The sequence below is a fragment of the Nicotiana tabacum genome, chromosome 13 (assembly GCF_000715075.1).
Source record: "Nicotiana tabacum cultivar K326 chromosome 13, ASM71507v2, whole genome shotgun sequence".
In the NCBI taxonomy this organism is placed as follows: Eukaryota; Viridiplantae; Streptophyta; class Magnoliopsida; order Solanales; family Solanaceae; genus Nicotiana; species Nicotiana tabacum.
In genome coordinates this window covers 122,726,740-122,798,828 of record NC_134092.1, presented here as the reverse complement: position 1 = coordinate 122,798,828, position 72,089 = coordinate 122,726,740, and the positions used below count along the sequence as shown (strand labels likewise).

General features: G+C 36.7%; 6 protein-coding genes across 6 annotated transcripts; all 6 read left to right on the top strand.

Annotated features, from left to right (window-relative positions):
• Positions 1–4,021: 4,021 nt before the first annotated feature.
• LOC142167930 (5-epi-aristolochene synthase-like) lies at positions 4,022–6,634 on the top strand. Its single transcript, XM_075228451.1, has 7 exons — positions 4,022–4,198; positions 4,326–4,590; positions 4,678–5,053; positions 5,130–5,348; positions 5,480–5,618; positions 5,774–6,019; positions 6,133–6,634. Exons 1-7 carry the CDS (start codon positions 4,088–4,090, stop codon positions 6,427–6,429), a joined length of 1,653 nt encoding a protein of 550 aa, XP_075084552.1. The 5' UTR covers positions 4,022–4,087; the 3' UTR covers positions 6,430–6,634.
• A 7,816-nt stretch (positions 6,635–14,450) lies between these two features.
• Positions 14,451–17,064, top strand: LOC142167929 (5-epi-aristolochene synthase-like). Its single transcript, XM_075228450.1, has 7 exons — positions 14,451–14,628; positions 14,756–15,020; positions 15,108–15,483; positions 15,560–15,778; positions 15,910–16,048; positions 16,204–16,449; positions 16,563–17,064. Exons 1-7 carry the CDS (start codon positions 14,518–14,520, stop codon positions 16,857–16,859), a joined length of 1,653 nt encoding a protein of 550 aa, XP_075084551.1. The 5' UTR covers positions 14,451–14,517; the 3' UTR covers positions 16,860–17,064.
• A 5,204-nt stretch (positions 17,065–22,268) lies between these two features.
• LOC142167928 (5-epi-aristolochene synthase-like) lies at positions 22,269–24,882 on the top strand. The gene is made up of 7 exons (XM_075228449.1): positions 22,269–22,446; positions 22,574–22,838; positions 22,926–23,301; positions 23,378–23,596; positions 23,728–23,866; positions 24,022–24,267; positions 24,381–24,882. The coding sequence occupies exons 1-7, from the start codon at positions 22,336–22,338 to the stop codon at positions 24,675–24,677; spliced, it is 1,653 nt and encodes a 550-aa protein (XP_075084550.1). The 5' UTR covers positions 22,269–22,335; the 3' UTR covers positions 24,678–24,882.
• Positions 24,883–30,088: 5,206 nt separating this feature from the next.
• Positions 30,089–32,702, top strand: LOC142167927 (5-epi-aristolochene synthase-like). The gene is made up of 7 exons (XM_075228447.1): positions 30,089–30,266; positions 30,394–30,658; positions 30,746–31,121; positions 31,198–31,416; positions 31,548–31,686; positions 31,842–32,087; positions 32,201–32,702. Exons 1-7 carry the CDS (start codon positions 30,156–30,158, stop codon positions 32,495–32,497), a joined length of 1,653 nt encoding a protein of 550 aa, XP_075084548.1. The 5' UTR covers positions 30,089–30,155; the 3' UTR covers positions 32,498–32,702.
• A 5,194-nt stretch (positions 32,703–37,896) lies between these two features.
• LOC142167926 (5-epi-aristolochene synthase-like) lies at positions 37,897–40,510 on the top strand. The gene is made up of 7 exons (XM_075228446.1): positions 37,897–38,074; positions 38,202–38,466; positions 38,554–38,929; positions 39,006–39,224; positions 39,356–39,494; positions 39,650–39,895; positions 40,009–40,510. The coding sequence occupies exons 1-7, from the start codon at positions 37,964–37,966 to the stop codon at positions 40,303–40,305; spliced, it is 1,653 nt and encodes a 550-aa protein (XP_075084547.1). The 5' UTR covers positions 37,897–37,963; the 3' UTR covers positions 40,306–40,510.
• A 5,232-nt stretch (positions 40,511–45,742) lies between these two features.
• On the top strand, positions 45,743–48,322 carry LOC142167925 (5-epi-aristolochene synthase-like). Its single transcript, XM_075228445.1, has 7 exons — positions 45,743–45,920; positions 46,048–46,312; positions 46,400–46,775; positions 46,852–47,070; positions 47,202–47,340; positions 47,496–47,741; positions 47,855–48,322. The coding sequence occupies exons 1-7, from the start codon at positions 45,810–45,812 to the stop codon at positions 48,149–48,151; spliced, it is 1,653 nt and encodes a 550-aa protein (XP_075084546.1). The 5' UTR covers positions 45,743–45,809; the 3' UTR covers positions 48,152–48,322.
• The last annotated feature ends 23,767 nt before the right edge of the window (positions 48,323–72,089 follow it).

Below are 72,089 nucleotides of genomic sequence, written 5' to 3'. Positions count from 1 at the left end.
ATATAATTCCTCAATAAATTTTCGTTGCGGCGTGCAACCCGCTCCATCAATATAAACTTAAAATACAATCCGTTTCGGCGTGCAACCCGATCCCCCAATATATTCAGTTTTATTTCCTCAATCAATTTCCGTTGCGGTGTGCAACCCGCTCTAACAATACAAACTAAAAATATAATCCGTTGCGGCGTGCAATCCGATCCCCCAATATATTAATTTTCATTTCCGTTGCGGCGTGCAACCCGCTCCAATAATATAATTTAACAACTCTTAAATATAATAAAATACTCCAATAAATACCACATTCAGTAAGAAGTTATTAGGCAACAATGCACACAATATTTATAGATTATTTAGGGACAAGTAATGACAAGTAGCAATTAATTGTGAAAATCAAGGAGAAAATAGGCAATTTAATTTCTAATATACTACATCTAAGTAGAAATTTAATCACATAGGTCAAATAAACATGTAACGATTATAACATGGATTCAAGGCATAATATTGAGCAAGGAATATGAGAGAAATAATTAATATAATAATTAATTCATGATTTAAAACAATCTATGATTTTCAAATAATTAGGCAACCAATTAATTTGACGACGTATAAACACTCGTCACCTCGCCTATACGTCGTTCACATGAATTTCACATAACCAATAATTCAAGGGTTCTATTCCCTCAAGCGAAGGTTAATCACGACACTTACCTCGCTTTGCAAACAAATTCAAGATTGCAAAAAACCTTTGCCTCGCGAATTCGTGTCCGAAATCCTAAAATCTAGTTATAAACATTTCAATATACTCAATACAAATCGTAGGAATCAATACCGTACGAAATTAAAAAAATTTTCGGATTAAAATCCAAAATTCATCTAAAATATCAACAGTGGGACCCACGTCTCGAATCCTAGAAAAACTACAAAATCCGAACACTCGTTCCGATACGAGTTCAACCATATAAAAATTATCGAATTCCGACATCAGATTGATCTTCAAATCTTAATTTTATATTTTTGGAAGATTTTATAAAAATCTGATTTTTCTTCCATAAATTCACGGATTCATGATGTAAATGAATGGAATCATGAAATATAATTAATATAGGAAAAGGAACACTTACCCAATGAATTTTTTTGAAAAACCTACGAAACATCGTCACAAACCGAGCTCCCAAAGTCCAAATGTGAAATAATATCCAAACCCTCGGTTTTATAATACACAATGAGACCCCTCATTGTGCTGACCGCACATCCCGGGTTCTGCGGCCGCGATCAAAATTGTGCGGCCGCACTTCAATAGTGACTGCACTACCAGGCTTCATTAAAGACATAACTTTCCCTACAAATCTCCAAATGATTAACGCTATAAATTTCTGAAAACTAGATTCAAAGGGCTACAACTTTTATTTTTGAATCATCTCCAAATTCCTTATCGATTAAAATATATAAGATTCCGAAGTCAGAACATCGAGGCTGCAACACTCCCTTAGAGTGCGGCCGCGAGCAAAATTGTGCGGCCGCGGGAAGAATTGTGCGGCCGCGGGCAGAATTGTGCGGTCCGCACTTCTGCTCTGCGTTCCGCACTTTTTCCATTGCCTCATCACTCAAAAGTGTGCCCCCCGCACTTCCAAAAGTTCCAGAACAACAGTAGAGTGCCGAAATGCCCGGACTCGCTCAAAACTCACCCCGAAACTCTCTGATCCACTCGAGATCCCGTTCAACTATACCAGCAAGTCCCGTAACATAATGTGGACGTACTTGAGATTTCAAATCAAGTCAAACAATATCGAAATTATAATTCACACCTCGATTCAGACTTATGAGTTTCAAACTTTTCAATTTACAAAACTCGTGCCGAAACATATTAAATTAATCTAGAATGATTTCAAATTTGGCACACAAGTCATAAATGGCATAACTGAGCTATTCGAATTTTCAGAATCTCAATCCGAGTCCGATATCAACAAATTCAATTCCGCGGTCAAACTTTGAAAATCTTTAGCCTTGAGATTTCTAATTTTCGTCAAATGGCCATAACTTGAGCTAGCGAACTCCAAATTAAATTTCGGGCATACGCCCAAGTCCCAAATCACGATACGGACCTACCAGAACTGTCAAAACACTGATCCGGACCCGTTTGCTAAAAATATTGACAAAAGTCAACTCAGTTGAGTTTTAAAGTTCTATTTCACATTTTAATCTATTTTTCATAAATACTTTTCGGAAAATTATACGGACTGCGCACGCAAGTCGAGGAACAATGAATCTATTTGAGGTCTAAGAATACAGAAATAACTATTAAATTTAAAGATGACCTTTTGGGTCATCACAAGAAGTCTCTCCCTCGTGTAATAAAAAAAGCAATAGTTTTCATAAGACTCGTTTCTATGCCTCAAAGCCACCAAAGCATGTGGACAAGGAGGTTCATCAAGCTGGAATTGTCCACAACTACATTTCCTGTTTTGAAAACAAACAATGATGAAGAATAAAAAGATAGAATATTTATGCTTATGGTGAAGTTTCATTAAATATTTATTATCGTTAATTAGTAGCTTTATGATTCAATATTCGTTTTCATTTTTAAATGTGGCACCGCTTATGAAAAATCTTGCGTACGTCACTGCTAAAAATAGAAGCCCGCGGAAATAAGGAGTCTATTTTAAATGATTGTATAATTTTTGTAGGGAAAACATGTTTATGGCGGGTAATTTTCAAAACTGGGATAATTTAGATAAATAGGTTTCATATAGTGTATAGGAAGTAAACAAAATCCCTTTTACAAAATTGGTCAAGAATAGGTATTTCCAAATTGGTGTACCAATTAGATGTAAAAAGAAAGCTTTAAAAGACAGTAAACTACTTATATATTACCAAAGCTTTACGAATTAGATGTAAAAAGACGTAAACTACTTATATATATTACCAAAGTAACTTGAAAGTTTAAAATTTCAATTAGAACTATAGTAGGGTAAAACTGTCTATTTAAAAAGGCATGAGCGAAAGATGAGGCGTTTTATCTAACACGAAGCGAGGTGTAAGCCCCATGGGTGTTTTATTTTTATATTTTATAAATTTATAAAATTATTATATAAATCAGAAAAATACACAAAATTGTGAAAAGTTAAAGAAAATTATAGAATTAATATATATATATATATATATATATATATATATATATATATATATATATATATATATATATATAATGTGTGTGTGTGTGTGTGTGTGTGTATGCGCATGCGCGCGCGACCATGCAACTTTTTTTACTTGAAAAAATAAAAGGCGTAAAGATACATTATACCTATGTCATCAAAACAATATAAAAACTAGAGCGATACCAAAAGAAATTTTAAATTCAAAAACTAACTTGAAATTAATATATTTAAAATTTCATTTTTTTTTGTGTGGAGAAAACAAAGCATAACACTTTGCTTTGTAACACTTTGCCTAGGTGAATGTCAGGGCTTATGCTCCACGATACTTATGCCCTGCCAGTACACCTCGCGGTGGGACTCGCTCAAAAAACGTCTTTGTTGTGAGAAATTGTAATTTTGGACCTCTACAATTTCGACAAAACCTTGGTTCGTGAAAACTGTTTGATTAACTTTTAGACCATCCAGTCAATTTAACTCTAAACTGACCTAAATAAATACTACGTACACTAGTCTTTAAGTTCATCAAAGTGGACTCTGCATTAATAATTGAAATTTATGCCGCAACAATGACATTAGGTTTTATAAATAAAGTAATAGGAATTTGATAGTTCCAGGAAACAACTCTACAGTACTCCCTTATTTTGTGCCTTTTTAAATAATATTATTCAGTTGACGAAACAAATAAATAAAATATTTGGGAAACTGGATCAATAGACCCCAGACGCCAACAATGAATCAAAAGGCTGCTAGCTAGTGTAAAGTCTAGTAAGGCAACTGGGAAATTAAATGATTAGGTGCTTTTGATCAATTACATTAACTAGTCTCTCACCACTATATATACTTGTCCCTTCTCTTCCATTTAAGTAGAGTTCCTTTCTTTCTTCCTTAAAACTTAAAAGAACAAGTAAAAATACACTCATCTTTAATTAGCAATGGCCTCAGCAGCAGTTGCAAACTATGAAGAAGAGATTGTTCGCCCCGTCGCCGACTTCTCCCCTAGTCTCTGGGGTGATCAGTTCCTTTCATTCTCCATTGATAATCAGGTAATTTAACTAATACTAGTATTCTTTATTTATATTTATAGTTTGTTCTCCATTGATAATCAGGTAGTTTATTTATGTTGAACAACATTAATTTTGCTAATTTCAGTTTAATGTACATTACATATAGGTTGCGGAAAAGTATATATATGCTCAAGAGATTGAAGCATTGAAGGAACAAACGAGGAGTATGCTGTTAGCAACCGGAAGGAAATTGGCCGATACATTGAATTTGATTGACATTATTGAACGCCTTGGTATATCCTACCACTTTGAGAAAGAAATTGATGAGATTTTGGATCAGATTTACAACCAAAACTCAAACTGCAATGATTTGTGCACCTCTGCACTTCAATTTCGATTGCTCAGGCAACACGGTTTCAACATCTCTCCTGGTAAGTTCATCATGAAGTTGTTAAAATTATTATCCATTTATTGGAAGAAGGCTAATTCATCTTGAGTTTTCTTTCTTGAAATACCAGAAATTTTCAGCAAATTCCAAGATGAAAATGGCAAATTCAAGGAGTCTCTTGCTAGTGATGTCTTAGGATTATTAAACTTGTATGAAGCTTCACATGTAAGGACTCATGCTGACGATATCTTAGAAGACGCACTTGCTTTCTCCACTATCCATCTTGAATCTGCAGCTCCACATTTGAAATCTCCACTTAGGGAGCAAGTGACACATGCCCTTGAGCAATGTTTGCACAAGGGTGTTCCTAGAGTCGAGACCCGATTCTTCATCTCATCAATCTATGACAAGGAACAATCGAAGAATAATGTGTTACTTCGATTTGCCAAATTGGATTTCAACTTGCTCCAGATGTTGCACAAACAAGAACTTGCTCAAGTATCAAGGTGCGATATATAAAAACGATGAACCCTTTTTGATTCATCATATCTCAAGTACTCATGTTAATTTCTTATGCTGCAGGTGGTGGAAAGATTTGGATTTTGTAACAACACTTCCATATGCTAGAGATCGAGTAGTTGAATGCTACTTTTGGGCATTAGGAGTTTATTTTGAGCCTCAATACTCTCAAGCTCGCGTCATGCTCGTTAAGACCATATCAATGATTTCGATTGTCGATGACACCTTTGATGCTTACGGTACAGTTAAAGAACTTGAGGCATACACAGATGCCATACAAAGGTATGAACTTCATCAATTCACTTATTCCTTGATAGTGAATGTCGTCGTGAAAAGATTAAGACGAATTTCTACTCATTATAGTTGTGCTCTTTCAAAATGCATGAATTCACCTTAATTTTGTCATCCTGCAGATGGGATATCAACGAAATTGATCGGCTTCCTGATTACATGAAAATCAGTTATAAAGCTATTCTAGATCTCTACAAGGATTATGAAAAGGAATTGTCTAGTGCCGGAAGATCTCATATTGTCTGCCATGCAATAGAAAGAGTATGTTCGAGCAACTTAACTATCGAAATACATTTTTTCCTTAATCCATTTCTCACTTTGGTTTACCTTGTGTTCGTCTTTTAGTGATTAGAAACTTGATACAGTTCAATCAATATTTTCTAACACTTGAACACATATATGTTTTGTATTCACAGATGAAAGAAGTAGTAAGAAATTATAATGTCGAGTCAACATGGTTTATTGAAGGATATATGCCACCTGTTTCTGAATACCTAAGCAATGCACTAGCAACTACCACATATTACTACCTCGCGACAACATCGTATTTGGGCATGAAGTCTGCCACGGAGCAAGATTTTGAGTGGTTGTCAAAGAATCCAAAAATTCTTGAAGCTAGTGTAATTATATGTCGAGTTATCGATGACACAGCCACGTACGAGGTATGATTTGCATCTCAAGAAATTATATCATTATATGGGATTTGGACAAACAAAGTGTTGCGACGACAATTAAGGCAATATAAAAGCTAACCTTTAATTTATCTGCTTTCTAGGTTGAGAAAAGCAGGGGACAAATTGCAACTGGAATTGAGTGCTGCATGAGAGATTATGGTATATCAACAAAAGAGGCAATGGCTAAATTTCAAAATATGGCTGAGACAGCATGGAAAGATATTAATGAAGGACTTCTTAGGCCCACTCCCGTCTCTACAGAATTTTTAACTCCTATTCTCAATCTTGCTCGTATTGTTGAGGTTACATATATACACAATCTAGATGGATACACTCATCCGGAGAAAGTCTTAAAACCTCACATTATTAACCTACTTGTGGACTCCATCAAAATTTGAGCTGCCATTTGTTGCTCATCTCAAGGAAACTTCATTCTTCTTTGTTGTATAATTACGTTGTTAGGGAGCTGTTGTGCAGTGCACTTCCTAAACTAGGACCTTCTTAAGATCCTTGTAATCACAATATTTTGTTCTCGATATTCATACCTGAATATACTTGTTTAACACTTCAAATGATAGAAATTAAAGTTCATCCGATTTCACTTCTGTGCTATCAGCATATATACATTTTTTCATTCCGTCCATTTTCTCCTCTTTGTAATTTCATGTATATATCTAGGATGTAATAATAACTCTAAACAACAGTTTTATTTGGGATTTTTATCAAGCCATACACTATATGAAACCTCTTTACCCTCCCTACTCAAGTTTCAACGTAATTACACGGGGATATACAATTTACCAATTATATATATAAAACAAAGGGCAGCCCGGTGCACTAAGCTCCTGCTATGCGCGAAGTCAGATTATTTCATCAAGAGTTCTCAGTAAAAAAAATTTCTTTAAACTACATCAATTCTTATTTTCTTTTTGGACCATTCCTACGAGATCTCTTGTTATGCCCTTCTTGTCCGCAGTTGCCACATGAAACATTATACTTCTTTGCCTTTATTTCATCATATGGTTTGTATCTTTATTTTTGAGGTCTCCCTGGTTGCCTTTTTCCTGTAGGTGGCAGGACAACTTCTTCTGCTATATGTTGTGGCACATCCCATTTGCTTTGATCAGGTAGAGGGTCCACTCGTATTTCATAAGTATGCAGAAGTGTCACGACCCAAAATTCCCACCTTTGGGACCGTGATGGCGCCTAATATTTTACTTGCTAGGCAAGCCAACGTTAGAATATAATTAGCCATTTTAACACAATTTTGAATTAATTAATAACAAAGAAAAAAATGCGAAAATAAAGTCTGAAATATAGCGAATAATCCATAATAATCGCGATGTCTAAATACCATCCCAGAACTGGAGTCACAAGTGCACGGGCTTCTAGAATAATACAAACAAGGGTGTAAATAAAAATAAAGATGTATCGAAGAAAACACGCGGCCAAAATAAAGTAGAAGGGGACTTCAGAGTTGCGAACGCTGGGCAGCTATATACCTCAAGTCTCCGCTGGTAGCTGAATCCGAGCACAATCTACAGTACGTTGTTGGGACCAACTCCGGAATATGCACAAGAAGTGCGGAGTATAGTATGAGTACAACCGACCCCATGTACCCAGTAAGTGTCGAGCCTAACCTCGACGAAGTAGTGACGAGGCTAAGACATGTCACTTACATTAACCTGTACGCAATAATAATAATAACAACAATAATAGAAATAAATCAGGTAACTCATTTTAATAGTTGAATCCAACTCGGCAGTCATAACCAATTATTATTTCAATCAATTTTCGTTGCGGCGTGCAACCCGTCCCAACAATATAATTCCTCAATAAATTTTCGTTGCGGCGTGCAACCCGCTCCATCAATATAAACTTAAAATACAATCCGTTTCGGCGTGCAACCCGATCCCCCAATATATTCAGTTTTATTTCCTCAATCAATTTCCGTTGCGGTGTGCAACCCGCTCTAACAATACAAACTAAAAATATAATCCGTTGCGGCGTGCAATCCGATCCCCCAATATATTAATTTTCATTTCCGTTGCGGCGTGCAACCCGCTCCAATAATATAATTTAACAACTCTTAAATATAATAAAATACTCCAATAAATACCACATTCAGTAAGAAGTTATTAGGCAACAATGCACACAATATTTATAGATTATTTAGGGACAAGTAATGACAAGTAGCAATTAATTGTGAAAATCAAGGAGAAAATAGGCAATTTAATTTCTAATATACTACATCTAAGTAGAAATTTAATCACATAGGTCAAATAAACATGTAACGATTATAACATGGATTCAAGGCATAATATTGAGCAAGGAATATGAGAGAAATAATTAATATAATAATTAATTCATGATTTAAAACAATCTATGATTTTCAAATAATTAGGCAACCAATTAATTTGACGACGTATAGACACTCGTCACCTCGCCTATACGTCGTTCGCATGAATTTCACATAACCAATAATTCAAGGGTTCTATTCCCTCAAGCGAAGGTTAACCACGACACTTACCTCGCTTTGCAAACAAATTCAAGATTGCAAAAAACCTTTGCCTCGCGAATTCGTGTCCGAAATCCTAAAATCTAGTCATAAACATTTCAATATACTCAATACAAATCGTAGGAATCAATACCGTACGAAATTAAAAAAATTTCCGGATTAAAATCCAAAATTCATCTAAAATATCAACAGTGGGACCCACATCTCGAATCCTAGAAAAACTACGAAATCCGAACACCCGTTCCGATACGAGTTCAACCATATAAAAATTATCGAATTCCGACATCAGATTGATCTTCAAATCTTAATTTTATATTTTTGGAAGATTTTATAAAAATCTGATTTTTCTTCCATAAATTCACGGATTCATGATGTAAATGAATGGAATCATGAAATATAATTAATATAGGAAAAGGAACACTTACCCCAATGAATTTTTTGAAAAACCTACGAAACATCGTCACAAACCGAGCTCCCAAAGTCCAAATGTGAAATAATACCCAAACCCTCGGTTTTATAATACACAATGAGACCCCTCATTGTGCTGACCGCACATCCCGGGTTCTGCGGCCGCGATCAAAATTGTGCGGCCGCACTTCAATAGTGACTGCACTACCAGGCTTCATTAAAGACATAACTTTCCCTACAAATCTCCAAATGATTAACGCTATAAATTTCTGAAAACTAGATTCAAAGGGCTACAACTTTCATTTTTGAATCATCTCCAAATTCCTTATCGATTAAAATATATAAGATTCCGAAGTCAGAACATCTAGGCTGCAACACTCCCTTAGAGTGCGGCCGCGGGCAGAATTGTGCGGTCCGCACTTCTGCTCTGCGGTCCGCACTTTTTTCATTGCCTCATCACTCAAAAGTGTGCCCCCGCACTTCCAAAAGTTCCAGAACAACAGTAGAGTGCCGAAATGCCCGGACTCGCTCAATACTCACCCCGAAACTCTCTGATCCACTCGAGATCCCGTTCAACTATACCAGCAAGTCCCGTAACATAATGTGGACGTACTTGAGATTTCAAATCAAGTCAAACAACATCGAAATTATAATTCACACCTCGATTCAGACTTATGAGTTTCAAACTTTTCAATTTACAAAACTCGTGCCGAAACATATTAAATTAATCTAGAATAATTTCAAATTTGGCACACAAGTCATAAATGACATAACTGAGCTATTCGAATTTTCAGAATCTCAATCCGAGTCCGATATCAACAAATTCAATTCCGCGGTCAAACTTTGAAAATCTTTAGCCTTGAGATTTCTAATTTTCGTCAAATGGCCATAACTTGAGCTAGCGAACTCCAAATTAAATTTCGGGCATATGCCCAAGTCCCAAATCACGATACGGACCTACCAGAACTGTCAAAATACTGATCCGGACCCGTTTGCTAAAAATATTGACAAAAGTCAACTCAGTTGAGTTTTAAAGTTCGATTTCACATTTTAATCTATTTTTCATAAATACTTTTCGGAAAATTATACGGACTGCGCACGCAAGTCGAGGAACAATGAATCTATTTGAGGTCTAAGAATACAGAAATAACTATTAAATTTAAAGATGACCTTTTGGGTCATCACAAGAAGTCTCTCCCTCGTGTAATAAAAAGAGCAATAGTTTTCATAAGACTCGTTTCTATGCCTCAAAGCCACCAAAGCATGTGGACAAGGAGGTTCATCAAGCTGGAATTGTCCACAACTACATTTCCTGTTTTGAAAACAAACAATGATGAAGAATTAAAAGATAGAATATTTATGCTTATGGTGAAGTTTCATTAAATATTTATTATCGTTAATTAGTAGCTTTATGATTCAATATTCGTTTTCATTTTTAAATGTGGCACCGCTTATGAAAAATTTTGCGTACGCCACTGCTAAAAATAGAAGCCCGCGGAAATAAGAAGTCTATTTTAAATGATTGTATAATTTTTGTAGGGAAAACATGTTTATGGCGGGTAATTTTCAATACTGGGATAATTTAGATAAATAGGTTTCATATAGTGTATAGGAAGTAAACAAAATCCCTTTTACAAAATTGGTCAAGAATAGGTATTTCCAAATTGGTGTACCAATTAGATGTAAAAAGAAAGCTTTAAAAGACAGTAAACTACTTATATATTACCAAAGCTTTACGAATTAGATGTAAAAAGACGTAAACTACTTATATATATTACCAAAGTAACTTGAAAGTTTAAAATTTCAATTAGAACTATAGTAGGGTAAAACTGTCTATTTAAAAAGGCATGAGCGAAAGATGAGGCGTTTTATCTAACACGAAGCGAGGTGTAAGCCCCATGGGTGTTTTATTTTTATATTTTATAAATTTATAAAATTATTATATAAATCAGAAAAATACACTAAAATTGTGAAAAGTTAAAGAAAATTATAGAATTAATATATATATATATATATATATAAATATGTGTGTGTGTGTGTGTATGCGCATGCGCGCGCGACCATGCAACTTTTTTTACTTGAAAAAATAAAAGGCGTAAAGATACATTATACCTATGTCATCAAAACAATATAAAAACTAGAGCGATACCAAAAGAAATTTTAAATTCAAAAACTAACTTGAAATTAATATATTTAAAATTTCATTTTTTTTTGTGTGGAGAAAACAAAGCATAACACTTTGCTTTGTAACACTTTGCCTAGGTGAATGTCAGGGCTTATGCTCCACGATACTTATGCCCTGCCAGTACACCTCGCGGTGGGACTCGCTCAAAAAACGTCTTTGTTGTGAGAAATTGTAATTTTGGACCTCTATGAAATCCGAACACCCGTTCCGATACGAGTTCAACCATATAAAAATTATCGAATTCCGACATCAGATTGATCTTCAAATCTTAATTTTATATTTTTGGAAGATTTTATAAAAATCTGATTTTTCTTCCATAAATTCACGGATTCATGATGTAAATGAATGGAATCATGAAATATAATTAATATAGGAAAAGGAACACTTACCCCAATGAATTTTTTGAAAAACCTACGAAACATCGTCACAAACCGAGCTCCCAAAGTCCAAATGTGAAATAATACCCAAACCCTCGGTTTTATAATACACAATGAGACCCCTCATTGTGCTGACCGCACATCCCGGGTTCTGCGGCCGCGATCAAAATTGTGCGGCCGCACTTCAATAGTGACTGCACTACCAGGCTTCATTAAAGACATAACTTTCCCTACAAATCTCCAAATGATTAACGCTATAAATTTCTGAAAACTAGATTCAAAGGGCTACAACTTTTATTTTTGAATCATCTCCAAATTCCTTATCGATTAAAATATATAAGATTCCGAAGTCAGAACATCTAGGCTGCAACACTCCCTTAGAGTGCGGCCGCGAGCAAAATTGTGCGGCCGCGGGAAGAATTGTGCGGCCGCGGGCAGAATTGTGCGGTCCGCACTTCTGCTCTGCGGTCCGCACTTTTTCCATTGCCTCATCACTCAAAAGTGTGCCCCCGCACTTCCAAAAGTTCCAGAACAACAGTAGAGTGCCGAAATGTCCGGACTCGCTCAAAACTCACCCCGAAACTCTCTGATCCACTCGAGATCCCGTTCAACTATACCAACAAGTCCCGTAACATAATGTGGACGTACTTGAGATTTCAAATCAAGTCAAACAACATCGAAATTATAATTCACACCTCGATTCAGACTTATGAGTTTCAAACTTTTCAATTTACAAAACTCGTGCCGAAACATATTAAATTAATCTAGAATGATTTCAAATTTGGCACACAAGTCATAAATGACATAACTGAGCTATTCGAATTTTCAGAATCTCAATCCGAGTCCGATATCAACAAATTCAATTCCGCGGTCAAACTTTGAAAATCTTTAGCCTTGAGATTTCTAATTTTCGTCAAATGGCCATAACTTGAGCTAGCGAACTCCAAATTAAATTTCGGGCATACGCCCAAGTCCCAAATCATGATACGGACCTACCAGAACTGTCAAAACACTGATCCGGACCTGTTTGCTAAAAATGTTGACAAAAGTCAACTCAGTTGAGTTTTAAAGTTCTATTTCACATTTTAATCTATTTTTCATAAATACTTTTCGGAAAATTATACGGACTGCGCACGCAAGTCGAGGAACAATGAATCTATTTGAGGTCTAAGAATACAGAAATAACTATTAAATTTAAAGATGACCTTTTGGGTCATCACAAGAAGTCTCTCCCTCGTGTAATAAAAAGAGTAATAGTTTTCATAAGACTCGTTTCTATGCCTCAAAGCCACCAAAGCATGTGGACAAGGAGGTTCATCAAGCTGGAATTGTCCACAACTACATTTCCTGTTTTGAAAACAAACAATGATGAAGAATTAAAAGATAGAATATTTATGCTTATGGTGAAGTTTCATTAAATATTTATTATCGTTAATTAGTAGCTTTATGATTCAATATTCGTTTTCATTTTTAAATGTGGCATCGCTTATGAAAAATCTTGCGTACGCCACTGCTAAAAATAGAAGCCCGCGGAAATAAGGAGTCTATTTTAAATGATTGTATAATTTTTGTAGGGAAAACATGTTTATGGCGGGTAATTTTCAAAACTGGGATAATTTAGATAAATAGGTTTCATATAGTGTATAGGAAGTAAACAAAATCCCTTTTACAAAATTTGTCAAGAATAGGTATTTCCAAATTGGTGTACCAATTAGATGTAAAAAGAAAGCTTTAAAAGACAGTAAACTACTTATATATTACCAAAGCTTTACGAATTAGATGTAAAAAGACGTAAACTACTTATATATATTACCAAAGTAACTTGAAAGTTTAAAATTTCAATTAGAACTATAGTAGGGTAAAACTGTCTATTTAAAATCAGTATTTAAAAAGGCATGAGCGAAAGATGAGGCGTTTTATCTAACACGAAGCGAGGTGTAAGCCCCATGGGTGTTTTATTTTTATATTTTATAAATTTATAAAATCATTATATAAATCAGAAAAATACACTAAAATTGTGAAAAGTTAAAGAAAATTATAGAATTAATATATATATATATATATATATATATATATATATATATATATATATATATATATATATATATATATATATATGTATGTGTGTGTGTGTGTGTGTGTATGCGCATGCGCGCGCGACCATGCAACTTTTTTTACTTGAAAAAATAAAAGGCGTAAAGATACATTATACCTATGTCATCAAAACAATATAAAAACTAGAGCGATACCAAAAGAAATTTTAAATTCAAAAACTAACTTGAAATTAATATATTTAAAATTTTATTTTTTTTTGTGTGGAGAAAACAAAGCATAACACTTTGCTTTGTAACACTTTGCCTAGGTGAATGTCAGGGCTTATGCTCCACGATACTTATGCTCTGCCAGTACACCTCGCGGTGGGACTCGCTCAAAAAACGTCTTTGTTGTGAGAAATTGCAATTTTGAACCTCTACAATTTCGACAAAACCTTGGTTCGTGAAAACTGTTTGATTAACTTTTAGACCATCCAGTCAATTTAACTCTAAACTGACCTAAATAAATACTACGTACACTAGTCTTTAAGTTCATCAAAGTGGACTCTGCATTAATAATTGAAATTTATGCCGCAACAATGACATTAGGTTTTATAAATAAAGTAATAGGAATTTGATAGTTCCAGGAAACAACTCTACAGTACTCCCTTATTTTGTGCCTTTTTAAATAATATTATTCAGTTGACGAAACAAATAAATAAAATATTTGGGAAACTGGATCAATAGACCCCAGACGCCAACAATGAATCAAAAGGCTGCTAGCTAGTGTAAAGTCTAGTAAGGCAACTGGGAAATTAAATGATTAGGTGCTTTTGATCAATTACATTAACTAGTCTCTCACCACTATATATACTTGTCCCTTCTCTTCCATTTAAGTAGAGTTCCTTTCTTTCTTCCTTAAAACTTAAAAGAACAAGTAAAAATACACTCATCTTTAATTAGCAATGGCCTCAGCAGCAGTTGCAAACTATGAAGAAGAGATTGTTCGCCCCGTCGCCGACTTCTCCCCTAGTCTCTGGGGTGATCAGTTCCTTTCATTCTCCATTGATAATCAGGTAATTTAACTAATACTAGTATTCTTTATTTATATTTATAGTTTGTTCTCCATTGATAATCAGGTAGTTTATTTATGTTGAACAACATTAATTTTGCTAATTTCAGTTTAATGTACATTACATATAGGTTGCGGAAAAGTATATATATGCTCAAGAGATTGAAGCATTGAAGGAACAAACGAGGAGTATGCTGTTAGCAACCGGAAGGAAATTGGCCGATACATTGAATTTGATTGACATTATTGAACGCCTTGGTATATCCTACCACTTTGAGAAAGAAATTGATGAGATTTTGGATCAGATTTACAACCAAAACTCAAACTGCAATGATTTGTGCACCTCTGCACTTCAATTTCGATTGCTCAGGCAACACGGTTTCAACATCTCTCCTGGTAAGTTCATCATGAAGTTGTTAAAATTATTATCCATTTATTGGAAGAAGGCTAATTCATCTTGAGTTTTCTTTCTTGAAATACCAGAAATTTTCAGCAAATTCCAAGATGAAAATGGCAAATTCAAGGAGTCTCTTGCTAGTGATGTCTTAGGATTATTAAACTTGTATGAAGCTTCACATGTAAGGACTCATGCTGACGATATCTTAGAAGACGCACTTGCTTTCTCCACTATCCATCTTGAATCTGCAGCTCCACATTTGAAATCTCCACTTAGGGAGCAAGTGACACATGCCCTTGAGCAATGTTTGCACAAGGGTGTTCCTAGAGTCGAGACCCGATTCTTCATCTCATCAATCTATGACAAGGAACAATCGAAGAATAATGTGTTACTTCGATTTGCCAAATTGGATTTCAACTTGCTCCAGATGTTGCACAAACAAGAACTTGCTCAAGTATCAAGGTGCGATATATAAAAACGATGAACCCTTTTTGATTCATCATATCTCAAGTACTCATGTTAATTTCTTATGCTGCAGGTGGTGGAAAGATTTGGATTTTGTAACAACACTTCCATATGCTAGAGATCGAGTAGTTGAATGCTACTTTTGGGCATTAGGAGTTTATTTTGAGCCTCAATACTCTCAAGCTCGCGTCATGCTCGTTAAGACCATATCAATGATTTCGATTGTCGATGACACCTTTGATGCTTACGGTACAGTTAAAGAACTTGAGGCATACACAGATGCCATACAAAGGTATGAACTTCATCAATTCACTTATTCCTTGATAGTGAATGTCGTCGTGAAAAGATTAAGACGAATTTCTACTCATTATAGTTGTGCTCTTTCAAAATGCATGAATTCACCTTAATTTTGTCATCCTGCAGATGGGATATCAACGAAATTGATCGGCTTCCTGATTACATGAAAATCAGTTATAAAGCTATTCTAGATCTCTACAAGGATTATGAAAAGGAATTGTCTAGTGCCGGAAGATCTCATATTGTCTGCCATGCAATAGAAAGAGTATGTTCGAGCAACTTAACTATCGAAATACATTTTTTCCTTAATCCATTTCTCACTTTGGTTTACCTTGTGTTCGTCTTTTAGTGATTAGAAACTTGATACAGTTCAATCAATATTTTCTAACACTTGAACACATATATGTTTTGTATTCACAGATGAAAGAAGTAGTAAGAAATTATAATGTCGAGTCAACATGGTTTATTGAAGGATATATGCCACCTGTTTCTGAATACCTAAGCAATGCACTAGCAACTACCACATATTACTACCTCGCGACAACATCGTATTTGGGCATGAAGTCTGCCACGGAGCAAGATTTTGAGTGGTTGTCAAAGAATCCAAAAATTCTTGAAGCTAGTGTAATTATATGTCGAGTTATCGATGACACAGCCACGTACGAGGTATGATTTGCATCTCAAGAAATTATATCATTATATGGGATTTGGACAAACAAAGTGTTGCGACGACAATTAAGGCAATATAAAAGCTAACCTTTAATTTATCTGCTTTCTAGGTTGAGAAAAGCAGGGGACAAATTGCAACTGGAATTGAGTGCTGCATGAGAGATTATGGTATATCAACAAAAGAGGCAATGGCTAAATTTCAAAATATGGCTGAGACAGCATGGAAAGATATTAATGAAGGACTTCTTAGGCCCACTCCCGTCTCTACAGAATTTTTAACTCCTATTCTCAATCTTGCTCGTATTGTTGAGGTTACATATATACACAATCTAGATGGATACACTCATCCGGAGAAAGTCTTAAAACCTCACATTATTAACCTACTTGTGGACTCCATCAAAATTTGAGCTGCCATTTGTTGCTCATCTCAAGGAAACTTCATTCTTCTTTGTTGTATAATTACGTTGTTAGGGAGCTGTTGTGCAGTGCACTTCCTAAACTAGGACCTTCTTAAGATCCTTGTAATCACAATATTTTGTTCTCGATATTCATACCTGAATATACTTGTTTAACACTTCAAATGATAGAAATTAAAGTTCATCCGATTTCACTTCTGTGCTATCAGCATATATACATTTTTTCATTCCGTCCATTTTCTCCTCTTTGTAATTTCATGTATATATCTAGGATGTAATAATAACTCTAAACAACAGTTTTATTTGGGATTTTTATCAAGCCATACACTATATGAAACCTTTTTACCCTCCCTACTCAAGTTTCAACGTAATTACACGGGGATATACAATTTACCAATTATATATATAAAACAAAGGGCAGCCCGGTGCACTAAGCTCCTGCTATGCGCGAAGTCAGATTATTTCATCAAGAGTTCTCAGTAAAAAAAATTTCTTTAAACTACATCAATTCTTATTTTCTTTTTGGACCATTCCTACGAGATCTCTTGTTATGCCCTTCTTGTCCGCAGTTGCCACATGAAACATTATACTTCTTTGCCTTTATTTCATCATATGATTTGTATCTTTATTTTTGAGGTCTCCCTGGTTGCCTTTTTCCTGTAGGTGGCAGGACAACTTCTTCTGCTATATGTTGTGGCACATCCCATTTGCTTTGATCAGGTAGAAGGTCCACTCGTATTTCATAAGTATGCAGAAGTGTCACGACCCAAAATTCTCACCTTTGGGACCGTGATGGCGCCTAATATTTTACTTGCTAGGCAAGCCAACGTTAGAATATAATTAGCCATTTTAACACAATTTTGAATTAATTAATAACAAAGAAAAAAATGCGAAAATAAAGTCTGAAATATAGCGAATAATCCATAATAATCGCGATGTCTAAATACCATCCCAGAACTGGAGTCACAAGTGCACGGGCTTCTAGAATAATACAAACAAGGGTGTAAATAAAAATAAAGATGTATCGAAGAAAACACGCGGCCAAAATAAAGTAGAAGGGGACTTCAGAGTTGCGAACGCTGGGCAGCTATATACCTCAAGTCTCCGCTGGTAGCTAAATCCGAGCACTTACAGTACGTTGTTGGGACCAACTCCGGAATATGCACAAGAAGTGCGGAGTATAATATGAGTACAACCGACCCCATGTACCCAGTAAGTGTCGAACCTAACCTCGACGAAGTAGTGACGAGGCTAAGACATGTCACTTACATTAACCTGTACGCAATAATAATAATAACAACAATAATAGAAATAAATCAGGTAACTCATTTTAATAGTTGAATCCAACTCGGCAGTCATAACCAATTATTATTTCAATCAATTTCCGTTGCGGCGTGCAACCCGTCCCAACAATATAATTCCTCAATAAATTTTCGTTGCGGCGTGCAACCCGCTCCATCAATATAAACTTAAAATACAATCCGTTTCGGCGTGCAACCCGATCCCCCAATATATTCAGTTTTATTTTCTCAATCAATTTCCGTTGCGGTGGCAACCCGCTCCAACAATACAAACTAAAAATATAATCCGTTGCGGCGTACAACCCGATCCCCCAATATATTAATTTTTATTTCCGTTGCGGCGTGCAACCCGCTCCAATAATATAATTTAACAACTCTTAAATATAATAAAATACTCCAATAAATACCACATTCAGTAAGAAGTTATTAGGCAACAATGCACACAATATTTATAGATTATTTAGGGACAAGTAATGACAAGTAGCAATTAATTGTGAAAATCAAGGAGAAAATAGGCAATTTAATTTCTAATATACTACATCTAAGTAGAAATTTAATCACATAGGTCAAATAAACATGTAATGATTATAACATGGATTCAAGGCATAATATTGAGCAAGGAATATGAGAGAAATAATTAATATAATAATTAATTCATGATTTAAAACAATCTATGATTTTCAAATAATTAGGCAACCAATTAATTTGACGACGTATAAACACTCGTCACCTCGCCTATACGTCGTTCACATGAATTTCACATAACCAATAATTCAAGGGTTCTATTCCCTCAAGCGAAGGTTAACCACGACACTTACCTCGCTTTGCAAACAAATTCAAGATTGCAAAAAACCTTTGCCTCGCGAATTCGTGTCCGAAATCCTAAAATCTAGTCATAAATATTTCAATATACTCAATACAAATCGTAGGAATCAATACCGTACGAAATTAAAAATTTTCCGGATTAAAATCCAAAATTCATCTAAAATATCAACAGTGGGACCCACGTCTCGAATCCTAGAAAAACTACGAAATCCGAACACCCGTTCCGATACGAGTTCAACCATATAAAAATTATCGTATTCCGACATCAGATTGATCTTCAAATCTTAATTTTATATTTTTGGAAGATTTTATAAAAATCTGATTTTTCTTCCATAAATTCACGGATTCATGATGTAAATGAATGGAATCATGAAATATAATTAATATAGGAAAAGGAACACTTACCCCAATGAATTTTTTGAAAAACCTACGAAACATCGTCACAAACCGAGCTCCCAAAGTCCAAATGTGAAATAATACCCAAACCCTCGGTTTTATAATACACAATGAGACCCCTCATTGTGCTGACCGCACATCCCGGGTTCTGCGGCCGCGATCAAAATTGTGCGGCCGCACTTCAATAGTGACTGCACTACCAGGCTTCATTAAAGACATAACTTTCCCTACAAATCTCCAAATGATTAACGCTATAAATTTCTGAAAACTAGATTCAAAGGGCTACAACTTTCATTTTTGAATCATCTCCAAATTCCTTATCGATTAAAATATATAAGATTCCGAAGTCAGAACATCTAGGCTGCAACACTCCCTTAGAGTGCGGCCGCGAGCAAAATTGTGCGGCCGCGGGAAGAATTGTGCGGCCGCGGGCAGAATTGTGCGGTCCGCACTTCTGCTCTGCGGTCCGCACTTTTTCCATTGCCTCATCACTCAAAAGTGTGCCCCCGCACTTCCAAAAGTTCCAGAACAACAGTAGAGTGCCGAAATGTCCGGACTCGCTCAAAACTCACCCCGAAACTCTCTGATCCACTCGAGATCCCGTTCAACTATACCAACAAGTCCCGTAACATAATGAGGACGTACTTGAGATTTCAAATCAAGTCAAACAACATCGAAATTATAATTCACACCTCGATTCAGACTTATGAGTTTCAAACTTTTCAATTTACAAAACTCGTGCCGAAACATATTAAATTAATCTAGAATGATTTCAAATTTGGCACACAAGTCATAAATGACATAACTGAGCTATTCGAATTTTCAGAATCTCAATCCGAGTCCGATATCAACAAATTTAATTCCGCGGTCAAACTTTGAAAATCTTTAGCCTTGAGATTTCTAATTTTCGTCAAATGGCCATAACTTGAGCTAGCGAACTCCAAATTAAATTTCGGGCATACGCCCAAGTCCCAAATCATGATACGGACCTACCAGAACTGTCAAAATACTGATCCGGACCTGTTTGCTAAAAATGTTGACAAAAGTCAACTCAGTTGAGTTTTAAAGTTCTATTTCACATTTTAATCTATTTTTCATAAATACTTTTCGGAAAATTATACGGACTGCGCACGCAAGTCGAGGAACAATGAATCTATTTGAGGTCTAAGAATACAGAAATAACTATTAAATTTAAAGATGACCTTTTGGGTCATCACAAGAAGTCTCTCCCTCGTGTAATAAAAAGAGTAATAGTTTTCATAAGACTCGTTTCTATGCCTCAAAGCCACCAAAGCATGTGGACAAGGAGGTTCATCAAGCTGGAATTGTCCACAACTACATTTCCTGTTTTGAAAACAAACAATGATGAAGAATTAAAAGATAGAATATTTATGCTTATGGTGAAGTTTCATTAAATATTTATTATCGTTAATTAGTAGCTTTATGATTCAATATTCGTTTTCATTTTTAAATGTGGCATCGCTTATGAAAAATCTTGCGTACGCCACTGCTAAAAATAGAAGCCCGCGGAAATAAGGAGTCTATTTTAAATGATTGTATAATTTTTGTAGGGAAAACATGTTTATGGCGGGTAATTTTCAAAACTGGGATAATTTAGATAAATAGGTTTCATATAGTGTATAGGAAGTAAACAAAATCCCTTTTACAAAATTGGTCAAGAATAGGTATTTCCAAATTGGTGTACCAATTAGATGTAAAAAGAAAGCTTTAAAAGACAGTAAACTACTTATATATTACCAAAGCTGTACGAATTAGATGTAAAAAGACGTAAAAACTACTTATATATATTACCAAAGTAACTTGAAAGTTTAAAATTTCAATTAGAACTATAGTAGGGTAAAACTGTCTATTTAAAATCAGTATTTAAAAAGGCATGAGCGAAAGATGAGGCGTTTTATCTAACACGAAGCGAGGTGTAAGCCCCATGGGTGTTTTATTTTTATATTTTATAAATTTATAAAATCATTATATAAATCAGAAAAATACACTAAAATTGTGAAAAGTTAAAGAAAATTATAGAATTAATATATATATATATATATATATAAATGTATGTGTGTGTGTGTGTATGCGCATGCGCGCGCGACCATGCAACTTTTTTTTCTTGAAAAAATAAAAGGCGTAAAGATACATTATACCTATGTCATCAAAACAATATAAAAACTAGAGCGATACCAAAAGAAATTTTAAATTCAAAAACTAACTTGAAATTAATATATTTAAAATTTCATTTTTTTTTGTGTGGAGAAAACAAAGCATAACACTTTGCTTTGTAACACTTTGCCTAGGTGAATGTCAGGGCTTATGCTCCACGATACTTATGCCCTGCCAGTACACCTCGCGGTGGGACTCGCTCAAAAAACGTCTTTGTTGTGAGAAATTGTAATTTTGGACCTCTACAATTTCGACAAAACCTTGGTTCGTGAAAACTGTTTGATTAACTTTTAGACCATCCAGTCAATTTAACTCTAAACTGACCTAAATAAATACTACGTACACTAGTCTTTAAGTTCATCAAAGTGGACTCTGCATTAATAATTGAAATTTATGCCGCAACAATGACATTAGGTTTTATAAATAAAGTAATAGGAATTTGATAGTTCCAGGAAACAACTCTACAGTACTCCCTTATTTTGTGCCTTTTTAAATAATATTATTCAGTTGACGAAACAAATAAATAAAATATTTGGGAAACTGGATCAATAGACCCCAGACGCCAACAATGAATCAAAAGGCTGCTAGCTAGTGTAAAGTCTAGTAAGGCAACTGGGAAATTAAATGATTAGGTGCTTTTGATCAATTACATTAACTAGTCTCTCACCACTATATATACTTGTCCCTTCTCTTCCATTTAAGTAGAGTTCCTTTCTTTCTTCCTTAAAACTTAAAAGAACAAGTAAAAATACACTCATCTTTAATTAGCAATGGCCTCAGCAGCAGTTGCAAACTATGAAGAAGAGATTGTTCGCCCCGTCGCCGACTTCTCCCCTAGTCTCTGGGGTGATCAGTTCCTTTCATTCTCCATTGATAATCAGGTAATTTAACTAATACTAGTATTCTTTATTTATATTTATAGTTTGTTCTCCATTGATAATCAGGTAGTTTATTTATGTTGAACAACATTAATTTTGCTAATTTCAGTTTAATGTACATTACATATAGGTTGCGGAAAAGTATATATATGCTCAAGAGATTGAAGCATTGAAGGAACAAACGAGGAGTATGCTGTTAGCAACCGGAAGGAAATTGGCCGATACATTGAATTTGATTGACATTATTGAACGCCTTGGTATATCCTACCACTTTGAGAAAGAAATTGATGAGATTTTGGATCAGATTTACAACCAAAACTCAAACTGCAATGATTTGTGCACCTCTGCACTTCAATTTCGATTGCTCAGGCAACACGGTTTCAACATCTCTCCTGGTAAGTTCATCATGAAGTTGTTAAAATTATTATCCATTTATTGGAAGAAGGCTAATTCATCTTGAGTTTTCTTTCTTGAAATACCAGAAATTTTCAGCAAATTCCAAGATGAAAATGGCAAATTCAAGGAGTCTCTTGCTAGTGATGTCTTAGGATTATTAAACTTGTATGAAGCTTCACATGTAAGGACTCATGCTGACGATATCTTAGAAGACGCACTTGCTTTCTCCACTATCCATCTTGAATCTGCAGCTCCACATTTGAAATCTCCACTTAGGGAGCAAGTGACACATGCCCTTGAGCAATGTTTGCACAAGGGTGTTCCTAGAGTCGAGACCCGATTCTTCATCTCATCAATCTATGACAAGGAACAATCGAAGAATAATGTGTTACTTCGATTTGCCAAATTGGATTTCAACTTGCTCCAGATGTTGCACAAACAAGAACTTGCTCAAGTATCAAGGTGCGATATATAAAAACGATGAACCCTTTTTGATTCATCATATCTCAAGTACTCATGTTAATTTCTTATGCTGCAGGTGGTGGAAAGATTTGGATTTTGTAACAACACTTCCATATGCTAGAGATCGAGTAGTTGAATGCTACTTTTGGGCATTAGGAGTTTATTTTGAGCCTCAATACTCTCAAGCTCGCGTCATGCTCGTTAAGACCATATCAATGATTTCGATTGTCGATGACACCTTTGATGCTTACGGTACAGTTAAAGAACTTGAGGCATACACAGATGCCATACAAAGGTATGAACTTCATCAATTCACTTATTCCTTGATAGTGAATGTCGTCGTGAAAAGATTAAGACGAATTTCTACTCATTATAGTTGTGCTCTTTCAAAATGCATGAATTCACCTTAATTTTGTCATCCTGCAGATGGGATATCAACGAAATTGATCGGCTTCCTGATTACATGAAAATCAGTTATAAAGCTATTCTAGATCTCTACAAGGATTATGAAAAGGAATTGTCTAGTGCCGGAAGATCTCATATTGTCTGCCATGCAATAGAAAGAGTATGTTCGAGCAACTTAACTATCGAAATACATTTTTTCCTTAATCCATTTCTCACTTTGGTTTACCTTGTGTTCGTCTTTTAGTGATTAGAAACTTGATACAGTTCAATCAATATTTTCTAACACTTGAACACATATATGTTTTGTATTCACAGATGAAAGAAGTAGTAAGAAATTATAATGTCGAGTCAACATGGTTTATTGAAGGATATATGCCACCTGTTTCTGAATACCTAAGCAATGCACTAGCAACTACCACATATTACTACCTCGCGACAACATCGTATTTGGGCATGAAGTCTGCCACGGAGCAAGATTTTGAGTGGTTGTCAAAGAATCCAAAAATTCTTGAAGCTAGTGTAATTATATGTCGAGTTATCGATGACACAGCCACGTACGAGGTATGATTTGCATCTCAAGAAATTATATCATTATATGGGATTTGGACAAACAAAGTGTTGCGACGACAATTAAGGCAATATAAAAGCTAACCTTTAATTTATCTGCTTTCTAGGTTGAGAAAAGCAGGGGACAAATTGCAACTGGAATTGAGTGCTGCATGAGAGATTATGGTATATCAACAAAAGAGGCAATGGCTAAATTTCAAAATATGGCTGAGACAGCATGGAAAGATATTAATGAAGGACTTCTTAGGCCCACTCCCGTCTCTACAGAATTTTTAACTCCTATTCTCAATCTTGCTCGTATTGTTGAGGTTACATATATACACAATCTAGATGGATACACTCATCCGGAGAAAGTCTTAAAACCTCACATTATTAACCTACTTGTGGACTCCATCAAAATTTGAGCTGCCATTTGTTGCTCATCTCAAGGAAACTTCATTCTTCTTTGTTGTATAATTACGTTGTTAGGGAGCTGTTGTGCAGTGCACTTCCTAAACTAGGACCTTCTTAAGATCCTTGTAATCACAATATTTTGTTCTCGATATTCATACCTGAATATACTTGTTTAACACTTCAAATGATAGAAATTAAAGTTCATCCGATTTCACTTCTGTGCTATCAGCATATATACATTTTTTCATTCCGTCCATTTTCTCCTCTTTGTAATTTCATGTATATATCTAGGATGTAATAATAACTCTAAACAACAGTTTTATTTGGGATTTTTATCAAGCCATACACTATATGAAACCTTTTTACCCTCCCTACTCAAGTTTCAACGTAATTACACGGGGATATACAATTTACCAATTATATATATAAAACAAAGGGCAGCCCGGTGCACTAAGCTCCTGCTATGCGCGAAGTCAGATTATTTCATCAAGAGTTCTCAGTAAAAAAAATTCTTTAAACTACATCAATTCTTATTTTCTTTTTGGACCATTCCTACGAGATCTCTTGTTATGCCCTTCTTGTCCGCAGTTGCCACATGAAACATTATACTTCTTTGCCTTTATTTCATCATATGATTTGTATCTTTATTTTTGAGGTCTCCCTGGTTGCCTTTTTCCTGTAGGTGGCAGGACAACTTCTTCTGCTATATGTTGTGGCACATCCCATTTGCTTTGATCAGGTAGAAGGTCCACTCGTATTTCATAAGTATGCAGAAGTGTCACGACCCAAAATTCTCACCTTTGGGACCGTGATGGCGCCTAATATTTTACTTGCTAGGCAAGCCAACGTTAGAATATAATTAGCCATTTTAACACAATTTTGAATTAATTAATAACAAAGAAAAAAATGCGAAAATAAAGTCTGAAATATAGCGAATAATCCATAATAATCGCGATGTCTAAATACCATCCCAGAACTGGAGTCACAAGTGCACGGGCTTCTAGAATAATACAAACAAGGGTGTAAATAAAAAAAAAAGATGTATCGAAGAAAATACGCGGCCAAAATAAAGTAGAAGAGGACTTCAGAGTTGCGAACGCTGGGCAGCTATATACCTCAAGTCTCCGCTGGTAGCTGAATTCGAGCACAATCTACAGTACGTTGTTGGGACCAACTCCGGAATATGCACAAGAAGTGCGGAGTATAGTATGAGTACAACCGACCCCATGTACCCAGTAAGTGTCGAGCCTAACCTCGATGAAGTAGTGACGAGGCTAAGACATGTCACTTACATTAACCTGTACGCAATAATAATAATAACAACAATAATAGAAATAAATCAGGTAACTCATTTTAATAGTTGAATCCAACTCGGCAGTCATAACCAATTATTATTTCAATCAATTTCCGTTGCGGCGTGCAACCCGTCCCAACAATATAATTCCTCAATAAATTTTTGTTGCGGCATACAACCCGCTCCATCAATATAAACTTAAAATACAATCCGTTTCGGCGTGCAACTCGATCCCCCAATATATTCAGTTTTATTTCCTCAATCAATTTTCGTTGCCGTGTGCAACCCGCTCCAACAATACAAACTAAAAATATAATCCGTTGCGGCGTGCAACCCGATCCACCAATATATTAATTTTCATTTCCGTTGCGGCGTGCAACCCGCTCCAATAATATAATTTAACAACTCTTAAATATAATAAAATACTCCAATAAATACCACATTCAGTAAGAAGTTATTAGGCAACAATGCACACAATATTTATAGATTATTTAGGGACAAGTAATGACAAGTAGCAATTAATTGTGAAAATCAAGGAGAAAATAGGCAATTTAATTTCTAATATACTACATCTAAGTAGAAATTTAATCACATAGGTCAAATAAACATGTAACGATTATAACATGGATTCAAGACATAATATTGAGCAAGGAATATGAGAGAAATAATTAATATAATAATTAATTTATGATTTAAAACAATCTATGATTTTCAAATAATTAGGCAACCAATTAATTTGACGACGTATAGACACTCGTCACCTCGCCTATACGTCGTTCACATGAATTTCACCTAACCAATAATTCAAGGGTTCTATTCCCTCAAGCGAAGGTTAACCACGACACTTACCTCGCTTTGCAAACAAATTCAAGATTGCAAAAAACCTTTGTCTCGCGAATTCGTGTCCGAAATCCTAAAATCTAGTCATAAACATTTCAATATACTCAATACAAATCGTAGGAATCAATACCGTACGAAATTAAAAATTTTCCGGATTAAAATCCAAAATTCATCTAAAATATCAACAGTGGGACCCACGTCTCGAATCCTAGAAAAACTACGAAATCCGAACACCCGTTCCGATACGAGTTCAACCATATAAAAATTATCGAATTCCGACATCAGATTGATCTTCAAATCTTAATTTTATATTTTTGGAAGATTTTATAAAAATCTGATTTTTCTTCCATAAATTCACGGATTCATGATGTAAATGAATGGAATCATGAAATATAATTAATACAGGAAAAGGAACACTTACCCCAATGAATTTTTTGAAAAACCTACGAAATATCGTCACAAACCGAGCTCCCAAAGTCCAAATGTAAAATAATACCCAAACCCTCGGTTTTATAATACACAATGAGACCCCTCATTGTGCTGACCGCACATCCCGGGTTCTGCGGCCGCGATCAAAATTGTGCGGCCGCACTTCAATAGTGACTGCACTACCAGGCTTCATTAAAGACATAACTTTCCCTACAAATCTCCAAATGATTAACGCTATAAATTTCTGAAAACTAGATTCAAAGGGCTACAACTTTCATTTTTGAATCATCTCCAAATTCCTTATCGATTAAAATATATAAGATTCCGAAGTCAGAACATCTAGGCTGCAACACTCCCTTAGAGTGCGGCCGCGAGCAAAATTGTGCGGCCGCGGGAAGAATTGTGCGGCCGCGGGCAGAATTGTGCGGTCCGCACTTCTGCTCTGCGGTCCGCACTTTTTTCATTGCCTTATCACTCAAAAGTGTGCCCCCGCACTTCCAAAAGTTCCAGAACAACAGTAGAGTGCCGAAATGCCCGGACTCGCTCAAAACTCACCCCGAAACTCTCTGATCCACTCGAGATCCCGTTCAACTATACCAACAAGTCCCGTAACATAATGTGGACGTACTTGAGATTTCAAATCAAGTCAAACAACATCGAAATTATAATTCACACCTCGATTCAGACTTATGAGTTTCAAACTTTTCAATTTACAAAACTCGTGCCGAAACATATTAAATTAATCTAGAATGATTTCAAATTTGGCACACAAGTCATAAATGACATAACTGAGCTATTCGAATTTTCAGAATCTCAATCCGAGTCCGATATCAACAAATTCAATTCCGCGGTCAAACTTTGAAAATCTTTAGCCTTGAGATTTCTAATTTTCGTCAAATGGCCATAACTTGAGCTAGCGAACTCCAAATTAAATTTCGGGCATACGCCCAAGTCCCAAATCACGATACGGACCTACCAGAACTGTCAAAATACTGATCCGGACCCGTTTGCTAAAAATGTTGACAAAAGTCAACTCAGTTGAGTTTTAAAGTTCTATTTCACATTTTAATCTATTTTTCATAAATACTTTTCCGAAAATTATACGGACTGCGCACGCAAGTCGAGGAACAATGAATCTATTTGAGGTCTAAGAATACAGAAATAACTATTAAATTTAAATATGACCTTTTGGGTCATCACAAGAAGTCTCTCCCTCGTGTAATAAAAAGAGCAATAGTTTTCATAAAACTCGTTTCTATGCCTCAAAGCCACCAAAGCATGTGGACAAGGAGGTTCATCAAGCTGGAATTGTCCACAACTACATTTTCTGTTTTGAAAACAAACAATGATGAAGAATTAAAAGATAGAATATTTATGCTTATGGTGAAGTTTCATTAAATATTTATTATCGTTAATTAGTAGCTTTATGATTCAATATTCGTTTTCATTTTTAAATGTGGCACCGCTTATGAAAAATCTTGCGTACGCCACTGCTAAAAATAGAAGCCCGCGGAAATAAGGAGTCTATTTTAAATGATTGTATAATTTTTGTAGGGAATACATGTTTATGGCGGGTAATTTTCAAAACTGGGATAATTTAGATAAATAGGTTTCATATAGTGTATAGGAAGTAAACAAAATCCCTTTTACAAAATTGGTCAAGAATAGGTATTTCCAAATTGGTGTACCAATTAGATGTAAAAAGAAAGCTTTAAAAGACAGTAAACTACTTATATATTACCAAAGCTTTACGAATTAGATGTAAAAAGACGTAAACTACTTATATATATTACCAAAGTAACTTGAAAGTTTAAAATTTCAATTAGAACTATAGTAGGGTAAAACTGTCTATTTAAAATCAGTATTTAAAAAGGCATGAGCGAAAGATGAGGCGTTTTATCTAACACGAAGCGAGGTGTAAGCCCCATGGGTGTTTTATTTTTATATTTTATAAATTTATAAAATCATTATATAAATCAGAAAAATACACTAAAATTGTGAAATGTTAAAGAAAATTATAGAATTAATATATATATATATATATATATAAATGTATGTGTGTGTGTGTGTATGCGCATGCGCGCGCGACCATGCAACTTTTTTTTCTTGAAAAAATAAAAGGCGTAAAGATACATTATACCTATGTCATCAAAACAATATAAAAACTAGAGCGATACCAAAAGAAATTTTAAATTCAAAAACTAACTTGAAATTAATATATTTAAAATTTCATTTTTTTTTGTGTGGAGAAAACAAAGCATAACACTTTGCTTTGTAACACTTTGCCTAGGTGAATGTCAGGGCTTATGCTCCACGATACTTATGCCCTGCCAGTACACCTCGCGGTGGGACTCGCTCAAAAAACGTCTTTGTTGTGAGAAATTGTAATTTTGGACCTCTACAATTTCGACAAAACCTTGGTTCGTGAAAACTGTTTGATTAACTTTTAGACCATCCAGTCAATTTAACTCTAAACTGACCTAAATAAATACTACGTACACTAGTCTTTAAGTTCATCAAAGTGGACTCTGCATTAATAATTGAAATTTATGCCGCAACAATGACATTAGGTTTTATAAATAAAGTAATAGGAATTTGATAGTTCCAGGAAACAACTCTACAGTACTCCCTTATTTTGTGCCTTTTTAAATAATATTATTCAGTTGACGAAACAAATAAATAAAATATTTGGGAAACTGGATCAATAGACCCCAGACGCCAACAATGAATCAAAAGGCTGCTAGCTAGTGTAAAGTCTAGTAAGGCAACTGGGAAATTAAATGATTAGGTGCTTTTGATCAATTACATTAACTAGTCTCTCACCACTATATATACTTGTCCCTTCTCTTCCATTTAAGTAGAGTTCCTTTCTTTCTTCCTTAAAACTTAAAAGAACAAGTAAAAATACACTCATCTTTAATTAGCAATGGCCTCAGCAGCAGTTGCAAACTATGAAGAAGAGATTGTTCGCCCCGTCGCCGACTTCTCCCCTAGTCTCTGGGGTGATCAGTTCCTTTCATTCTCCATTGATAATCAGGTAATTTAACTAATACTAGTATTCTTTATTTATATTTATAGTTTGTTCTCCATTGATAATCAGGTAGTTTATTTATGTTGAACAACATTAATTTTGCTAATTTCAGTTTAATGTACATTACATATAGGTTGCGGAAAAGTATATATATGCTCAAGAGATTGAAGCATTGAAGGAACAAACGAGGAGTATGCTGTTAGCAACCGGAAGGAAATTGGCCGATACATTGAATTTGATTGACATTATTGAACGCCTTGGTATATCCTACCACTTTGAGAAAGAAATTGATGAGATTTTGGATCAGATTTACAACCAAAACTCAAACTGCAATGATTTGTGCACCTCTGCACTTCAATTTCGATTGCTCAGGCAACACGGTTTCAACATCTCTCCTGGTAAGTTCATCATGAAGTTGTTAAAATTATTATCCATTTATTGGAAGAAGGCTAATTCATCTTGAGTTTTCTTTCTTGAAATACCAGAAATTTTCAGCAAATTCCAAGATGAAAATGGCAAATTCAAGGAGTCTCTTGCTAGTGATGTCTTAGGATTATTAAACTTGTATGAAGCTTCACATGTAAGGACTCATGCTGACGATATCTTAGAAGACGCACTTGCTTTCTCCACTATCCATCTTGAATCTGCAGCTCCACATTTGAAATCTCCACTTAGGGAGCAAGTGACACATGCCCTTGAGCAATGTTTGCACAAGGGTGTTCCTAGAGTCGAGACCCGATTCTTCATCTCATCAATCTATGACAAGGAACAATCGAAGAATAATGTGTTACTTCGATTTGCCAAATTGGATTTCAACTTGCTCCAGATGTTGCACAAACAAGAACTTGCTCAAGTATCAAGGTGCGATATATAAAAACGATGAACCCTTTTTGATTCATCATATCTCAAGTACTCATGTTAATTTCTTATGCTGCAGGTGGTGGAAAGATTTGGATTTTGTAACAACACTTCCATATGCTAGAGATCGAGTAGTTGAATGCTACTTTTGGGCATTAGGAGTTTATTTTGAGCCTCAATACTCTCAAGCTCGCGTCATGCTCGTTAAGACCATATCAATGATTTCGATTGTCGATGACACCTTTGATGCTTACGGTACAGTTAAAGAACTTGAGGCATACACAGATGCCATACAAAGGTATGAACTTCATCAATTCACTTATTCCTTGATAGTGAATGTCGTCGTGAAAAGATTAAGACGAATTTCTACTCATTATAGTTGTGCTCTTTCAAAATGCATGAATTCACCTTAATTTTGTCATCCTGCAGATGGGATATCAACGAAATTGATCGGCTTCCTGATTACATGAAAATCAGTTATAAAGCTATTCTAGATCTCTACAAGGATTATGAAAAGGAATTGTCTAGTGCCGGAAGATCTCATATTGTCTGCCATGCAATAGAAAGAGTATGTTCGAGCAACTTAACTATCGAAATACATTTTTTCCTTAATCCATTTCTCACTTTGGTTTACCTTGTGTTCGTCTTTTAGTGATTAGAAACTTGATACAGTTCAATCAATATTTTCTAACACTTGAACACATATATGTTTTGTATTCACAGATGAAAGAAGTAGTAAGAAATTATAATGTCGAGTCAACATGGTTTATTGAAGGATATATGCCACCTGTTTCTGAATACCTAAGCAATGCACTAGCAACTACCACATATTACTACCTCGCGACAACATCGTATTTGGGCATGAAGTCTGCCACGGAGCAAGATTTTGAGTGGTTGTCAAAGAATCCAAAAATTCTTGAAGCTAGTGTAATTATATGTCGAGTTATCGATGACACAGCCACGTACGAGGTATGATTTGCATCTCAAGAAATTATATCATTATATGGGATTTGGACAAACAAAGTGTTGCGACGACAATTAAGGCAATATAAAAGCTAACCTTTAATTTATCTGCTTTCTAGGTTGAGAAAAGCAGGGGACAAATTGCAACTGGAATTGAGTGCTGCATGAGAGATTATGGTATATCAACAAAAGAGGCAATGGCTAAATTTCAAAATATGGCTGAGACAGCATGGAAAGATATTAATGAAGGACTTCTTAGGCCCACTCCCGTCTCTACAGAATTTTTAACTCCTATTCTCAATCTTGCTCGTATTGTTGAGGTTACATATATACACAATCTAGATGGATACACTCATCCGGAGAAAGTCTTAAAACCTCACATTATTAACCTACTTGTGGACTCCATCAAAATTTGAGCTGCCATTTGTTGCTCATCTCAAGGAAACTTCATTCTTCTTTGTTGTATAATTACGTTGTTAGGGAGCTGTTGTGCAGTGCACTTCCTAAACTAGGACCTTCTTAAGATCCTTGTAATCACAATATTTTGTTCTCGATATTCATACCTGAATATACTTGTTTAACACTTCAAATGATAGAAATTAAAGTTCATCCGATTTCACTTCTGTGCTATCAGCATATATACATTTTTTCATTCCGTCCATTTTCTCCTCTTTGTAATTTCATGTATATATCTAGGATGTAATAATAACTCTAAACAACAGTTTTATTTGGGATTTTTATCAAGCCATACACTATATGAAACCTTTTTACCCTCCCTACTCAAGTTTCAACGTAATTACACGGGGATATACAATTTACCAATTATATATATAAAACAAAGGGCAGCCCGGTGCACTAAGCTCCTGCTATGCGCGAAGTCAGATTATTTCATCAAGAGTTCTCAGTAAAAAAAATTTCTTTAAACTACATCAATTCTTATTTTCTTTTTGGACCATTCCTACGAGATCTCTTGTTATGCCCTTCTTGTCCGCAGTTGCCACATGAAACATTATACTTCTTTGCCTTTATTTCATCATATGGTTTGTATCTTTATTTTTGAGGTCTCCCTGGTTGCCTTTTTCCTGTAGGTGGCAGGACAACTTCTTCTGCTATATGTTGTGGCACATCCCATTTGCTTTGATCAGGTAGAGGGTCCACTCGTATTTCATAAGTATGCAGAAGTGTCACGACCCAAAATTTCCACCTTTGGGACCGTGATGGCGCCTAATATTTTACTTGCTAGGCAAGCCAACGTTAGAATATAATTAGCCATTTTAACACAATTTTGAATTAATTAATAACAAAGAAAAAAATGCGAAAATAAAGTCTGAAATATAGCGAATAATCCATAATAATCGCGATGTCTAAATACCATCCCAGAACTGGAGTCACAAGTGCACGGGCTTCTAGAATAATACAAACAAGGGTGTAAATAAAAATAAAGATGTATCGAAGAAAACACGCGGCCAAAATAAAGTAGAAGGGGACTTCAGAGTTGCGAACGCTGGGCAGCTATATATCTCAAGTCTCCGCTGGTAGCTGAATCCGAGCACAATCTACAGTACGTTGTTGGGACCAACTCCGGAATATGCACAAGAAGTGCGGAGTATAGTATGAGTACAACCGACCCCATGTACCCAGTAAGTGTCGAGCCTAACCTCGACAAAGTAGTGACGAGGCTAAGACATGTCACTTACATTAACCTGTACGCAATAATAATAATAACAACAATAATAGAAATAAATCAGGTAACTCATTTTAATAGTTGAATCCAACTCGGCAGTCATAACCAATTATTATTTCAATCAATTTCCGTTGCGGCGTGCAACCCGTCCCAACAATATAATTCCTCAATAAATTTTTGTTGCGGCGTGCAACCCGCTCCATCAATATAAACTTAAAATACAATCCGTTTCGGCGTGCAACCCGATCCCCCAATATATTCAGTTTTATTTCCTCAATCAATTTCCGTTGCCGTGTGCAACCCGCTCCAACAATACAAACTAAAAATATAATCCGTTGCGGCGTGCAACCCGATCCCCCAATATATTAATTTTCATTTCCGTTGCGGCGTGCAACCCGCTCCAATAATATAATTTAACAACTCTTAAATATAATAAAATACTCCAATAAATACCACATTCAGTAAGAAGTTATTAGGCAACAATGCACACAATATTTATAGATTATTTAGGGACAAGTAATGACAAGTAGCAATTAATTGTGAAAATCAAGGAGAAAATAGGCAATTTAATTTCTAATATACTACATCTAAGTAGAAATTTAATCACATGTAACGATTATAACATGGATTCAAGGCATAATATTGAGCAAGGAATATGAGAGAAATAATTAATATAATAATTAATTCATGATTTAAAACAATCTATGATTTTCAAATAATTAGGCAACCAATTAATTTGACGACGTATAGACACTCGTCACCTCGCCTATACGTCGTTCACATGAATTTCACATAACCAATAATTCAAGGGTTCTATTCCCTCAAGCGAAGGTTAACCACGACACTTACCTCGCTTTGCAAACAAATTCAAGATTGCAAAAAACCTTTGCCTCGCGAATTCGTGTCCGAAATCCTAAAATCTAGTCATAAACATTTCAATATACTCAATACAAATCGTAGGAATCAATACCGTACGAAATTAAAAAAATTTCCGGATTAAAATCCAAAATTCATCTAAAATATCAACAGTGGGACCCACGTCTCGAATCCTAGAAAAACTATGAAATCCGAACACCCGTTCCGATACGAGTTCAACCATATAAAAATTATCGAATTCCGACATCAGATTGATCTTCAAATCTTAATTTTATATTTTTGGAAGATTTTATAAAAATCTGATTTTTCTTCCATAAATTCACGGATTCATGATGTAAATGAATGGAATCATGAAATATAATTAATATAGGAAAAGGAACACTTACCCCAATGAATTTTTTGAAAAACCTATGAAACATCGTCACAAACCGAGCTCCCAAAGTCCAAATGTGAAATAATACCCAAACCCTCGGTTTTATAATACACAATGAGACCCCTCATTGTGCTGACCGCACATCCCGGGTTCTGCGGCCGCGATCAAAATTGTGCGGCCGCACTTCAATAGTGACTGCACTACCAGGCTTCATTAGAGACATAACTTTCCCTACAAATCTCCAAATGATTAACGCTATAAATTTCTGAAAACTAGATTCAAAGGGCTACAACTTTCATTTTTGAATCATCTCCAAATTCCTTATCGATTAAAATATATAAGATTCCGAAGTCAGAACATCTAGGCTGCAACACTCCCTTAGAGTGCGGCCGCGAGCAAAATTGTGCGGCCGCGGGAAGAATTGTGCGGCCGCGGGCAGAATTGTGCGGTCCGCACTTCTGCTCTGCGGTCCGCACTTTTTCCATTGCCTCATCACTCAAAAATGTGCCCCCGCACTTTCAAAAGTTCCAGAACAACAGTAGAGTGCCGAAATGCCCGGACTCGCTCAAAACTTACCCCGAAACTCTCTGATCCACTCGAGATCCCGTTCAACTATACCAACAAGTCCCGTAACATAATGTGGACGTACTTGAGATTTCAAATCAAGTCAAACAATATCGAAATTATAATTCACACCTCGATTCAGACTTATGAGTTTCAAACTTTTCAATTTACAAAACTCGTGCCGAAATATATTAAATTAATCTAGAATGATTTCAAATTTGGCACACAAGTCATAAATGACATAACTGAGCTATTCGAATTTTCAGAATCTCAATCCGAGTCCGATATCAACAAATTCAATTCCGCGGTCAAACTTTGAAAATCTTTAGCCTTGAGATTTCTAATTTTCGTCAAATGGCCATAACTTGAGCTAGCGAACTCCAAATTAAATTTCGGGCATACGCCCAAGTCCCAAATCACGATACGGACCTACCAGAACTGTCAAAATACTGATCCGGACCCGTTTGCTAAAAATGTTGACAAAAGTCAACTCAGTTGAGTTTTAAAGTTCTATTTCACATTTTAATCTATTTTTCATAAATACTTTTCGGAAAATTATACGGACTGCGCACGCAAGTCGAGGAACAATGAATCTATTTGAGGTCTAAGAATACAGAAATAACTATTAAATTTAAAGATGACCTTTTGGGTCATCACAAGAAGTCTCTCCCTCGTGTAATAAAAAGAGCAATAGTTTTCATAAGACTCGTTTCTATGCCTCAAAGCCACCAAAGCATGTGGACAAGGAGGTTCATCAAGCTGGAATTGTCCACAACTACATTTCCTGTTTTGAAAACAAACAATGATGAAGAATTAAAAGATAGAATATTTATGCTTATGGTGAAGTTTCATTAAATATTTATTATCGTTAATTAGTAGCTTTATGATTCAATATTCGTTTTCATTTTTAAATGTGGCACCGCTTATGAAAAATCTTGCGTACGCCACTGCTAAAAATAGAAGCCCGCGGAAATAAGGAGTCTATTTTAAATGATTGTATAATTTTTGTAGGGAAAACATGTTTATGGCGGGTAATTTTCAAAACTGGGATAATTTAGATAAATAGGTTTCATATAGTGTATAGGAAGTAAACAAAATCCCTTTTACAAAATTGGTCAAGAATAGGTATTTCCAAATTGGTGTACCAATTAGATGTAAAAAGAAAGCTTTAAAAGACAGTAAACTACTTATATATTACCAAAGCTGTACGAATTAGATGTAAAAAGACGTAAAAACTACTTATATATATTACCAAAGTAACTTGAAAGTTTAAAATTTCAATTAGAACTATAGTAGGGTAAAACTGTCTATTTAAAATCAGTATTTAAAAAGGCATGAGCGAAAGATGAGGCGTTTTATCTAACACGAAGCGAGGTGTAAGCCCCATGGGTGTTTTATTTTTATATTTTATAAATTTATAAAATCATTATATAAATCAGAAAAATACACTAAAATTGTGAAAAGTTAAAGAAAATTATAGAATTAATATATATATATATATATATATAAATGTATGTGTGTGTGTGTGTATGCGCATGCGCGCGCGACCATGCAACTTTTTTTTCTTGAAAAAATAAAAGGCGTAAAGATACATTATACCTATGTCATCAAAACAATATAAAAACTAGAGCGATACCAAAAGAAATTTTAAATTCAAAAACTAACTTGAAATTAATATATTTAAAATTTCATTTTTTTTTGTGTGGAGAAAACAAAGCATAACACTTTGCTTTGTAACACTTTGCCTAGGTGAATGTCAGGGCTTATGCTCCACGATACTTATGCCCTGCCAGTACACCTCGCGGTGGGACTCGCTCAAAAAACGTCTTTGTTGTGAGAAATTGTAATTTTGGACCTCTACAATTTCGACAAAACCTTGGTTCGTGAAAACTGTTTGATTAACTTTTAGACCATCCAGTCAATTTAACTCTAAACTGACCTAAATAAATACTACGTACACTAGTCTTTAAGTTCATCAAAGTGGACTCTGCATTAATAATTGAAATTTATGCCGCAACAATGACATTAGGTTTTATAAATAAAGTAATAGGAATTTGATAGTTCCAGGAAACAACTCTACAGTACTCCCTTATTTTGTGCCTTTTTAAATAATATTATTCAGTTGACGAAACAAATAAATAAAATATTTGGGAAACTGGATCAATAGACCCCAGACGCCAACAATGAATCAAAAGGCTGCTAGCTAGTGTAAAGTCTAGTAAGGCAACTGGGAAATTAAATGATTAGGTGCTTTTGATCAATTACATTAACTAGTCTCTCACCACTATATATACTTGTCCCTTCTCTTCCATTTAAGTAGAGTTCCTTTCTTTCTTCCTTAAAACTTAAAAGAACAAGTAAAAATACACTCATCTTTAATTAGCAATGGCCTCAGCAGCAGTTGCAAACTATGAAGAAGAGATTGTTCGCCCCGTCGCCGACTTCTCCCCTAGTCTCTGGGGTGATCAGTTCCTTTCATTCTCCATTGATAATCAGGTAATTTAACTAATACTAGTATTCTTTATTTATATTTATAGTTTGTTCTCCATTGATAATCAGGTAGTTTATTTATGTTGAACAACATTAATTTTGCTAATTTCAGTTTAATGTACATTACATATAGGTTGCGGAAAAGTATATATATGCTCAAGAGATTGAAGCATTGAAGGAACAAACGAGGAGTATGCTGTTAGCAACCGGAAGGAAATTGGCCGATACATTGAATTTGATTGACATTATTGAACGCCTTGGTATATCCTACCACTTTGAGAAAGAAATTGATGAGATTTTGGATCAGATTTACAACCAAAACTCAAACTGCAATGATTTGTGCACCTCTGCACTTCAATTTCGATTGCTCAGGCAACACGGTTTCAACATCTCTCCTGGTAAGTTCATCATGAAGTTGTTAAAATTATTATCCATTTATTGGAAGAAGGCTAATTCATCTTGAGTTTTCTTTCTTGAAATACCAGAAATTTTCAGCAAATTCCAAGATGAAAATGGCAAATTCAAGGAGTCTCTTGCTAGTGATGTCTTAGGATTATTAAACTTGTATGAAGCTTCACATGTAAGGACTCATGCTGACGATATCTTAGAAGACGCACTTGCTTTCTCCACTATCCATCTTGAATCTGCAGCTCCACATTTGAAATCTCCACTTAGGGAGCAAGTGACACATGCCCTTGAGCAATGTTTGCACAAGGGTGTTCCTAGAGTCGAGACCCGATTCTTCATCTCATCAATCTATGACAAGGAACAATCGAAGAATAATGTGTTACTTCGATTTGCCAAATTGGATTTCAACTTGCTCCAGATGTTGCACAAACAAGAACTTGCTCAAGTATCAAGGTGCGATATATAAAAACGATGAACCCTTTTTGATTCATCATATCTCAAGTACTCATGTTAATTTCTTATGCTGCAGGTGGTGGAAAGATTTGGATTTTGTAACAACACTTCCATATGCTAGAGATCGAGTAGTTGAATGCTACTTTTGGGCATTAGGAGTTTATTTTGAGCCTCAATACTCTCAAGCTCGCGTCATGCTCGTTAAGACCATATCAATGATTTCGATTGTCGATGACACCTTTGATGCTTACGGTACAGTTAAAGAACTTGAGGCATACACAGATGCCATACAAAGGTATGAACTTCATCAATTCACTTATTCCTTGATAGTGAATGTCGTCGTGAAAAGATTAAGACGAATTTCTACTCATTATAGTTGTGCTCTTTCAAAATGCATGAATTCACCTTAATTTTGTCATCCTGCAGATGGGATATCAACGAAATTGATCGGCTTCCTGATTACATGAAAATCAGTTATAAAGCTATTCTAGATCTCTACAAGGATTATGAAAAGGAATTGTCTAGTGCCGGAAGATCTCATATTGTCTGCCATGCAATAGAAAGAGTATGTTCGAGCAACTTAACTATCGAAATACATTTTTTCCTTAATCCATTTCTCACTTTGGTTTACCTTGTGTTCGTCTTTTAGTGATTAGAAACTTGATACAGTTCAATCAATATTTTCTAACACTTGAACACATATATGTTTTGTATTCACAGATGAAAGAAGTAGTAAGAAATTATAATGTCGAGTCAACATGGTTTATTGAAGGATATATGCCACCTGTTTCTGAATACCTAAGCAATGCACTAGCAACTACCACATATTACTACCTCGCGACAACATCGTATTTGGGCATGAAGTCTGCCACGGAGCAAGATTTTGAGTGGTTGTCAAAGAATCCAAAAATTCTTGAAGCTAGTGTAATTATATGTCGAGTTATCGATGACACAGCCACGTACGAGGTATGATTTGCATCTCAAGAAATTATATCATTATATGGGATTTGGACAAACAAAGTGTTGCGACGACAATTAAGGCAATATAAAAGCTAACCTTTAATTTATCTGCTTTCTAGGTTGAGAAAAGCAGGGGACAAATTGCAACTGGAATTGAGTGCTGCATGAGAGATTATGGTATATCAACAAAAGAGGCAATGGCTAAATTTCAAAATATGGCTGAGACAGCATGGAAAGATATTAATGAAGGACTTCTTAGGCCCACTCCCGTCTCTACAGAATTTTTAACTCCTATTCTCAATCTTGCTCGTATTGTTGAGGTTACATATATACACAATCTAGATGGATACACTCATCCGGAGAAAGTCTTAAAACCTCACATTATTAACCTACTTGTGGACTCCATCAAAATTTGAGCTGCCATTTGTTGCTCATCTCAAGGAAACTTCATTCTTCTTTGTTGTATAATTACGTTGTTAGGGAGCTGTTGTGCAGTGCACTTCCTAAACTAGGACCTTCTTAAGATCCTTGTAATCACAATATTTTGTTCTCGATATTCATACCTGAATATACTTGTTTAACACTTCAAATGATAGAAATTAAAGTTCATCCGATTTCACTTCTGTGCTATCAGCATATATACATTTTTTCATTCCGTCCATTTTCTCCTCTTTGTAATTTCATGTATATATCTAGGATGTAATAATAACTCTAAACAACAGTTTTATTTGGGATTTTTATCAAGCCATACACTATATGAAACCTTTTTACCCTCCCTACTCAAGTTTCAACGTAATTACACGGGGATATACAATTTACCAATTATATATATAAAACAAAGGGCAGCCCGGTGCACTAAGCTCCTGCTATGCGCGAAGTCAGATTATTTCATCAAGAGTTCTCAGTAAAAAAAATTTCTTTAAACTACATCAATTCTTATTTTCTTTTTGGACCATTCCTACGAGATCTCTTGTTATGCCCTTCTTGTCCGCAGTTGCCACATAAAACATTATACTTTTTTGCCTTTATTTCATCATATGGTTTGTATCTTTATTTTTGAGGTCTCCCTGGTTGCCTTTTTCCTGTAGGTGGCAGGACAACTTCTTCTGCTATATGTTGTGGCACATCCCATTTGCTTTGATCAGGTAGAGGGTCCACTCGTATTTCATAAGTATGCAGAAGTGTCACGACCCAAAATTTCCACCTTTGGGACCGTGATGGCGCCTAATATTTTACTTGCTAGGCAAGCCAACGTTAGAATATAATTAGCCATTTTAACACAATTTTAAATTAATTAATAACAAAGAAAAAAATGCGAAAATAAAGTCTGAAATATAGCGAATAATCCATAATAATCGCGATGTCTAAATACCATCCCAGAACTGGAGTCACAAGTGCACGGGCTTCTAGAATAATACAAACAAGGGTGTAAATAAAAATAAAGATGTATCGAAGAAAACACGCGGCCAAAATAAAGTAGAAGGGGACTTCAGAGTTGCGAACGCTGGGCAGCTATATACCTCAAGTCTCTGCTGGTAGCTGAATCCGAGCACAATCTACAGTACGTTGTTGGGACCAACTCCGGAATATGCACAAGAAGTGCGGAGTATAGTATGAGTACAACCGACCCCATGTACCCAGTAAGTGTCGAGCCTAACCTCGACGAAGTAGTGACGAGGCTAAGACATGTCACTTACATTAACCTGTACGTAATAATAATAATAACAACAATAATAGAAATAAATCAGGTAACTCATTTTAATAGTTGAATCCAACTCGGCAGTCATAACTAATTATTATTTCAATCAATTTTCGTTGCGGCGTGCAACCCGTCCCAACAATATAATTCCTCAATAAATTTTCGTTGCGGCGTGCAACCCGCTCCATCAATATAAACTTAAAATACAATCCGTTTCGGCGTGCAACCCGATCCCCCAATATATTCAGTTTTATTTCCTCAATCAATTTTCGTTGCGGTGGCAACCCGCTTCAACAATACAAACTAAAAATATAATCCGTTGCGGCGTGCAACCCGATCCCCCAATATATTAATTTTCATTTCCGTTGCGGCGTGCAACCCGTTCCAATAATATAATTTAACAACTCTTAAATATAATAAAATACTCCAATAAATACCACATTCAGTAAGAAGTTATTAGGCAACAATGCACACAATATTTATAGATTATTTAGGGACAAGTAATGACAAGTAGCAATTAATTGTGAAAATCAAGGAGAAAATAGGCAATTTAATTTCTAATATACTACATCTAAGTAGAAATTTAATCACATAGGTCAAATAAACATGTAACGATTATAACATGGATTCAAGGCATAATATTGAGCAAGGAATATGAGAGAAATAATTAATATAATAATTAATTCATGATTTAAAACAATCTATGATTTTTAAATAATTAGGCAACCAATTAATTTGACGACGTATAGACACTCGTCACCTCGCCTATACGTCGTTCACATGAATTTCACATAACCAATAATTCAAGGGTTCTATTCCCTCAAGCGAAGGTTAACCACGACACTTACCTCGCTTTGCAAACAAATTCAAGATTGCAAAAAACCTTTGCCTCGCGAATTCGTGTCCGAAATCCTAAAATCTAGTCATAAACATTTCAATATACTCAATACAAATCGTAGGAATCAATACCGTACGAAATTAAAAATTTTCCGGATTAAAATCCAAAATTCATCTAAAATATCAACAGTGGGACCCATGTCTCGAATCCTAGAAAAACTACGAAATCCGAACACCCGTTCCGATACGAGTTCAACCATATAAAAATTATCGAATTCCGATATCAGATTGATCTTCAAATCTTAATTTTATATTTTTGGAAGATTTTATAAAAATCTGATTTTTCTTCCATAAATTCACGGATTCATGATGTAAATGAATGGAATCATGAAATATAATTAATATAGGAAAAGGAATACTTACCCCAATGAAATTTTTGAAAAACCTACGAAACATCGTCACAAACCGAGCTCCCAAAGTCCAAATATGAAATAATACCCAAACCCTCGGTTTTATAATACACAATGAGACCCCTCATTGTGCTGACCGCACATCCCGGGTTCTGCGGCCGCGATCAAAATTGTGCGGCCGCACTTCAATAGTGACTGCACTACCAGGCTTCATTAAAGACATAACTTTCCCTACAAATCTCCAAATGATTAACGCTATAAATTTCTGAAAACTAGATTCAAAGGACTACAACTTTCATTTTTGAATCATCTCCAAATTCCTTATCGATTAAAATATATAAGATTCCGAAGTCAGAACATCTAGGCTGCAACACTCCCTTAGAGTGCGGCCGCGAGCAAAATTGTGCGGCCGCGGGAAGAATTGTGCGGCCGCGGGCAGAATTGTGCGGTCCGCACTTCTGCTCTGCGGTCCGCACTTTTTCCATTGCCTCATCACTCAAAAATGTGCCCCCGCACTTTCAAAAGTTCCAGAACAACAGTAGAGTGCCGAAATGCCCGGACTCGCTCAAAACTTACCCCGAAACTCTCTGATCCACTCGAGATCCCGTTCAACTATACCAACAAGTCCCGTAACATAATGTGGACGTACTTGAGATTTCAAATCAAGTCAAACAATATCGAAATTATAATTCACACCTCGATTCAGACTTATGAGTTTCAAACTTTTCAATTTACAAAACTCGTGCCAAAATATATTAAATTAATCTAGAATGATTTCAAATTTGGCACACAAGTCATAAATGACATAACTGAGCTATTCGAATTTTCAGAATCTCAATCCGAGTCCGATATCAACAAATTCAATTCCGCGGTCAAACTTTGAAAATCTTTAGCCTTGAGATTTCTAATTTTCGTCAAATGGCCATAACTTGAGCTAGCGAACTCCAAATTAAATTTCGGGCATACGCCCAAGTCCCAAATCACGATACGGACCTACCAGAACTGTCAAAATACTGATCCGGACCTGTTTGCTAAAAATGTTGACAAAAGTCAACTCAGTTGAGTTTTAAAGTTCTATTTCACATTTTAATCTATTTTTCATAAATACTTTTCGGAAAATTATACGGACTGCGCACGCAAGTCGAGGAACAATGAATCTATTTGAGGTCTAAGAATACAGAAATAACTATTAAATTTAAAGATGACCTTTTGGGTCATCACAAGAAGTCTCTCCCTCGTGTAATAAAAAGAGCAATAGTTTTCATAAGACTCGTTTCTATGCCTCAAAGCCACCAAAGCATGTGGACAAGGAGGTTCATCAAGCTGGAATTGTCCACAACTACATTTCCTGTTTTGAAAACAAACAATGATGAAGAATTAAAAGATAGAATATTTATGCTTATGGTGAAGTTTCATTAAATATTTATTATCGTTAATTAGTAGCTTTATGATTCAATATTCGTTTTCATTTTTAAATGTGGCATCGCTTATGAAAAATCTTGCGTACGCCACTGCTAAAAATAGAAGCCCGCGGAAATAAGGAGTCTATTTTAAATGATTGTATAATTTTTGTAGGGAAAACATGTTTATGGCGGGTAATTTTCAAAACTGGGATAATTTAGATAAATAGGTTTCATATAGTGTATAGGAAGTAAACAAAATCCCTTTTACAAAATTTGTCAAGAATAGGTATTTCCAAATTGGTGTACCAATTAGATGTAAAAAGAAAGCTTTAAAAGACAGTAAACTACTTATATATTACCAAAGCTTTACGAATTAGATGTAAAAAGACGCAAACTACTTATATATATTACCAAAGTAACTTGAAAGTTTAAAATTTCAATTAGAACTATAGTAGGGTAAAACTGTCTATTTAAAATCAGTATTTAAAAAGGCATGAGCGAAAGATGAGGCGTTTTATCTAACACGAAGCGAGGTGTAAGCCCCATGGGTGTTTTATTTTTATATTTTATAAATTTATAAAATCATTATATAAATCAGAAAAATACACTAAAATTGTGAAAAGTTAAAGAAAATTATAGAATTAATATATATATATATATATAAGTGTGTGTGTGTGTGTGTATGTATATATAATGTATGTGTGTGTGTGTGTGTATGCGCATGCGCGCGCGACCATGCAACTTTTTTTTCTTGAAAAAATAAAAGGCGTAAAGATACATTATACCTATGTCATCAAAACAATATAAAAACTAGAGCGATACCAAAAGAAATTTTAAATTCAAAAACTAACTTGAAATTAATATATTTAAAATTTCATTTTTTTTTGTGTGGAGAAAACAAAGCATAACACTTTGCTTTGTAACACTTTGCCTAGGTGAATGTCAGGGCTTATGCTCCACGATACTTATGCCCTGCCAGTACACCTCGCGGTGGGACTCGCTCAAAAAACGTCTTTGTTGTGAGAAATTGCAATTTTGAACCTCTACAATTTCGACAAAACCTTGGTTCGTGAAAACTGTTTGATTAACTTTTAGACCATCCAGTCAATTTAACTCTAAACTGACCTAAATAAATACTACGTACACTAGTCTTTAAGTTCATCAAAGTGGACTCTGCATTAATAATTGAAATTTATGCCGCAACAATGACATTAGGTTTTATAAATAAAGTAATAGGAATTTGATAGTTCCAGGAAACAACTCTACAGTACTCCCTTATTTTGTGCCTTTTTAAATAATATTATTCAGTTGACGAAACAAATAAATAAAATATTTGGGAAACTGGATCAATAGACCCCAGACGCCAACAATGAATCAAAAGGCTGCTAGCTAGTGTAAAGTCTAGTAAGGCAACTGGGAAATTAAATGATTAGGTGCTTTTGATCAATTACATTAACTAGTCTCTCACCACTATATATACTTGTCCCTTCTCTTCCATTTAAGTAGAGTTCCTTTCTTTCTTCCTTAAAACTTAAAAGAACAAGTAAAAATACACTCATCTTTAATTAGCAATGGCCTCAGCAGCAGTTGCAAACTATGAAGAAGAGATTGTTCGCCCCGTCGCCGACTTCTCCCCTAGTCTCTGGGGTGATCAGTTCCTTTCATTCTCCATTGATAATCAGGTAATTTAACTAATACTAGTATTCTTTATTTATATTTATAGTTTGTTCTCCATTGATAATCAGGTAGTTTATTTATGTTGAACAACATTAATTTTGCTAATTTCAGTTTAATGTACATTACATATAGGTTGCGGAAAAGTATATATATGCTCAAGAGATTGAAGCATTGAAGGAACAAACGAGGAGTATGCTGTTAGCAACCGGAAGGAAATTGGCCGATACATTGAATTTGATTGACATTATTGAACGCCTTGGTATATCCTACCACTTTGAGAAAGAAATTGATGAGATTTTGGATCAGATTTACAACCAAAACTCAAACTGCAATGATTTGTGCACCTCTGCACTTCAATTTCGATTGCTCAGGCAACACGGTTTCAACATCTCTCCTGGTAAGTTCATCATGAAGTTGTTAAAATTATTATCCATTTATTGGAAGAAGGCTAATTCATCTTGAGTTTTCTTTCTTGAAATACCAGAAATTTTCAGCAAATTCCAAGATGAAAATGGCAAATTCAAGGAGTCTCTTGCTAGTGATGTCTTAGGATTATTAAACTTGTATGAAGCTTCACATGTAAGGACTCATGCTGACGATATCTTAGAAGACGCACTTGCTTTCTCCACTATCCATCTTGAATCTGCAGCTCCACATTTGAAATCTCCACTTAGGGAGCAAGTGACACATGCCCTTGAGCAATGTTTGCACAAGGGTGTTCCTAGAGTCGAGACCCGATTCTTCATCTCATCAATCTATGACAAGGAACAATCGAAGAATAATGTGTTACTTCGATTTGCCAAATTGGATTTCAACTTGCTCCAGATGTTGCACAAACAAGAACTTGCTCAAGTATCAAGGTGCGATATATAAAAACGATGAACCCTTTTTGATTCATCATATCTCAAGTACTCATGTTAATTTCTTATGCTGCAGGTGGTGGAAAGATTTGGATTTTGTAACAACACTTCCATATGCTAGAGATCGAGTAGTTGAATGCTACTTTTGGGCATTAGGAGTTTATTTTGAGCCTCAATACTCTCAAGCTCGCGTCATGCTCGTTAAGACCATATCAATGATTTCGATTGTCGATGACACCTTTGATGCTTACGGTACAGTTAAAGAACTTGAGGCATACACAGATGCCATACAAAGGTATGAACTTCATCAATTCACTTATTCCTTGATAGTGAATGTCGTCGTGAAAAGATTAAGACGAATTTCTACTCATTATAGTTGTGCTCTTTCAAAATGCATGAATTCACCTTAATTTTGTCATCCTGCAGATGGGATATCAACGAAATTGATCGGCTTCCTGATTACATGAAAATCAGTTATAAAGCTATTCTAGATCTCTACAAGGATTATGAAAAGGAATTGTCTAGTGCCGGAAGATCTCATATTGTCTGCCATGCAATAGAAAGAGTATGTTCGAGCAACTTAACTATCGAAATACATTTTTTCCTTAATCCATTTCTCACTTTGGTTTACCTTGTGTTCGTCTTTTAGTGATTAGAAACTTGATACAGTTCAATCAATATTTTCTAACACTTGAACACATATATGTTTTGTATTCACAGATGAAAGAAGTAGTAAGAAATTATAATGTCGAGTCAACATGGTTTATTGAAGGATATATGCCACCTGTTTCTGAATACCTAAGCAATGCACTAGCAACTACCACATATTACTACCTCGCGACAACATCGTATTTGGGCATGAAGTCTGCCACGGAGCAAGATTTTGAGTGGTTGTCAAAGAATCCAAAAATTCTTGAAGCTAGTGTAATTATATGTCGAGTTATCGATGACACAGCCACGTACGAGGTATGATTTGCATCTCAAGAAATTATATCATTATATGGGATTTGGACAAACAAAGTGTTGCGACGACAATTAAGGCAATATAAAAGCTAACCTTTAATTTATCTGCTTTCTAGGTTGAGAAAAGCAGGGGACAAATTGCAACTGGAATTGAGTGCTGCATGAGAGATTATGGTATATCAACAAAAGAGGCAATGGCTAAATTTCAAAATATGGCTGAGACAGCATGGAAAGATATTAATGAAGGACTTCTTAGGCCCACTCCCGTCTCTACAGAATTTTTAACTCCTATTCTCAATCTTGCTCGTATTGTTGAGGTTACATATATACACAATCTAGATGGATACACTCATCCGGAGAAAGTCTTAAAACCTCACATTATTAACCTACTTGTGGACTCCATCAAAATTTGAGCTGCCATTTGTTGCTCATCTCAAGGAAACTTCATTCTTCTTTGTGCAGTTGTGCAGTAGACTTCCTAACTAGGAGCTTCTTAAGATCCTTGTAAGAAATAATCTTCAAGTGTTATGAATCCGCATTGTGGAGAAATCTTTTTATATGACAATAAGTTATGTTATGAAGAATGTTATGGGGGTCTCTTATGACCTATTTGTCAGTGTATGAAGTAATCTGAGCCTGTCGAAAAAAAAGGTAATCTGAGCCTTTTGCTCGTCCTTCCTTTAGTATTTCTTTTTATCATACTTGGTCTCACAAAAATTAGTTTTTGGCACCTTTGTTTTTCCTTGTGGCGCATGTGTATATACATCTGAAACATATACTTAAAGGTTAAGAGGACATTGACATATTGAATCAACACTAGTGTTATTGGCATACAGGAGAGAATCTATGTGTAAAGGACGGGGTGGAACCCCACCCACAAGACTTGGTCGAGACTATTGTTTATCGAAAAAACGGTACAGTTGAATTTATACGTGGTTTATAGACAAGTGAATTAATTTGATCCTAAAATAATAGACGAATTAGATAAAAATGTAATTCTTAGCCTTGAGTTGGAGACGAAATAGCAGAAATAGTGATTCCAGGAGAAAGGCTTTCGGGTACCACAACAATGATATCAAAAAATAAAAAGATAAAATTGTATTAAGCTTTGAATAGAATGTAGCGTATGTTTTCTAGAAAATTTCTTTTTTTTTTCTACAATAATAATAGAGCTCATTCTTTATAGCTGCATATAGGGAACAAGGTCCTAGGATCACGCCCCTATTTAATATCAATTATGAAGGCCATTGAAGAATGTGTAACGGCGGGAATGAATGCCATATTCTTTTGTAACGGGCAGTGTACTAAATGCTGTAGAATATTCTTCATTAAATGCTACCGGGTGGTAGGCATTTATATCATCTTTATGACTATCATTCTCTCCGGTAACAGACGAGATCATTGCCTTCGGTTTCAGCTATCCTCTATCTTCGACTCCACGTGTCACTTTCTCATACGATAATTTAATATTACATATTTTACCCCATGCAGATAGTTTCCATGCTTTCCGGTGGCATAACTTTGTGTCACCGAAAGTTGGTAGAAATATTCTTTTTGGCGAAATATTTACTGACCCCCTCTGAAAAATTTGTGACGGTTGATTAGATGCACATCTCTCCACATTTAATGCCCCGAACCTGCGTCATCCCATGATTTAGCATTAGTGTTGCCGATTATCGAGATAATTATGGCAACGAATTTAGACGCCTATACCTTCACTTATACGCAGCAACTTCCTTCATTTACATTTCATAATACTCCAAATTTTCTAAGACTCTCTATACTCAACTCATCCTTCAACATTAACCTTTCTTTAGCTTCCTTCTTTGAGATAACCCCCTCCCCCCCCCCGGGTAAAAAATGGCCTTATCTTCAAGAAAACCTAGTTCTTCAAACAACAAAGGCAAAGCTGATGATGCTGCTCCCCCTACGGTGAGTACCATCATCCCAAAGAACCTGATTACCACCAAAGATTTCGAAGAGAAGTTTCCTTATGCTAACCCTCGTACGTGGGTTGTTAGCGTATACCCTTGGTCTATTCCTTTTAAATATCCCCACTGTGAAGAGATACTGCCATTGTCAAGATTTGGACATTATCGCTCCCGACCTGGTAGAGCAGATAACTTTACCCAAGAAGGGTTATACATATTTTTACACGTATCCCTTTACTTTTGGAGTGTTTTCTTTGAAGGGAGAGCTTGATTGCGTTATTGTGGAGTTATGTCTCCACTATCAAGTGTGTTTAGCACAAGTAAGCCCTTTCATGTGGAGGATAATTTCTTGTCTTTGGTGCCTGTGCCAGGATACAGGAGATGAGATATCCTTATCTCGAGAGATGAACCTCTATTCCCTCAAAATCTTCTGTGGGGGAATGATTAACTTCAGCAAGCGAGGTCACCATGCACTAATGTCCAGCATAGATGATGAAAGCGACCGTGGGTGAATGTAACAGTTTGTTTCATCCCGGCCTCGGCTCCGGCTTTCCAGGAATTATTGAACCACACTCGTAAGTCTATCGTTGATTTCTTCTTCTGTTAAAGATCATTCTTCATCAATATTGTCTCGTTCTAAAGTTGTTTTTATTTTCAACTTGTAGTTAAGTTGTCTTATGTTGTTGTTGGTGTTGTTGCTTTTTCCGTATCACTCATGGTGAACTTTTATTTTTTATGAAGAAAATAAATTTTTCCAGTCTTCAGTCGGATCCAAGATGAGTAGTGAAGATTTATGCCTTTCGGATAGTGCTACAACTCACACAATATTAAGATAAAAGAAAATTTTCTCTTATTTTGTTATGAAAAAGGCCTATGTTAATACAATATCTAGTAGAACAAAATTAATTTAGGGCTCTGGAAGAACAGTTTTATTACTACCTGGAGGAACGATATTGACTATTAATAATGCATTGTATTGTAGTAAGTCTCAAAGAAACTTGTTGAGTTTCAAAGCTATTCGCAAAAATAATTACCATGTTAACATCCCTAACGAAGGAAATATTGAATACCTTTATATTACTACAATAAAAGTGGGGAAAAATTTGTGCATGAAACATTACCCGCCTTTTCTTCATGGTTGTACCACACAAACATTGGTGTGGTTGAATCACATTCCATAGTAAACTAAAGGTTTACTACTTCTAATGATTTTATCATTTGGCATGACCGGTTGGGCTATCCCGATTTTAATATGATGCGCAGAATAATAAAGAATTCAAATGGGCACCATTGAAGAATAAGAAGATTCTTCAATTTAAGGAATTCTCTTGTGCTGCTTGTTCTCAAGGAAAATTGGTTATTAAACCATTAACAGCTAAAGTTGGGATTGAATCCCCTGCATTTCTGGAACGTATACAGGGTGATATATGTGGGCCTATACACCATCCATTTAGACCATTCAAGTATTTTATGGTCTTGATAGACGCACCTAGAAGTTGGTCACATGTGTTCTTATTGCCAACTCGCAATATGGTATTTGCGAGATTGTTGGCCCAAATAATAAGGTTAAGAGCACAATTTCTAGATTATGCAATTAAGAAAATTCGTCTTGATAATGCTGGTGAATTTACACCTCAGGCCTTTACTGATTATTGTATGGCCACTGGAATAAAAGTTGAGCATACGGTTTCTCATGTTCATACTCAAAATGTTCTAGCAGAATCGTTGATTAAATGCCTCCAATTAATAGTTAGATTATTGCTAATGAGGACAAAACTTCTCCTTTCGGTGTGGGGACATGCTATTTTACATGCACAAGCACTTGTGCGCATAAGGCCAATCAGTTACATGCACAAGCACTTGCTCCACCACAATGCACAAAGATGGGTCCCAAAGAATGTTGGGAGTATATGTTGGTTATAGATCTCCTTCTATTATTAAATATCTGGAGCCTACGACAGGAGATTTGCTTACAGCCACATTTGCTGATTGTCATTTTGATGAATCTATTTTCCTAACATAAGGGGGAGAAAATAAACATATGAAAAAAGAGATAGATTGGAATGTATTATCTGTATCTCATTTTGATCCTTGTAAAAATCAATGTGAACAAGAAGTTCCAAAAATCATTTATATGCCAAATATTGCAAATCAATTGCCAGATGCATTTACTAACCTTCCACGGGTTACTAAATAGCTGTATATGCTCCAATTCTAGTTGATGTTCCAGTTGGACGGTATGATAATGCAAACGAGTCTATGCCACACCTTAAATGCGGTAGACCAATCAGTTCCAAGGATATGAATCCCCGAAAAAGGAAAGGAGCAAATGATCAAGTTGATCATAACGTGGAGGCAATTTCTCAAGAAGAGCATAAAGACATAACAATTGATAAGACCTCACAGGAGGTTTAAGCACCTGGAAATGATGAAAATAAAGCGATCTTAATAAGTTATGTCTCTACGGAAAAAAGGTGGAACCGAAATAATGTTGTTGTTGACAACAATTTTGCATATAATATTGAAGTTGAAGTAATGCAACAAGATGAGGATCTTGAGCCAAAATCTGTCGATGAATGTCGACCGAGAAATGATTGGCCAAAATGGAAAAATGCAATTCAAGCGGAATTGGCTTCACTCAAAAAATGTGAAGTTTTCGGACTAATAGTCTGAAAGCATGAAGGTGTCAAGCAAGTGGCGTACAAATGGGTTTTTGTGCGAAACTAAATGAGAAAGGTGGAGTCGTAAGATATAAAGCACGACTTGTGGCACAAGGGTTTTCGCAAAGGTCTGACATTAAATATGTGGTAGATGCAATTACCTTCAGGTATCTAATAAATATGGCAGTCCATGAAAAGCTTGATATGCGGTTAATGGATGTTGTCACAACATACTTATATGCCTCATTGGACATGAAAGTTTTATGAAAATACCTGAAGGATTTAAAGTTCCTGAAGCACATAAAAGTTCAAGGGAAACATGTTCAATAAATCTTCAGAAATCCTTATACGAATCGAAGCAATCAGGGAGGATGTAGTTGTCACGACCCAACCTAACCCCTGTCGTGATGGCGCCTATCATGTAACTAGGCAAGCCGACTCATTTTCAAAACAAACCGATATTTTCATTTCAAGAAAATTTCAATGTTATTTAACATAAAAACCTTCGTAAAGGAGTTCAAATCAAAATAAAAGTGCGGAAAAGAATAGCCTGATATCAGAGTGTCACTAGTCATGAGCATCTACTACAATCTGTCTAACAATATCAAGGCTAACTCAGCCTGGAAAATAGCTAAATACAACTAGAGGAAGATAAGAGGAAGAAGAGCAGGGGCTGGGGTCACCAAGCAGCTACCTTACTATCCCTGAGAAAATCTGCAGCCAAAATAATCAACAACCACTACCATGTCCAGCTACACCAGGATCTGCACGCAAGGTGCAGGGAGTAACGTGAGTACGCCAACTCAGTAAGTAATAACAATAAATAAAGACCGAGCAGTAGTGACGAGCAATAAAGCATATAACATTCATATCGGGAAATTTCAGTAGAATACCACATGCTTTAAAATTAGGATTGAATCAAAACATCTCGCTTAAACCCAGTTCGAGTAAAAATTATTTAAAGATATTTTTCAACAGTTTTCAAATAGAGAAAAAATGCAAAGGTGAGCAAAAATGATGAAATCATAAACAGCCCCTCGTGCAAAACATCACTCATATACCGCCCCTCGGGCAAACCTCACAATCACTCGTGTCACTCAGGCATACATCACAATCACTCTTGCCACTCGGCCATATCTCACAATCACTCATGCCTCCCAGTCACTCATGCCTCCCATTCACTCAGCACTCGGCACTCGGCTCTCGGCAATCGCACTCAGTAGGTACATGCTCTCACTGGGGGTGTGTACAGACTCTGGAGGGGCTCCTTCAGCCCAAGCACTATAATCTGCACGGACAACTCACGTGCTATAATAATAAAGTATGTTGAAGGCGGGCAGCCCCAATCCACACTCATCCTCACAATAAGGCCCTCGACCGATATCAAACATGCTGCGGCGTGCATCCCGATACCATAAATATGCAACATGTTGCGGCGTGCAGCCCGATCACATAAATATCCTCACGAATCAGGCCCTCGGCCTCACTCACTCATAAACCTCTCAAGCCACTCAAGCATTTCAGTAAAATAGGGCATTCGACCCAAAACATTTATATGCATCAAAATAGAGTCATAAAACTGAGTTATGCGGTAAACAAGTATAAACATGTTTGAGTACAGATTTTCAATCGAAAACAGCGAGAGGATAGTACGAAAAGGCCCCTAAGGGTCCAAACAACACTGGCACAAGGCCCAAACATGGCATTCATCCCAATTACAGAAATTCTTTCTAAAACATATAAGTATCATATAGTTTCAACAAAGTATGCAACTTTACAGTTGCTATGGGACGGACCAAGTAACAATTCCCAACAGTGCACGCCCACACGCCCGTCACCTAGCATGTGCGTCACTAAAAATAGTAGAATGATACAAAATTCGGGGTTTCGTACCCTCAGGACTAGATTTACAATCCATACTTACCTCAAACCGGTCAAATCTCTACCCCGCAATGCTCTTATCTCTGGACTCGGCCTCCAAATGCTCTGAATCTATTCACAATCAGTACAATACCATCAATACGCGTTAATGGAATGAATTCCACAAGAAAAGCTTCAAAATTAGACCAAAACCCGAAATTGGCTCAAATCCGGGCCCCGGGCCCACGTCTCGAAATCCGATAAAATTCACAAAACTAGAAAGCTCATTCACTCACAAATCTAACCATACCAAATTCATCAAAATCTGACATCGTTTGGTCCTTCAAATCCTTAAATTAGTTTCCAAATATTCCAAGCCCTAACCCCTCATTTTCACTAATTACAATGACTAAACAACGGAAAATCAATATATATACAAGTATTAGGGGTCAAGTAACTTACCTCACTGATAGCCCTTGAATCACCCTTCAAAAATCACTTCAATAGCTCCAAAAGCCGACTTGAAAATGGTGGAAATGAACCAAATTCACCAAGGGTTCTATTTATGGTTTCTGCCTAGGTTTTTTGCACCTGCGGGGTCTTTTTCCGCGCCAGCGGGACCGCACTTGCGTTCAAGGCGCCACATCCGCGAACTCCACTTAATTCCCCAGCTTCCGTACCGGCGCTCCAGGCCTCGCAAATGCGGGCTCACAGGTGCGGCCAAATCCTTCGCGCTTGCGCTCCAGCCTTGGCCTCACATTTTTTCGCATCAGAGCAGAAAATTCTCGCGCCAGCGAAAGCGCACCTGCGCGCTTATACTCCGCTTCTACGAAGCCTGCCCAGCATTCCCCTTTTCGCATCTGGCTCCCAGGATTCGCATCTGTGGGCTCGCAGATGCGACCTCCCACTCGCACCTGCGCAACCTTTCTAGCCCAGCATTACCCGCACCTGCGAACTCCCCACGCAGACCAGCGGCCTCGCACATGCGACTCCTCATTCCCCAGGTGCGAAAATAGCATAAGCAGCAGCTCCTGTTGCAAATTCCAACTTCGACAAATCCGTTAACCACCCGAAATCACCCCGAGGCCCTCGGGACCTCAATCAAAAATACCAACAAGTCATATATCAACATACAAACTTACTCGAACCTTCGAATCACTCAAAACAACATCAAATCATCAAATTACCCTCGGATTCAAGCCTAAGAACTTCTAAATTTCCAAATACGGCAACCGATGCCAAAACCAACCATACCACATCCGAATGACCTCAAATTTTGCACACACGTCACAAATGACGCTACGAACTCATTCCAACTTCCGGAATTCCATTCCGACCCCGATATCAAATTTTCCACTACCGACCGAAAATTGCCAAATTTCCAATTTTGCCAATTCAAGCCTAATTCTACCACGGACCTCCAAATCACATTCTGGACACACTCCTAAGTCCAAAATTACCTAACGAAGCTAACAGAACCATCAGAATTCAAATCCGAGATCGTTTACACATAGGTCCACATCTGGTTGACTTTTCCAACTTATGGTTCTAAATTAGAGACTAAGTGTCTCATTCCACTCCTGGCCCGAACCAACTAACCTGGCATATCATAATATAGCTTAAGAGCATAAAGGAAACATAAATGGGGGAAGGGGCTATAACTCCCAAAACGACCGGCCGGGTCATTACATCCTCCCCACTTAAACATATGTTCGTCCTCGAACGTGCCGAGAGTTGTTCCAAAAGCCAAGAAATGGCTGTGTAACTTTACCATGCACACACCCGGGTGTGATCCCATGTCACTCTATCCCATACAGGTCTGATAGCATAGCATAACTGAAATTCCTCAATTCAACCTAGCCTACAAGCCTTCGAATCAAATTTCCGACATCCGAAATTTCTTATAAGATTAGAAGTTCGCATCTACATACCGTATAAGTCAGAACAAGTTGTACCAAAAGCCGTAAACATCACTCAAATACTCAAATTCAAATACCGCATAGCTTGAATGCTCGAAGCAATGATTTCAAATCACAGTATCGACTCAAATCAACCCAGTGCTGGTAACAAACCTCATATCAGAAAAAACCTCATTATAAAACCTTCGTACACTGCTGATGATGAAAGGAACATACCTAATTCATAACCATTCATTATACCAATAGGTCATGGAGCTCCTATTCCTTCTAAAGAATTATAGCCAATTTCAAAGCCGACTTCCGATATTATCCTCCCAATTATACCACAATCAAATATGATAGAATCCATTCTAGGCCCAATGACCTCGTCTCATCCAACACGACCACTCTAGTGACATGACACATCAATACAATCTAAAGCCACAACCCGTGCGATCCGTGCACCAGATAGCAACATTCCAAATGTACCCAATCGTAACAATGACCCAAATAGGAGAACCGTTCCGTAAGCTCGACGAGTACCACCTAGACGCAATGCTAAGAACCTATCACACACCCTAGAACCATAACACCCGAATCTTACACGAGGGATCATATTTCCACATAACTCTGCTGCAATACGCGACCCTATCCAAATACTGGTCCATATGAAACACCTCAAGCCACCCTGCTAAAATCAATAACCATGCGCAATTCGACAGCAAGTACCCAAAGTGCATTACCATAACCACGGAGAAACAAATGACACCATGCCACATAAAACCCAAAAGAACATAACCAATACGTCATCAACCAAGCAATATCCATACTATTCTCGCTCAAATTCCGCTATAAGGCCACAATAGAACCGCACCGTATGTGCATATAACCAACGAATCACAACTCCTCGTAGCATAGAAGAGTAACTCACAGATAATTTCAGAACACGAATAAGCTTCACATCAACCGAATGGCACATCCTTCAACAATAGCAGTATGGAGCCAATCAATCCGGCTCGGTGTAGAATACACATCCTAATTGGGCCTACCAATGGGCCCCAAATCAACTATGGTCAGCCACCAATAGATAAACTACCTCCGAAAGTCCACAATGACTGAATCATAATACCTTCTATCATCTGGCTAGCTCCGGCCACAACTTCACAGTCCACAACCATGAAACAATCTGCTCTTGAGAACTCCCAATCTCCAATTCCATAGAACACATGAATCACCATATTTGATTCCACCTCCACCGCCCGAATTCCCAACACCTCTCTCATACACAATCATCCTACGAGAAATACTTAAAAAAAATTCTTCAGTGCCACCTCGCAAAAATTTGAATATCAACAGTCGATCAACCAGGAGAGTGTCGCAATACCAGTGAAGTACCCATAAATCAAAACACACTGCCCCTTCTGAAATATACACTCTCATCAATCTATACCAGATAGTAATATCATTTACCTAGTCATCAGAAACTGTTCATGCTACATAAGAATTTATGTCCTTCCCTTCAAAACTCTACTGTGACCTTGTACATGTAAATCCTATTCCCGCACAACACACCACATCTATTATGCCATCATGTGACAAGCATAAGAATTCCATTATCAACTCTGAGTCACTAGCAAATTACATACCTTATTAGTCAGAAACCTCTTTCTTGTTTCTTTCTAGGAGGAAATCATAACACACAATACATTCCGTACATCGGTAGAAAATATTCGGTTTAAACCATGGTAGAACCCATCATGAACACTTTGAAATCCATTTGCACATAACCAAGCTATCGGAACTGAATTTCTCTAACTCCACCAAGCCACACAGGTTGCCAAATTCGAGAGCATTGCCACGAAACACCTATAGATACTAGCCACATCATAAGTACCCAAAGAACCGATCATACCCATTATTGTGCTAACCCAACCTACTACCAAGATGTCCTATTCCTCCAAGTTCTTTCTAAATTACCTTAAAATTGCTACTTTTTCCTTGTTAGAACACTACTATCCTTAACTAAAACTTACCCCATGAACTCTAGCATTGAATCACGCCGCCCTAAGGCTTATAAGTCGCCGAATTCCCTTTTTATGTATCCCAAAGGTTCCACGACCAAAAATGCTTACTCCGAAGAGACTTATGTGAACCTAAAACTGTTTCCTTCACCTTCTTGATACTGAAATGCATAATTCACAATGATATAAGATGCCACGAGTCTCAACATCGTTCAATGCAACTCCCAGTTTTCTAGCCATATTTATAAATCTTGAATCTATTGGAACCATTCTCGAGAGTCATCCACTCTACTCAATTCTCAAATTAACCACCAAACAGACCGAAACGACCTGTGCCCCATTAGCACACCAACACCCAAGGGAATAAAGAGTAACCCACACTCCTACGCAACCGAGCAAATTCCCGCTCCATGTACACTACATTCTCTGTGAATAACCACTCAATTAATTTATGGTCCTCCTATAACCATAGAGTGTAATACAACTAGTGTCCAGAAATTCCTTTACCCGAGTCATCCTCGATCTCGACCTTTGCAAGTCATAACTGATTCACCGGCATACCCCGAACCGAAACTAATACGACCCATAACCGTGCAATCAACTCATCGATAGCAAACTCCCCCACTTAGCCTTAAGCTGTAATTATATAAAATTAGAACCCGTAAGGATTTCTCCTTCTTAATTACCAAGGTCTCGCACCGTTAACCTGCCATACTTCTCGAAGTCTTTTATTAAGACTTTCATGAACATTCTGAATCTCCAGCCAAAATCACATACGCGACCTCCTACCGGGTAGCAAGTAATATTCCTCGCAAAAGCTTCATCAACATCACGCCACCGCTAGATGCACATATGAAATAACACACATGTGGAATTCCTTACCGACATCTTCCAATGACACTGTACTGAGTGCACCGAGCACTAAATCTGTAAATTCTCCTGAGTTCATGCTCGCCCACCATTTGTATAAGTATGCACTTTCCCTATTGACATCAAATGTACGTCAATAATACCTTCCGAACTCAAGTCATATTTCACCTGACACGATAATCCGATCTTCACGCCTCTATTCATTTCAAACACACTGCTTTCTGCTATATTCAATTTTCCTTTGCACACTAACCATCACTCCAAATAGGGTCTACAAACTGATTCACATACTAACACAATTCCAAACCATTCTACACTTTCTCAAGGCACACGACTACCCAACTAGTGAATTCATATGCTAAACTGCCACTCTTACTTCGGATAAATCATCTCCTTTAAGAAACTTCTCAACCTCTACTTCTCCTACTTGACCTGCTAGTACTTCAACCACCGCGAGACACTTCCCGTCATGTCTTCCCTCATACTTTCTACCCAACTGCTACATCAAATCGAAATGTATCTCTGTCATACCTGAACTAATAAAATGTTACCGACTCTAAGTCTCTTCGAAGATTATCTTTTTCGAGCCATCAACATCAAAAATACCCATTCGCAACCACAATTACTTCACAATCACTTACTCTTCTTGAGTCCAAACTCATTGATAAGATATGAGAATTTAAATTGCCCCAAAATTTAACAACGTGAAAGATCCTACAAAATATTCACACTCGAGACCGTGCGTCACATTAAAACGAAAATCAAGCGCCCAATGGCCTTCCTTTACATTTCAAGGAAACACTTCTCGTCATATTCAAATTGTCTTAACACATCCTGCAGTTACATCATACTCATCACAAAGCCATTCCACCGCTCATCGAGCCACGAATTCCACTCATAGGGGAATTACCGGACATATGAGTCCAAATGTACAAGTTACAATTAAAGATACCGAGCCAAAACTACGGTTTAAACCTAGCCTCAAGTCCTCCAGACTATCCCATCACCAAAACACATAACACACACCTCGGGCCTCGTTCATAGAATCACAAGCTGGCGATGCACAATGGATACCGAGCACTCATGTGCGCATACGAATGCGTGGAAGGAATTCGAAGAGTTATGTTTCAAGCCGAATCAATTTCGCATGATAGAATACAAGAAAGTGAAATTTTCCTAAGGGTTCTGCAGCCTCTCGAAGATAAGTACAGACGTCTCCGTACCGATCCGAAAGACTCTACTAAGCCCGCTCATTACTCGTGAGACCTATGTAACCTAGGATTTGATATCAATCTGTCACGACCCAAACAAACCCCTATCGTGATGGCGCCTTTCATGAAACTAGGCAAGCCGACTCATTTCCAAAACAAACCGATATTTTCATTTCAAGAAAATTTCAATGTTATTTAACATAAAAACCTTCGTAAAGGAGTTCAAATCAAAATAAAAGTGCGGAAAAGAAAATCTCGATATCGGGGTGTTACTAGTCATGAGCATCTACTACAATCTATCTAACAATATCAAGGCTAACTCAGCCTGGAAAATAGCTAAATACAACTAGAGGAATATAAGAAGGAGAAGAGCAAGGGCTGTGGTCGCCAAGCAGCTACCTTACTATCCACGAGAAAATCTGCAACCAAAATAATCAACAACCGTTACCGTGTCCAGCTACACCTGGATCTGCACATAAGGTGCAGGGAGTAATGTGAGTACCCCAACACAGTAAGTAACAACAATAAATAAAGACTGAGCAGTAGTGACGAGCAATAAATTATATAACATTCATATCAGGAAATTTTAGTAGAATACCACATGCTTTAAAAATCAGGATTGAAACAAAACATCTCGTTTAAACCCAGTTCCAGTAAAAATTATTTAAAGATATTTTTCAATAGTTTTCAAACAGAGGAAAAATGCAAAGGTGAGCAAAAATGATGAAATCATAAATAGTCCCTCGGGCAAAACATCACTCATATACAGCCAATCAGGAAAACCTCACAGTCACTCGTGCCACTCGGGCATACCTCACAATCACTCTTGCCACTCGGGCATACCTCACAATCACTCATGCCTCCCAGTCACTCAGCACTCGGCACTCGGTACTTGGCACTCGCACTCAGGAGGTACATGCGCTCACTGGGGGTGTGTACACACTCCGGAGGGGCTCCTTCAGCCCAAGCGCTATAATCTGCACGGACAACTCACGTACTGCACAGACAACTCACATGCCATAATAATAAAGTATGTTGCAGGCGGGCAGCCCTGATCCATACTCAACCTCACAATCAGGCCCTCGGCCGATATCAAACATGCTGCGGCGTGCATTCCGATCCCATAAATATGCAACCTGTTGCGGCGTGCAGCCCGATCCTATAAAAATCCTCACGAATCAGGCCCTCGGTCTCACTCACTCATAAACCTCTCAAGCCACTCGAGCATTTCAGTAAAATAGGGCATTCGGCTCAAAATATTTATATGCATCAAAATAGAGTCATAAAACTAAGTTATGCAGTAAACAAGTATAAACATGTCTGAGTACAGATTTTCAATCGAAAACAGTGAGATGATAGTAAGAAAAGGCCCCTAAGGGTCCAAACAACACTGGCACAAGGCCCAAACATGGCATTCATCCCAATTTACAGAATTTCTTTCTAAAACATATAAGTATCATATAGTTTCAACAAAGTATGCAACTTTACAGTTGCTACGGGACGGACCAAGTCACAATTCCCAACAGTGCACACCCACACGCCCGTCACCTAGCATGTGCGTCACTAAAAATACTAGAATGATACAAAATTTAGGGTGTCGTACCCTCAGGACTAGATTTACAATCGTTACTTACCTCAAACCGGTCAAATCTCTACCCCGCAAAGCTCTTGCCTCTCCACTCGGCCTCCAAATGCTCCGAATATATGCACAATCAGTACAATACCATCAATACGTGCCAATTGAATGAATTCCACAAGAAAAACTTCAAAATTAGACCAAAACCTGATATTGGCTCAAACCCGGCCCCCAGGCCCACGTCTCGAAATCCGAGAAAATTCACCAAACTAGAAAGCTCATTCACTCACGAATCTAACCATACCAAATTCATCAAAATCCGACATCGTTTGTTTCTTCAAATCATTAAATTACTCTCCAAACTATCCAAGCCATAACCCCTCATTTTCACTAATTACTATGACTAAACAACGAAAAAACACCATATATATACAAGTATTAGGGCTCAAGCAACTTACCTCACTGATATCCCTTGAATCACCCTTCAAAGATCACTCCAAAAGCTCCAAAACCCGACTTGAAAATGGTGGAAATGAACCAAATTCGTGAAGGGTTCTATTTATTGTTTCTGCCCACAGTTTTTCGCACCAGGGGGCTCTTTTGTCGCGCCTGCGGGACCGCACCTGCGGTCAAGGCGCCGCATCCGCGAACTCCACTTAATTCCCCAGCTTACGCACCTGCGCTCCATGCCTCGCACATGCAGGCTCGCAGGTGCGGCCAAATCCTTCGCGCATGCGCTCCAGCCTTGGCCTCATATTTTTCTGCATCTGCGCAGCAAATTCTCGCGTCTGCGAAAGCGCACCTGTGCGCTCATACTCCGCTTCTGCAAAGCCTGCCCAGCATTCCCCTCTCTGCATCTGCGCCCTAGGTTTCGCACCTGCGGGCTGGCAGATGCGACCTCCCACTCGCACCTGCGCAACCTGCCTAGCCCGCACCTGCGAACTCCCCACGCGCACCAGCGGCCTCGCACTTCCAACTTCGACAAATCCATTAACCTTCCGGAATCACCCCGAGGCCCTCGCGACCTCAACCAAAAATACCAACACATCATATATCAATGTATAAACTTTGTCGAACCTTCGAATCACTCAAAAAAACATCAAATCATCAAATTACCCTCGGATTCAAGCCGAAGAACTTCTAAATTTTAAATTCGGCAACCGATGCTGAAGCCAACCATTCCACGTCCGAATGACCTCAAATTTTTCACACACGTCAAAAATGACGCTACGAACCCATTCCAACTTCCGGAATTCCATTCCGACCCCGATATCAAATTTTCCACTGCTGACCATAAATCGCCAAATTTTTAATTTTGCCAATTCAAGCCTAATTCTACCACAGACCTCCAAATCACATTTCGGACGCACACCTAAGTCCAAAATTACCTAACGGAGCTAACGGAACCATTAGAATTCAAATCCGAGATCATTTACATATAGGTCAACATCCGATTGACTTTTCCAACTTAAGGTTCTAAATAAGAGACTGTGTCTCATTCCACTCCGAAACCACTCCGGGCCCGAACTAACTAACCTGGTATATCATAATATAGCTTAAGAGCATAAAGGAAATAGAAATGGGGGAAACAGGACTATAACTTCCGAAATGACCGGCCGGGTCGTTACAGTGGTACAATCGCCCTACCAAGTATTTGCTAAAGGAAGGGTACAAAAATGACGCTATTTGCCCTTGTGCCTTTATTAAGAGGTTTGGATATGAATTTGTCATCATAGTTGTGTATTTTGATGACTTGAATATCATTGGCACTGCTAAAGAGCTTCAAAGGTTGTAGAGTGTTTGAAGAATGAATTTGAAATGAAAGATCTTGATAAGACAAAATTTTGTCTTGGCCTACAAATTAAGCATGTAACAAATCGATTTTACATACACTAAAAAGGTTTTAAAGAGATTTTACATGGATAATGCACATCCATTAAGTACCTCAAAGGTTGTGAGATCGCTTGACATAGATAAAGATCCATTTCGGCCTCAAGAAAATGATGAAGATCTCGTTGGTGATGAAACTCCATATCTTAGTGCAATTGGGGCAATGATGTATCTTGCCAACAATACCCGACCAGATATTACTTTTGCAGTAAGCTTATTAGCATGATCCAACTCCTCCCCAACAAGAAGACATCGAAATGGTGCTAAGCATATATTTAGCTATATTCGAGGAACTTTAGATGTGAGATTGTTTTATTCTAATGAATTCAAGCCAGAAATGATTAGCTATGCCGAAGCAAGTTATTTGTCTAATCCACATAAATCCCTATCTCAAACAGGCTATTTGCTTACATATGGAGGTATAGCTATATCATGGCATTCAATGAAACAAACAATAGCTGCCACATCTTCAAATTAGGTTGAGATAATAGCCATTCATGAAGCTAGTCGGGAATGTGTTTGGTTGAGATCAATGAGTCAGCATATTCACAAAATGTGTGGTTTTCTTATGAAAAAAGATAATCCAACTATACTATATGAAGACAATGCTACTTGCATTACCCAACTGAAAGGAGGATACATCAAAGGAGACAGAACAAAGCACATTTCACCAAAGTTCTTTTTCACGCATGATCTTCAACAAGATGGTGAAATTAATATTCAACATATTCGTTCATGTGAAAATTTGGTTGATATTTTCTCAAAGGCATTAAAAACCTCAACATCTAAGAAGTTGAGGCAGAAGATTGGAATGCGTCATTTTCGACAAATAAAGTGATGTTTTCATGAGGGGGAGTAAGATATGCGTTGTACTCTTTTTCCTTTAGCCTAGGTTTTGTCTCACTCTATTTTCCTAGTAAGGTTTTTAACGAAGCAGCAAATAAAGCGTATTATAGATATGTGTACTCTTATTCTTTCACTAAGATATTTTTCATAGGGTTTTATCTTAGTAAGGTTTTAACGAGGCATATTATCTATTTTTGGACATCCAAGGGGGAGTGTTGTAAAACTATAAGTAAATGTGGTTGTTCACTACTTTCACCCATGATGTAAATAACCTCCCACAACTCCGTCCAGCAGCCGATTCTTTCCGAAGATGGTTACGAATCTCCATCTATTATTAAATATCTGGAGCCTATGACAGAATATTTGCTTACAAACGCATTTGCTGATTATCATTTTGATGAATCTGTTTTCCTAACATTTGGGGAGAAAATAAACAGATAGAAAAAGAGATAGATTGGAATGTGCGATCTCTATTTCATTTGGATCCTCGTACAAATGAACGTGAAAAAGAAGTTCAAAAGATCATTTATATGCAAAATATAGCAAATCATTTTCCAGATGCATGTACTAACCTTCCACAGATTACTACATAGCTGCAAATGCTCCAATTCGAGTTGATGTTCTAGTTGGACAGTATGATAATGCAAATGAGTCTATGCCACGCCTTAAACGTGGTAGACCAATCGGTTCCAATGATAAGAATCCCCGAAAAAGGAAAGGAGCAAATGATCAAGTTGATCATAACGTGGAGGCAATTTCTCAAGAAGAGCATAAAGACATAACAATTTATAAGACCTCACGGGAGGTTCAAGTACATGGAAATGATGAAAATGAAGGTGAAACCAAAATAATGTTGTTGTTGACAACAATTTTGCATATAATATTGCAGTTGAAGTAATGCAATAAGATGAGGATCTTAAGCCAAAATCTGTCGATAAATGTTGATAGAGAAATAATTGGCATAAATGGAAAAATGCAATTCAAGTGGAATTGGCTTCACTCGAAAAATGTGATATTTTTCGGACTAATAGTCCAAAAGCATGAAGGTGTCAAGCCAGTGGGGTACAAATGGGTTTTGTGCGAAAACGAAATGAGAAAGGTGGAGTCGTAAGATATAAAGCACGACTTTTGGCACAAGGGTTTTCGCAAAGGCATGGCATTAATTATATGGAGACATATTCTCCTGTGGTAGATGCAATTACCTTCAGGTATCTAATAAATCTGACGGTCTATGAAAATCTTGATATACGATGAATGGATGTTGTCACAGCCTACTTATATGGCTCATTGGACAATGAAAGTTTTATGAAAATCCCCAAAGGATTTAAAGTTCCTGAAGCACATAAAAGTTCAACGGAAATTTGTTCAATAAAGGTTCAGAAATCCTTATACGGATCGAAGAAATTAGAGAGGATGTGGTACAATCGCCTTAGCAAGTATTTGCTAAAGGAAGGGTACAAAAATGACCCTCTTTGCCCTTGCGTCTTTATTAAGAGGTTTGGATCTGAATTTGTTATCATAGCTGTGTATGTTGATGACTTGAATATCACTGGCACCTCTGAAGAGCTTCCAAAGGCTGTAGAGTGTTTGAAGAAAGAATTTAAAATGAAAGATCTTGGTAAGATAAAATTTTGTCTTGGCCTACAAATTGAGCATGTAACAAAATGGAATTTTTGTCCATCAATCAACATACACTGAAAAGGTTTTAAAGCGATTTTACATGGATAATGCACATCCATTGAGTACCCCAATAGTTGTGAGATCACTTGACATAGATAAAGATCCAGTTCGGCCTCAAGGAAATAATGAAGAGCTCGTTGGTGATAAAACTCCATATCTTAGTACAATTTGGGCAATGATGTATCTTGCCAACAATACACGACTAGATATTGCCTTTGTAGTAAGCTTATTAGCATGATCCAGCTCCTCCCCAAAAAGAAGACATTGAAATGGTGCTAAGCATATATTTAGATATATTCGGGGAACTTTAGATGTGAGATTGTTTTATTCTAATGAATTCAAGCCAGAAATGATTAGCTATGCCGAAGCAGGTTATTTGTCTGATCCACATAAAGCCCGATCTCAAATAGGCTATTTGTTTACATATGGAGGTATAGCTATATCATGGCGTTCAATGAAACAAACAATAGCTGCCACGTCTTCAAATCATGCTGAGATAATAGCCATCCATGAAGCTAGACGGGAATGTGTTTGGTTGAGATCAATGACTCAGCATATTCACAAAATGTGTGGTTTTGCTATGAAAAACGATAATCTAAATATACTATATGAAGACAATGCTGCTTGCATTACTCAATTGAAAGGAGGATACATCAAAGGAGACAGAACAAAGCACATTTCACCAAAGTTCTTTTTTCACGCATGAACTTCAACAAGATGGTGAATTTAATATTCACCAGATTTGTTCATGTAAAAATTTGGTTGATCTGTTCTCAAAGGCATTACCAACTTCAACATCTGAGAAATTGAGATAGAAGATTGCAATGCGTCGTCTTCAATAAATAAAGTGATTTTTTCTTGAGGGGGAGTAAGATACGCGATGTACTCTTTTTCCTTTAGCCTTGGTTTTGTCCCACTCGGTTTTCCTGGTAAGGTTTTTATCGAAGCATCAAATAAAGCGTATTACAAATATGTGTACTCTTTTTCCTTCTCTAAGATTTTTTCCATAGAGTTTTTTCTTAGTAAGGTTTTAACAAGGCATATTATCTATTTTTGAACATCCAAGGGGGAGTGTTGTAAGACTATTAGTAAATGTGGATGTCCACTACTTTGACCCATGATGTAAATAACCTCCTACAACTCATTACTATTATGATTGTAACTCCCATACCTTCATAACCCCTCCCCATGATCTTCCCCCATGATCTTTATTGTTAATGTCATGTTTAAGAAAATCATTTTGTAACCTTCTATGAAGTATAAATAGAGGCATGAAATGTGATATGAAACATACTTGAACACTTGATGAAATTAGAAAATTATCTCTTCTTCTCTTATTCTATTACTTATCTTCCTATTTTATATTGTTACTTTGAGCTACATTTCTTAATAGTGGGGTCGTTTTGGTGCTCGCATGCATCCTTCTATTTGTACAAACCAAGATTTTTTTTCTTTTAGTTTTCTTCTCTCTTTAGTCTTGGTATATCTATATATTTTTTTTGTTTTGTGTGAGGCCTGTTATCGAAAGGTAGCCATAGTTTCCTTGTTTCTTCTTTCTTATGCGAACATGCTGAGATTTAGAATAGAAAATTTAATGACCCGACCGGTCGTTTTGAGTATTATAGCCCCAGTCCCCTATTTACTGCTCATTTTGTGCTTTACAGTTATTATGTGATTTGTCGGGGCAGTTAGTACGGGTCCGGTCAGGTTTCGGAATGAACTGGAACACTTGGTTCCAACATCAAAAGTTTAAGTTAAAATAGTTGACCGGATGTTGACTTATGTGTAAACGCCTCCGGTATAGAGTTTTGATGATTCCAATAGCTCCGTATGGTGACTTTAAACTTTGGAGTGTGTCCGGATAATTATTTGGAAGTACGTAATTGATTTTGGCTTGAAATGTCAGAATTAGGAAATGGAAGGTTTGGAAGTTTAACCGGGAGTTGACTTTATTGATATCGGGGTCGGAATCCAGTTCTGGAAATTTTCATAGGTCCGCTATATCATTTATGACTTGTGCAAAATTTGAACTCAATCGGATTTGATTTGATAGGTTTTGGCATCTAATATAGAAGTTGGAATTCGTTAGTTTTCATTAGGCTTGAATTGGGGTACGATTAGTGGTTTAACCGTTGTTTGATGTGATTTGAGGCCTCGACTATGTTCGTATGATATTTTATGACTTGTTGGTGTATTTGGTTGAGGTCTCGAGGGACTCAGGTGAGTTTCGGATGGTTAACGGATCGAATTTCGACTTAGAACAAAGCCGGAAACTTTTTACCTTCTGGTGCAATTGCACCTGCGGAATTATGCTCGCAGGTATGGTTGGCTAGGCGCAGAAGCGGAATGGGTCTGGTCTGGGGATGCGTCGCAGGTTCTATAAGACTTCTGTATCTGCGAGCTCGCAGGTGCGAGACAGGCTCCGCAGATGCAGAGTGATGGAAGGGCGGTCAGCATTCCAGAAGGGAAGCAACGACCGCAAAAATGAGTCCGCAGTAGCAAGGGAGCACCTCACATCTGCGAGACCGCAGATGCGGCTAATTTAATCGCAGATGCGAAACCCTTGGGCATAGTACAAAAACACAAGGATCTGACATTTTTGTCATTTTGGACCTTTCAAGGTTGGTCTTGGGCGATCGTTCAGAGAAAATTCACTGGGAATCTTGAGGTAAGTAACTTTTTGACCGTTCTTAGTCGATAATATTGAAATATCATTGAGTATTCCGACTAGATTAAGTGTTTTCGAGGTGTAATTCGAGAATTTGGGTCTAGGGATTTCAAAATAAGAATTTAAGATTTAGAGGTCGAGTTGATGTCGGAATTTGGTGAATTTTGCATGATTGGACTCGTGTTGAATGAGCATTTATATTTTGTAACTTTTGTCGGGTTCTGAGATGTGGGCCCCACTGTTGATTTTTGGGTGAAGTTTCGGATTTAATTTGGAAAATATAGTATTTTCATATGGAATTGATTCCTATAATTTGTGTTGACTGTATCGAATTAATATTGACTACATTCGAGGCGTTCAGAGGCTGATTTGCAAGGCAAGGACTTGGTAGCGGATTGATTCGAGCTGCTTGAGGTAAGTATCATATTTACACTCGGTTAAGGCACTAGTTGCCTAAATTGCTGTGATAGCCTCGTGCTTTTGGGTGCGCACCTGTGTGGGGATGGTCCTATGTGCAGGCACTAGGGTTGCGTATTCATGTTTGGGTTGTGCTCGGGCTCCTATAAGCCCAGAACTGACTGTTAAGCTTCGTGCTTCGATATCTGACATGTGATAACAGTCTATGTGATCTAATTAAGCCATGATGTGACTACTTAGACCTTTAAATCCCTGAACGAACTTGGTAAATACTTTTCATTGGTGAAATTTGTGGATTTAGCTACGATAGCACACTTTGCACATGCCTATACTATAGCATGTTATTTACACCAGTCCGGGGATAGGAAAATCTTATTTCATTCATTATATACATGTACACTTGATTTATTGCTTCTGTATGATAATTTGGACCGGGGCCTGCGGCTATGCCAGACAGATTATGTTATTGGCACATGAGTTATCCAGTACAATGTTTGGCTGAAGTGAGCAACACTCATAATTGTATAAAGCAGAGATTAAATCAAGAAAAAATGCTCATGTTCTACAAGTGAAATACTTCGGAAAATTTCTTAAAACTCAATACTTCAAAAGCAATAGAATCCATCTTCAAAACTAAAAACCCAGGAAAATCCAACCTAAAAGAAGCTTCTTTTTGAATAATTACTGAACTCAAGATATCCATTGTAATGACGAGAATGCAATCATAATAAATACACCAAAAGGTCTAGAATTTCAAACAACAAAAACATTACCTCAACTAGAGGAAGCGATAACTGAGAAACGACCGTCAAGACAGAGAATCGACAAAATATGTGAATAAAACATCAAAATTTCGAACGGTTTCGAACAAATTATGCTTGCAATGATTTACAAACTTCAAACATTCCTCTTTCCTTCTTTACCTTTAGACGACCGTCGATTCCTCTAGATTTGAAAGTGGGTCAGAAACATTTGAGGTAAGATGAGAGAATACATTTATCACAAAAAAGGATTTGGGATTTGAGCACATACCTGATGGAGTCACAATTTGTGATTAGGGCTTTTGAATCTTCACCATATGGTTCACATTATGTGATTTAAGGAGATAGACTTGAGAGATTTGAGGTTTTCGATCAAAGAAAACATTGAAAATTTTACAAAGAAAGGGAGCAAACAAGTGGTACTGCAGAAAAGAAACCGAGCAAAAAGACATTTGATATGTTTGACATCTTTTGATTGAGAAACTTCTTTTTATTTACTTTTGTTAATTTTAATTATTCTATTAACGGTGACTAAGTCGCTCCTAAATATTCTTCTACGGCGACTATTTATTCGTCCCTACTAAATCTATTTCACGACCCAAAATCACACCTATTGTAATGATGCATATCTCAATACTAGGCAAGCCAACAACCTCAATAAACCACAATTTCTTTAAGTTTGAAAACATCATATTTACATTTAATATAAAAATCTCACAAATACTGATATAAAACACTCCCAAAACCCGGTGTCACTGAGTACATGAGTATCTAAATAATAACAAATTCTGATCGATAAAAACACTATCTGAAATTATAGAACAGTACAATTACTGAAAGGAAAGGAGTCAAGGTCAGCGGACGCCAAGCAACTACCGTGATAGTCTCCAACTGATAACACTCTGAGATCTAACCGTCGCTTTATCCGGAAACACCTGGATCTGCACACGAGGTTTATGGTGTAGTATGAGTACAGCCAACTCAATAAATAACAAGACTAACCTTTGGGCTGAGAGTAGTGACGAGCTCAGCAGGTATAGTTCCGTATAGAAATAACAGTACAGAAATGTAGGCATGCTTTCAAGTTCAACCAGTTAAACTCAGTATTGTATATGGCCAATCCAGTCCAGGGAAGATCCATCCCATATATATACACATCAACTGTCCGTCAGTGACTCAGTACCTTATAAGGCCAATCCAGCCCAGGGGTAAATTTATCTCCAAATATAGATGACTCGAACAAGATCCACGTCCAGGGAAAATTTATCACAATTATAAATAAGTAAGGCAAGTCCATGCCATGGGAAGTCTATCCCGAACATATATAAATAAATAAGGAAAGTCCATGCCGTGGGTAGTCCATCCCGAATATATATCATTTACGCTCACTGTGGGGGTGCAGACTCCTGAGGATGCTCCTTCAGCCCAAACACGATATAAAGCCGATATGGCCTGCTGCAGGCGGGCATCTCCGATCAATATAATAATAATATATATAAAGCCGATATGGCATGCTGCGGCACGCAGCTCGATTCCATCAATATCCCCATAATGGATGAACATGACTCAGTATGAAATGTATATTTTTAAACAATTAAATTCAACAGCAACACAACCCTATGGGTCCCAAAATATCAGCACGTAGCTTAAACATGATATTTAATACAAGTCTCAGCTCAATTCCTCTAACACGTGAAGAATACGCGGATAATAACATGATTCTACAATTTTACAACTCCCCAGGATTTATTTAAGTCACAGCTTCTATGGTGCATGCCCACACACTCATTGCCTAGCATGTGCGTCAGCTCCAAACAATTTATATAACACCAAATTCGGGAATTCGTACCCTCAGAACCAAGTTTAGAAATGTTACTTACCTCAAACCGTATAATTATTATACTCCGCTATGCCTTTGCCTCGTCAATTGGCATCCAATGCCTCGGATCTAGTCACAATTAATTCGATTCAGTCAATATAAATTATTAGAATTAATTTCATATGAAAATACTAATTTTCCAAAAATATCCGAAATGTAACTCAAAAATTGCCAGTGGGGCCC

Excerpts from the sequence above, each read along its gene's own strand:
- LOC142167928 (XM_075228449.1), top strand. The coding sequence starts at position 22,336 with ATGGCCTCAGCAGCAGTTGCAAACTATGAAGAAGAGATTGTTCGCCCC. Across the intron at positions 23,597-23,727 it reads TACACAGATGCCATACAAAG|ATGGGATATCAACGAAATTG; the intron begins GTATGAACTTCA and ends GTCATCCTGCAG. Across the intron at positions 23,867-24,021 it reads TCTGCCATGCAATAGAAAGA|ATGAAAGAAGTAGTAAGAAA; the intron begins GTATGTTCGAGC and ends TTGTATTCACAG.
- LOC142167930 (XM_075228451.1), top strand. The coding sequence starts at position 4,088 with ATGGCCTCAGCAGCAGTTGCAAACTATGAAGAAGAGATTGTTCGCCCC. Across the intron at positions 4,199-4,325 it reads CATTCTCCATTGATAATCAG|GTTGCGGAAAAGTATATATA; the intron begins GTAATTTAACTA and ends CATTACATATAG. Across the intron at positions 5,619-5,773 it reads TCTGCCATGCAATAGAAAGA|ATGAAAGAAGTAGTAAGAAA; the intron begins GTATGTTCGAGC and ends TTGTATTCACAG.
- LOC142167926 (XM_075228446.1), top strand. The coding sequence starts at position 37,964 with ATGGCCTCAGCAGCAGTTGCAAACTATGAAGAAGAGATTGTTCGCCCC. Across the intron at positions 39,495-39,649 it reads TCTGCCATGCAATAGAAAGA|ATGAAAGAAGTAGTAAGAAA; the intron begins GTATGTTCGAGC and ends TTGTATTCACAG. Across the intron at positions 39,896-40,008 it reads ATGACACAGCCACGTACGAG|GTTGAGAAAAGCAGGGGACA; the intron begins GTATGATTTGCA and ends TCTGCTTTCTAG.
- LOC142167927 (XM_075228447.1), top strand. The coding sequence starts at position 30,156 with ATGGCCTCAGCAGCAGTTGCAAACTATGAAGAAGAGATTGTTCGCCCC. Across the intron at positions 30,267-30,393 it reads CATTCTCCATTGATAATCAG|GTTGCGGAAAAGTATATATA; the intron begins GTAATTTAACTA and ends CATTACATATAG. Across the intron at positions 32,088-32,200 it reads ATGACACAGCCACGTACGAG|GTTGAGAAAAGCAGGGGACA; the intron begins GTATGATTTGCA and ends TCTGCTTTCTAG.
- LOC142167929 (XM_075228450.1), top strand. The coding sequence starts at position 14,518 with ATGGCCTCAGCAGCAGTTGCAAACTATGAAGAAGAGATTGTTCGCCCC. Across the intron at positions 16,049-16,203 it reads TCTGCCATGCAATAGAAAGA|ATGAAAGAAGTAGTAAGAAA; the intron begins GTATGTTCGAGC and ends TTGTATTCACAG. Across the intron at positions 16,450-16,562 it reads ATGACACAGCCACGTACGAG|GTTGAGAAAAGCAGGGGACA; the intron begins GTATGATTTGCA and ends TCTGCTTTCTAG.
- LOC142167925 (XM_075228445.1), top strand. The coding sequence starts at position 45,810 with ATGGCCTCAGCAGCAGTTGCAAACTATGAAGAAGAGATTGTTCGCCCC. Across the intron at positions 46,776-46,851 it reads GAACTTGCTCAAGTATCAAG|GTGGTGGAAAGATTTGGATT; the intron begins GTGCGATATATA and ends CTTATGCTGCAG. Across the intron at positions 47,341-47,495 it reads TCTGCCATGCAATAGAAAGA|ATGAAAGAAGTAGTAAGAAA; the intron begins GTATGTTCGAGC and ends TTGTATTCACAG.